We start from the raw sequence: 72,089 nt of genomic DNA on the forward strand, positions 1-72,089 counted from the left end.
ACTTTTCTGTACCTAGTGTAAAATAGATTTATTAAAGGAAATGAGGGTAAATTTTAAGATCAGTCATTGTTTCTTTCAGTTGAAACAGCTCAGACTTGAGCTATTTTTTGTCTGTGAAACCGAGGGTACATGTGCATGTCCAATATGTTTATCTATGCTTCTATAGCTCAGAATCAAGAGTCATTGTCAGAAAGACAATAATATGAGAATGTCGCTCCACCTGTCTGACTGCTCGTGCACGCCTCTCGCTCACCTGAGATCCGGCGTTAGTCATGAGGAACATCATGAGGCGACACATTTACATCTTCATTCTCGTTATCACAAACTTCTTGATTTGCCCAGGTAAGACAAATTCACTAATTTATGCTTGATGTTTTCATAGTCATGACTTCATTTACACACTATGGAGGAAGACATACAAGGAATCGTCGTGTTTAACCGACAACAAACTGCTGTTAAAGTCTCTATTGTTTTGTATCAATCATACTGGGAGAATAACTACTTGACAATAGATAGTTTTAAACTTAATCTAACTATGTTCAATTAGATTCAAATGACACTATTAGAGTTTTAAAACGGCTCTGTAATATTACCAAAACAATGTAGTCCAATAACTAGGCTACATCCAACGGAATTGTCCATTTTTCTGTCCCTAGCCTTTACAGAAATTTTACACGTGAAAAACACTTTATGGTTACGATTTCTTTAGATTTTATTTTTTAATTAATTATATAGAATTCCATGCACCACAAAACTGCTCGTCCCCACAGCCATGTACAGAGAAAAAGTGCTTTATTTATTTTGAGGTCCAAAACAGGTTTCTACCATTTCAAAATACAATAATGTATCCATAACTATCAAATATGTGATGTAAATGACATTTAAAAAAAAAAAATGTATAAATATTATAAAATATATAATGGAGTTGTTATCGTTTAGCAAAAATCTGGTTTCACCTTCCTTATGGGTAAGTAAATGCACAAAAAAGATCAACAAATCATTAAGCTGTCATTTATGTATATTCATAAAGTCAAAAGGTAATCTAAAAATGTGGTTTAAGTATAAATATTAGAAAAATAAATAAATTTGAAGACAACTTGCCATACCAAAAGTGGACATTTCTGTAGAATGACCCAAATAACAACAAGGCTATATAAACGTATATATCTATATACATATCTATTAAAATAGATATAGAAGATGCATGTATCAATATATACTTAAAGGAATAGTTTACTCAAAAATGAAAATTCTGTCATCATTTTCTCACCCTCAAGTAGTTCCAAACCTCTATGAATTTCTTTGTTCTGCCGAACACAAAGGAAGATATTTTAAAGAAAGTTTGTAATTACGCTGTTTTGAGGCACCATTCACTTCCATAGTAGGAAAAAAAATACTATGGTAGTCAATAGTGCCCCAGAACTGCTCTGTTTCCCACATTCTTCAGAATATCTTCCTTTGTGTTCAGCAGAACAAAGACATTCATACAGGTTTGGAACTACATGAGGGTGAGTAAATGATGACAGAAATTTCATTTTGGAGTAAACTATCCCTTTAATGTGAACAAAACTCGCTCCTGTAAATGATCAAACTCCTAGATATAGCTCATTATTTATTCAGACATTCTTTCAGTTGTATTTATGTGCATCTTGTGTTATATGCGTTCATAGTCCAGACCACAGACCAGACTTCATATGCAAAAAAGTATGATGTGGTCAAACCTCAGCTTCTTCATGAGCGCTGGAAGAGGCATGCAGACCCTTCACACACACCTGCACAGGTATAAAGCACTATTAACGGTGTCTGGAAGTAAGTTAAAGATGATGTTTTCTGCATATTTGAAAAGGATGTGTCTGATTTCAGGATAAACATGCTGACAGCATTACATACTCGGTCATGATCGATGGTCATGAACATATACTGCATCTGACAAAGAATACGTAAGAACTGTAGAAGGAGTTTGACGGAAATATTCTTTGAAATAGTGTTGTTTAATGATTAAAAATTGAAACTTGATCTCTTGTTCTCCCAGACACTTTTTATCGAAGGATTTTGTTGTGTTGTCTCATGATGTGCGGGAGAAAGAGAACGCAAACACAGAAAAACTGGTGAGAATTGTTTCTGTGTCACCACACGGCGTGTTTCAGAATAAGGAAATTGGATATTAAAAAAATACATTCTAGTCAGTGGACATTGGTCAGCTAGCCTTGAAAACAATGAGTCATGTGGTGTCTTTATGAAATCATTAAACAAAATATTAACCGTAACACATAGTATTGGGAAACAAGCTGTAATAAAACTGGTTTTGTTCCAGGACCTTTGTCATTATCAAGGACATGTGGAGGGTTATGAAGACTCTCTCGTAGCTCTCAGCACCTGTGAAGGTCTTAGGTAAGCATGTTGATTAAACTTTCAGTGTCTAAAATGCATTCTGACTGGTTGGTTGGGTGCCATAATTTCTTTTTAAACTGAATTATTGAAAGTTATTACTGTGCTAGCAATGCAGCTCTGTATTAAAATTCCTCTTTTTGCTTCTCTCCACAATTTTGTCACTTGCAACTCACAATTGCAAAAGCACCCTATCTGTCATCGGTCAGTTAATTAATAGATCAAGCTAGAAATTTTTGGAAGGGTTGGTCTGTTCTTTTTTAATGCATCTAACAATCTAGCTGCCTCTACAGAGCAAACAGATCATTGTGTTTTGTTCTAAGCTCCTAAATTCTAAACTTTTCTTAAACATTAACACTAGATGGCGGCGCGATCGATCGCAGCGGCTGCTCCAGGTCCCAAAGACGGTGCTTTTATGTCGTTTAATGTCATCTGTTCGTCTCCAAATAGTGTCAGTTTACCGCTAACTCTTAAGGAAATCACCCCAGAATTCATCTATGATCGCCAAAGTCTTTTGGATATCAGCAATGCATACGAACATCAACTCTCGCCGGCGGCTACTGAGAAGCTACGAGGCCTTTGTTTACTGCTGGAGCCAGACCTCGAGACCGCGGCCTCGCCTACTGACGCTACCCGCACAAGGCAGCGTCGCAAGCGGTGTGAGAGAGTACGGAAGCGTGGTAAGCGCGGAGGTATACGAGCTAGGCTAAGAGCTAACCCCTCAAGACCGGCTCTTCCAACACTCATGCTCTCAAACGTCCGCTCTCTGGAAAACAAACTGGACTTAATTCAACTCAGTCGATCTACACAGCATGAGGCAAGGGACTGTTGCGTGTTTGTTTTCACCGAAACATGGCTAAACGACAACATCCCGAACTCCGCCATTCAATTGCACGGGCTAACCAACTTCCGAGCGGACAGAGATTCATCACTGTCTGGTAAGACACGCGGAGGTGGCTTGTGTGTGTATTATCAAAACACTGTTCATCGCTGGTGGAGTTCATGTTTGTGAAGTGTCGACCGTTCTATCTGCCACGGGAGTTCACGGCCATTGTTATCGTTGCGGTTTACATCCCCCCGTGTGCAAACGCTAAGGACGCGCTTCGTGAACTGTATAGCGCCATCAGTGAACAACAAACAAATAACCCTGACGACTTTTTCATCATAGCCGGTGACTTCAACCACGCAAACTTAAAGACAGTTTTGCCAAAGTTCTACCAACATGTGAACTTTGCAACAAGGGGAAACAACACACTGGACTTTGTTTACACAACAGTAAAGAACGCTTACAAGGCTGAACCCCGCCCCCACCTCGGGTACTCAGACCACATCACTGTTATGCTAATCCCAGCATACAGACCACTTCTCAAACTCCCCAAACCGGTTGAAAAGCAGATCACAGTATGGCCAGACAATGCCACCTCAGCACTGCAGGACTGCTTCCAGGACACAGACTGGAACATGTTTAAAGAGGCAGCCACCTACAACAACCACACAGACCTGAATGAGTACACTGAAACTGTGACTGCTTACATCAAAAAGTGCACTGATGATGTGACAGTCACCAAGACCATCACCACACGTGCAAACCAGAAGCCATGGATGACAGCAGAGGTTTGTGGGCTGCTAAAGACCAGAGATGAAACATTCAGATCAGGAGATAAAGCAGCCCTCAAAACAGAAAGAGCCAATCTGTCCTGTGGCATCAAAAAAGCAAAACGGTCATATGCCCAAAAAATCAACAACCACTTCACAGACAGCAGAGACACACGGAGCCTGTGGCAAGCCATTCAGACCATCACTGACTACAAACCCCCGCCATTTTGTCCCCACATGTAGCGGAATGACAATAAAGCTCAACTTGAACTTGACTTGAACTAGACTATATTTTGCTGTGCGAACACATTTCTTTCTAGAAGTTAGTTATAAATTTGAAAGGTGTTTTGCACCTCTAAATTAAATATGGCTTCTATTAAATATTGATGTTGTTTTGTTTGTTTTGTTGGAAGTGACTGTACAGTACTTGTTGTATTTTATTGAAAGTTATTACTGTGCTAGCAATGCAGCTCTGTATTAAAATTCCTCTTTTTGCTTCTCTCCACAATTTTCTCACTTGCAACTCACAATTGCAAAAGCACCTTGTATTTTATAAGGTTAGGCTGAATGTCACTTCACTTTAGTTCACAATATTGTGTAATAAGATTAATTCCGAAATGAACTTGACATTTTCCCTTTAAATTATTTTAATATGATCATCTGACCTATTAATACAAAGTTGTTTCTGTGTGTAGATATAAAAATTAAATTAACCAATCTAAACAAATGACTGACAAAAGTGTACTTCAGCAGTGTGGAAACCAGTCAGAAAATTTTACTTTGCGATCATCGCAATTTGAAAAATCATTGCAATTATTTATGTTTTATATCCTACATAATTAACTGGTAATGTAATGGAGGATATGGAGGATTTGTAAAGCATTAAATATAGACAGAAAGGCTGTTTTCTGTGTAAATGTGAATAGTGTGTAAATAAAGATATTTGATTATTATAGCAAGTGAAAATAGAAGTATTTTTATTGCACTTCGTTTAAGTAGTTAGATGCTATTTGTACTAAAGGGTCATCACACTACACTTTTCATTCCATTAAAATTCCATTTATGCGCATACCAATGCGGGAGACAGGAAATACAAGCTCATGCAAATTTCACTGCATTTCAAAGTTTGGTGAATTCTGACCTTTGAATTTGTGTCATAGAATATCTACATGTCGAGCATGACATTTTAGCTGGATTTAAATCTGCAGAATTGCAATATGGGAGTAGATTGCTTTTTTTTGTACTATATATTGAATTATGCCTTTAAAAAAAGATCCCACAGAGTTATCCTTTTATGACCATTGGTCAGTGTCTGTGGCTTAAATGTGAATAGACTTAGATGGCATTTATACTCAAGTGCAGGTAGTGGCAGATAATAATTGCACCTTAATGTACTTTGTATAACAATATGCAATAATAACAACATATTCAGTGAATATGATTGTATTTAGTAAAACTATAAGTAGATGCTACTTTATTGGAAACTTACATTTCCCTATGCCTAATTGAATACTACGCTATACTACATGCAAGGTCACATTTGCAAAACATCCGGTGAGATTTCATGGGTAAAACAGGTCCATTGTCAATAATGTAGCAATGTATAAAACACAGCTCTGTTTCAGACTAAGTAGCTTTTCGTTGTTAAACACAGTGTATTCTTATGGCCAGCTTGAACACTATCAAAATCAACGTTGTCTGAATTTTTCCAAGCGACGGTACATGTATTGTGCTTTTATTCTCCATGCCACTGCTCCTGTTATCAGACAGGTGTCTTGTAGGTGTGACAAGTGTGATTGACAGAGCTAGTGTAAACAGACTTTGCCAACAAGATTAGGATTATTTGCACTCAGTGTAAATAGACACTCTGTTAAATAGATCACTTCTCATAAGACTAGCAAAAGTCCTATCAACCTGTTACAGTATTGTTAGCTTTTAATGTTTTTTGAGGGCCTTTAGGTCAAACATTAGGTTTTAAACATTGTGTATTTTGTTTCAGGGGGATCATTCTTATTGGCGATAATAGCTATGGTCTGGAACCCATCTTGCACTCCAAAGCCAATGAACACCTCCTCTTCCTGTTGAAGGACAGTCAATCAGAACCATTTGTATGTGGACTGGCCAATGAGACGTCTTCCAGCGAGGACCACTCTCATTATGATGACATGTCCATGTTTATACGGGTTGGAAAATATGTCTTGTTATATCAATATTTTTATGTTGCACAAACACATTTGACACTTCATTTAATCTACTGAATCTGCAGGAAAAACGAGCCTTACCTCAGACCAAATATGTGGAGTTGGTGTTAGTAGTGGACCACAAAAGGGTGAGTTTTAGTCATTAGATGTCTCTGTTTTTGGAATTATCTTTTCATCATTGTGTAGTTCTTACAGGTGTGTTTATCTGTTCTCAGTTCGTCTTCAAGAACAGTAATACAACTGCTGTGCGTGATGAGATGGTCCAGTTGGCTAACTTGCTGGATACGGTAAGAGTTTTAGCTACAGATAAGGTTATTGTCAGGAGAAGCCCAACCCTAACCTCAGTCAATAATATATTAAGACTATTGTAATGTGCCAGGGCAGTTCTTATCGTGACTGATGTTTATAGACTGATGTAATGAAATATTTGTGGCTATTTATGTGCTCACCCCAGTACTACAAAGAGCTGAATATCCGGATAGCACTGATTGGCTTGAAGATTTTTGACAAGAAGAACCCCTTCGATGTAGATAGCAACCCTCAGGAAGTGTTGAGCAGCTTTGTGCAATGGAGAAAGAAAGAACTGTTACCTGAACTTAGGCATGACGTGGGACAGCTTATTGTGTAAGTACTCCATCATATCCTGTAGCTTTGGTTTTTCAATAAATAGTTCAATAAAATATTTGTTCACTCTTGAGCAATGATTGTTTCCTATAGATCTAGCATTAGTCAAATAAAAGGAAATCCTACTCCAAACTCACTCCATTGGTTGGCCCAGTGTGGTCCTGTCTGGCCAAGTTAGCTCATAGAATTTTGATTTTTCTAGAGCACTTTCAGAAACTACAGTAAGTACCAAAGTACTGATGAAAGTAATACATTTAATCAAATGCATGCAGCCAAAAATGCATACAGATTTACTAGCCGTTTTCCTTTTAGATGGCAAAATTTACTACGGTTTGCGGTAGTCAGTTTACTTTGTGCCAATATGTCACATCTCAAAAAGCGTGTCTTGGTACATTATGCAGTTGACATGGCTGGGATAGTTGCTGATTTGTGCTTCTTGGTAGGCTGTGTTGGTCATTATGGACAGGAGTTTAGTGCATCTGTGTTCCAATCCCGTCTATGCTTTGATGGGACTTCGGGCTCTTGCTAATTTACCTTGTTTAGTAAATCTGGTTCTTAGTCTTTAGTTTGTAGTGTTGTCTATCATAATTTGAGCATTTGACATCCTCAGCTTTGTCATAAACATTATTAGGTGGCAAAGGATTAGTTGATCTTCCTCAAGTGTGGAAAATACTAAATACACTAATGACTGATCTTGTCTGTTTTATGTTCATCTCTTTCCCTTTAAACTCACCCTATTGTGTTTTATACACAGATTAATAAAAAATAAAAACCCACAAAGAACATTTGTAACTAACATACATAACATATCTAACTCATTATTAAATGGTTCTTGTTTCTGATTGGCTGATTGATTTCACTTAACAAATTCATTGATCCAGCAGCTCAACTTTTAGGCTTGTCACAATTCCCACACTTGCAGTCTTGGCTACTTGAGAGCGTTTATGCAACAGGAAGAAAGTGCAAAAAAGGTACTTATCCAGAGGATAGGATTTTTGAATGAACCCAGGGTGAGAATGATCACGGGAAAGGTAACAGGAAATAGACAACACTATGAGTGCTATTATTGTTATAGCTGTAGTGTGGTGCTGTTCTTTTAGGACTAGAATTATTTTATTTATCTTTATCCTCAGTAATCTGCTTGATGTAATGAGTCTTTAGCAAAAATCCTCACTTTCTGAAATCTCCGAAGTACATTTACAGTTTGAGAATGTAGTCCTTCCCATTTCATTTATTGGTAACACTTTACAATGAATAATCATGTACTAAATTAATTCTTGATTCAACACATACTAATCATTATTAAGGGAGTTAACTAATTATGAACTATCCTTAACTACGACTGGAGTCATACAGATTCATGCATCAATAACGGCAGCCTTAACTACATGTTAGTACATATTTGATAGTTAATGCAATAATTAACATATTATAAAGTCAGAGTACTTCGTATTCCTTCTTAAAGAGGCTGTTTGATTTAGTTTACCCATAAATGTTAATTATTGCATTAACTATCAAACATGTACTAAAATGTAGTTAAGCCTACTGTTATTGATGTATTAATCCGTATGACTCCAGTTGTCGTCCAGTTGTTTATCCAAAGCGACTTACATTGCATTCAAGTTACAGTTTTTACATTTTATCAGCTCTTGCATGATCTGTGTCTCTGTTTCTTAAAGAGGCCGTTCAGGAACGTACCCTGGAGGTGTGCTCGGCATGGCCTTCGTAGGGAGCGCGTGCTCTGCGAACAGCGGCGGAGGAATCAATGTGGTTAGGACATTTTTAATGCATCAGTCATTTTGACTATAATACTAATAAAACTTGACTATATTAGAATGCTCTTAAAGGAACACTCCACTTTTTTTGGAAATAAGCTCATTTTACAACTCCCCTAGAGTTAAACAGTTGAGTTTAGCTTAGCATAGATCATTGAATCGGATTAGACCATTAGCTATTACCATTAGGTCTAATCCGATTCAATGATCTATGCTAAGCTAAAAGTGCTACAGCCAGACCCGTAGATTGGCTGAATGGATTCAAAAACTGTAAAACTCAACTGTTTAACTCTAGGGGAGTTGTAAAATGAGCCTACTTCCAAAAAAAGGGGAGTGTTCCTTTAAGTATTCTGAAACCTTCAGAGCTGATTGTTTTCAGAAAGCAGTAATCTAAAACCTGAATGATTTATTGATGGAAATGTGTGTTTGTGAACTGGTTGCCTGAGGGAAGACAAGCAAAAATGAATTGTTAAAATGTGACTAGTTTAATTGTTTTAAATGTCTGTGCTGCTGCATACTTGCTGCAAATACATTTAGATGCATACACTGTGGAAAAAAAAAAAAGAAAAAAGTTGAGCCAACTTAAAATTTTAAGGCAACCAGCTTCAGCAGATTTTTGAGTTCTCTCAGCTTATTTTTGTAGGAGATTCTCAACTTTTTGTTATATAAACTTAAAACAACAAGTTGAGAACTGCTGAAGCTGGTCCCCTTGAAATTTTAAGTTGGCTCAACTTTTTTCTTCGTTTTTTTTTTTTTACAGTGTATAATAGATGCAAGAAATTAATTCTAGTGTCATGTTCTTTTTTTGATTTTCACTGTTACATCATCACAGTTTAGTAACAACATTCTGCAGTGGTTCTCTACGGTGATTGCTCACGAGCTGGGCCATAACCTGGGCATGAGTCATGACATCGCTGGCTGTAGCTGTGGGAACTGCATCATGGCACCCACTGTTGGGTCAGTGGCTGCTGTTGTTTCATAAATTCTTCATTAGTGCAACTACTGTAAACATTATTTAAAACATAATTTAACATGGGAAAAAAATTGAAATTCTGTCATCATTTGCCTCACATTGTCCCAAACCTGTTTGATTTTTTTTTTTTTTTTTTTTTTATTCTGTGGAACACTAAAGAAAAGAGATACAGGTTTAGAATGACAAGATGACCGAATGGTAGTGTTTACTGAATTGTTTTGTTTTATTTTATTGCAAGTTAATAATAAATAGAAAATAGAATAGTTAAAAGTTAAGTTTTAATTTTTTTTTTTTTAACTTGTTAAACTATTACATTTGTTAAAAGTCGTTATGAATAAAATACTATTGGCCATCCTTAATATGCAAAAAAGTTTTCAGATTTAAAACTGATTTTTGCAAATATGCATTTTACTTTTTATTGATTTGATGTTGTTTTCCCAAATAATAATCAATTATAACAAACAATAAACCAAGTAGCGCATTTAAAAAATATATATATATATTAAATAAATTTAATATATTTGTTGTATTTCATGTAATATATTATAAGTAAATTAATATTAAGTAATTGCATATATAATAATATAAAGAAAAGAATAGTAAAAATTGTGTTAAAAGTAAAAACGTAAAAAATGCAAATCATGTAAATAAACTTTTGATGTGAAAGTGATAACGCAACATGAAATATATATATGTTTATTTATTTTTGTGACTTATAGTACTAATTACACATTTCTGGTCTTATTGTGCTCAATTCATCCAAGGTCGTCATTAAAAATATTTTTTCCTTCGTAATCTCTCATCAAAATTTGGGTAACACTTTGGTTTAGGGACCAATTCTTACTTTTAACTAGCTGCTTATTAGCATGCATATTTCTAGTATTTTGGCTGTTTATTAGTACTTAAAAGCACATATTAATGCCTTAGTCTGCATCATCCGTAAAAACTACCTTACTATTAATAAGCAGTAAATTAGGAGTTTTTTGAGGCAAAAGTCATAGTAATAGTAATAACAGGTGCCTAACTAACTAAAGTGTGACCAAAATTAGTTTTCAACTAAAATCCTTTCCAGCTGGCCTCATTACTTTTTTTGGTTGAATATCCTGTTGGACTCAGAAATACATATGATCATGCAAGTAAAATGGGTGTAGAGCATTTTAGAGAAAACAGGAGGCTTGTATGAAAACGTTCCTGCTGTCCTTGATGTGATGTTGTGTTTGGGTGTGAATGCAGAGGAGTGACTAAATTCAGTGACTGCAGTGAGAAAGCCTTCGAGAGGTTTATTCAGAGAGGTGGAGGGGCGTGTTTGAGGAACCCACCATTTCAAGACGGCATCATCTCAGTGGCCAGGTGTGGGAATGGCATTCTAGAGAGTGAAGAGCAGTGCGATTGTGGCACACCACAGGTATGTTTCAAAATTCAAGAAATTGTAATTTCCTGTTTAACAGTACACAGTCAAAGATTGAGTCTCAATAGAAGCACTTAATTTAAACTCATTTAAAATTGTACAAGCTCCGTTTAACTTTTTTTATTTCCATATATATATATGGAAATAAAAAAAGTTAAATGGAGCTTGTACAATTTATAGCGAGTTGCAATGAACTGTATTTCCAATGTTTTTTTCCAGTATGAGTTTATAAAGTTGTAGTCACACAGGTTTTTATGTCTGTTTTTAGTGCTCAACACAACTATGTATACGACTATGGCATGTGTTAAAGGCTTAGTCATCACTCATTAATCACTTTAGTTAATCTGAAACTCAAATGGGTGTTATTTAATTTCTACTTGTGCGTATTATTAAAAAAAGTATTTTCATGATAATCGAAATTGAATAATTTGCTCCACTTGGACATGATATTAAATTCTGGTGACTATAATGATCCTGCAGGAAATACACAAGTTAAATGTGTTATGTTTTCTTAATCTGACCTAACTAGTTGTCCTGTTTATTCAACTTTTGAATGTTCTGGGATCATTTAAAACCTAAATAAAAGAAAAAGACTCCATTAAATCCTTAATTAAAAAAAATAAAAAATGAAATAGATTTACTGTATTGTAGTCCAGAGCTTTTCAGTATTGTTGTACTGAATGCGGTGTTGCTGTTGTGCTGCAGGAGTGCACTAATAAGTGTTGTAATGCCACTACATGCACCCTCACTGAGGGCTCGGCCTGTGCTGCAGGAAGCTGTTGTGAAAACTGTCAGGTCAGACTCATCCTCATCACACACGTTCACATTGATCTAGCTATTTAAATGAGAATATACAAAGTATTCTACTGTTTTCTATCATGAAAATTATAATTACTATAGACTAAGCCAAACTTTATAGGGATAGTTCACCCAAAATTTTGTATTTGTATTTTAGCCAGAATTAATTGTCACGTTAAAAACATCTTAATTTATTACAGACACAGGTTTTTGCTTCACAAGATGTTAATTGATGGACTGGAGTCATGTAGATTACTTGTTGATTAATGTAATGTTTTTATCAGCAGTTTGAACTCTCATTCTGACGGTACCCATTCACTGCAGAGGACCCTTTGTTGAGCAAGTGTTGTAATACAAAATTTCTCCAAATGTGTTTGTGATGAAAAAACAAACTCCTTTACATCTCCATTTTTAGGGGAAACTGAATGGATGAAAAATATATTAAGCTATTTATTTAGCCTCTATTGATTTCCTTGCACTGCAAAAAAAATCATTTACTTATTGTCTTATTGTCCAGTATAAACATCTTGGCATTCTTAAATAAGGTACATTAATCTAAGAAGCAAAACTGGATTACTATTATTGTATGTGTAAATGACCAATGAACAAAACTTTAATAAGGTTTATTCTTAAAAAAAGTGAAATAAAACTGGTTTATTGTGAGCAGATCAATGTGGCCGGCACATCCTGTAGACCTTCCATCAACTTGTGTGATCTGCCAGAGTACTGCGGTGGAACATCTCCATTCTGTCCGGCAGATTTCTACATGATGGACGGCCTCCCTTGTGCAAATAATGCAGCCTTCTGCTTTGAGGGCCGTTGCCAGACATTTGACTACCAGTGCAAGCAGCTTTTTGGCTCAGGTACTTCTCATTGTTCTCATTTTTTTATCTCTTTATACTGGGTGATCATATGTCACTTTCTGTCTGTTAGAAAGCGGTCAACCTTTAAATGACATGCTGTGGTTTCAAATTTTATACAAAGCTTGTTTTGTATGTTTGAATTCATGTGTTATTTTTCTTTCTCTGTATCTCTGGCTTTTCAGAGGCAACTAAAGCAGATGATAAGTGCTTTAGTCATGTTAATACTCTTGGCAATGTGTTTGGGAACTGTGGATACGCTGGGTCTAATGCAAAACCTTGTGAAGTCCAGTGAGTACATTTCATTTTCATCAGTCAAAGCATGCATGTTTTACATTATTAAAAAATATCACTTGGTGTCGGTGACAGTAGCCTTGTGGCCAGCACGTCGACCTATAGCAGCATTGCGCTATGGGCGTTCCGAGTTCGAATCCCGGCTCCCCCTATCTGTCCTATGCTAATAAAGCAATTAAAAAAAAAAACAAATCAGTTGGGTGATTGATTCAATGCTAACTGTTACAAACCAATTGAGAACAATTATATGCATGTATATAAGTGTTCAAATAATTTCCACAATATTTAGAATTTTATATTTTGCTTTAAATACAGTACATACTGTACATCAGCATTTGTTTGACCGTAGACCAAAACACATTTTAGCTACTGTGATGAAACAATATCTTACTAATATTTTTCAGAAAACATATATTATGTATGTTTTGACACATTATTGTATTCAAAATATTTATTATTTATTATTATTTAAATATTTATTTAAATTGATTATTTGCTTCTAATTGAGTTTTTTTTTTTTTATAAGGATAGGACAGTGTATAGACGGGTGGGGTGGGGGCTCGAACTTGGGACACCCAAAGCACAGCGGCTCTAGCCTATATGTCAGCGCACTGCCCATAAGGCTATTGGTGCTGAATGTTAAATTGGGAAAACATGGCTTGCAACATGCTCTTGTAAATAACTCTTAAATAACTCCGTTTTACATGTTGCTTTGTTTTTTGTTCAACTAAAGAGCTGACTGAATTTATACTTCGTATTTACAGAAATGCTATGTGTGGAAAAGTCCAGTGCGTATTCGACAGCAACCACCCACCACCAGGAGCGACGGTGAGCGTAGTAAAAATAGAGGGAAACACAATCACCTGCATGAATGCTGACTTCAGCATGGGCCCGGATGTGCCAGACCCAGCCTATGTCAAAACTGGTTCAGTCTGCACTCTTGGAAAGGTTAGAATGGAGAAAACTAGTAATTTGTTTAGTAGGCTTATTGTGTCGCCTTAAAGTTTTGACATCTTACCTGTATTGGAACAGTTCAAACGTATTTTAATCAGAAATTACTTTAAAAGAGAGTTAACAGACAATTTGTTTGAGTGACTACAGTACAGATTTTAAATGGACTCTTGAAACAACAATGGTCATACCATTTGGAGTTTGATACTTCATTTTATTATAATCGGTGGCCTTTAAACAAACAGTTGAGTCCTGTATTTCTTTCTCTCAGGCGTGTTTGAACTTTACGTGTTTGGATTCTTCAGTTCTGGATCAGAGTAAAAAATGTGACTCCCAGAGAACCTGCAACAGCAATGGAGTAAGTTACTAATTACTTTTTTAAATCCATGTTGCTGGTGTTAATGTGAATGATTCATCAGTGCAGGTCAATCATTATTACTTTTTAGTCCCACTTTTCAACCCTATGTAGGAAAAACTATTCACTAAATAACCAATTAATCAACCCTAATTGGTTTTCAATGGTGTGGCTTTCTCATAGGTGTGTAATGATCAGTTCCATTGTCATTGTAATAATGGTTGGGCTCCACCCAATTGTGACAGAGCCGGCAGAGGAGGAAGTATTGATAGCGGCCCTGCACAGATCGGTAAGAGCACACTCATTCCTTCTCAGTCTCTAAATGAACAAAACACACACCAACATGTTTTAATGGTTATATCATCCCTTTGAAACTCTTTCCTCATAGATTACTCCCTGAGAGATGGACTCTTGATCTTCTTTCTTCTGGTGGTGCCAGTTTTGGTGGTCATAATCATTTTGCTCTACGTGTTCAAAAGAGACAGTCTCAGCCGCTGTAGAAAGCACGGTCCTTCCAAAAGCCAAAGGTCAATCAATCATTTTGCTATTACTTTTCATGGCATTTCAGTCTTGGAACTTATGTATTATGTTCAGTCTTTAATGTTTTAATATTGCTTCTTTCATTAGTAAACAGTGACTGATGGTGAAGTATTGAGTCGCGTAAATGCCACAGTCCGATTTTTCTGATTCTGTATACAACAGTATTCTGATTTCTCAAATTCCATTTGGAATCCAGAAGGAATTGTTTCCTAAATGTTTATGTGTATTTAACAGAGCATTTTTTAATATACATGCACCTCTGTTTAACTGTTCAGATTTGAATTCTGTTCTGCATTTTTATTTTTTTATTTTTTTTTAACATATTTGTAATATAGCTGCTTTATATTTGCAATGTTAGGAAATAAAAAGGAAAATCTGAGCATTTCTGTAGTGACAAGACAGCTTTTTTAAACAGAATTATTAAAATAAATTATTATTATTATTATTAACGATTGCCTGACCCTTTCCCTTTCATGGCGGTTTTGTTGAGCATTTTTAAAGATGAGAAGTGTTAGTCCTAATTAAAAAGTAATACAACTAATTACAGTAGCATTGTTTATTTATTAGCACCTACCACACCTTATGGTATGTGCAGAAATGGGCCCAATTAATAGCTAGAAGAGAAAGAGCAGTAATATTTTTAGACCAGCAACTTGAGATTAAAAAAATTCTGCTGCTGTGATGTCTACAAAACACACATTTACCAGTGCTTTCTGTGGGAAGGATAATAATGCCATTCTAATTGTATCAGACCGGCACATTCTGTACTGAGCCTCAGTTGCATAGAAAGGAGGCATATTTGAGCCGAAAATCACAACTGGCTTCATTTATATACACATAGCATGAGTTCTTGGTTAAGTTGGATTGTGAGTGGCATGTAAAGAAGGTGCAGGTTTGAAATATGCAACACAACTGGTGAATTCACCCTGAGATAGTTCATGTCAACAAACTCAGAAAAGTACTCAATGAAAATTGCTGCCAAATCTTCTGTCATGAATATTTTGTTTAATATTTCACGACAGGTCAACGAATGCAACAAATGGTCCATGGACTGTGCAGTCAAATGTGGAAGCAAACAGCAATGCAGCAAGAGCGTCCACCCCACAGTCAAGGACAGAGGTTCAAACCAATGTTATTTTAATATCTTTGATATTCTATTGTAGTTTTTGTTAATATTTTGAATTAGACTTTTTTTTTTTCCCCCTCATTTTTAGTTTCATTATTTTTACATTTGTCTATATAGTATTTATAATCATTTTTATTTATTAGTTTTAGTTTATTTCATTTGAGTTATTTTAATATTTGAACTTTAAATGAAAATGAGATGTCGTCTTGGGAACTTTTTAAATATTTTATTTCAGTTAAAGTTTATTTAATTTCATGTAACAATTTTATGTGTGTGTGGTTTTAGTTAATGATAATAACCGTTTTACGTAGTAAACCACTCACACAATTATACTTATAACTTATAGCCCTAACCCTGACATGACCCTAACAATAGAAACATGGCTACGAATACAGATCCAAATGAGCTGTTCTGTTCTTTGTGTGTGCAGATAATATAGAGATGTGCCAGAGATTACTGATAAATTCATTATACCTTGCTGTCATTTTCACAATTCTACTACTGTATGCCCTGACAACACACTGAAGTTACTGTAATGAACCACCCTGAACCCTTCATTTAGCATATTTTAAAGGGGTCATATCATATTACTAAAAAGAACATTATTTTGTGTATTTGGTGTAATGCAATGTGTTTATGCGGTTTAAAGTTCAAAAAACACATTTTCCACATACTGTTCATTAGTGTTGCTCCTCTATGCTCCGCCTTTCTGTAACACGTGGATTTTTACAAAGCTCATCGTTCTGAGAAGCGAGGCATGCTCTGATTGGCCAGCTATCTATTGCGTTGTGATTGGCCGAATACCTCAAGCGTGAGATGGAAATGTTACACCCCTCACCGTATTGTGATGCCGTGTCCTGGCATGACGACGCAAAAACAATAAAGCCCATTATAAATGAGGCATTTGTTGCATCCAGTGGGGACATAATTACTGATTACAATGACTTACACTGTCTTTTTACGCGTTGAATGGCATCACGCCACGTAAACATTACTGTGTCTGCATTTGTGATCGGAGAAACGACAAACAAGCATTACTCTACACTGCTCAAAACTCGTGTTTGAATCGTCAGTGGCAAATTCTTTAAATATGAAAACGTACTTACAGGCTGTGAGTCAGAAGCACCAGACTGTCCTTGCAAAGTTGTAATTGTCCCACTGTATAGAAACTGGCAGGCTACTCCCAGGTTCAGGAAATAGTCCTCTGTAAAATGCACTGCACACACTCTAATATTTGGGTTGAACTGTTCTGGAACAGTGTTGTAAATACACCTTAACCACTGATTTCTAGTTCTGTCCTTTTGGAAGCCCAAAAAAAGTAGTTTCGCTTTCACAATGAAACACAGCGCCTCCAGGACATGACGCCGGCGGCAGCAACAATACTACAGTGAGAATAATAGTTCCGCGTTCTTTCTTTGCATATACGTTTGTGTTATGCAAATCTTTCCACACAGTGACGTAGACATGTGGGGGCGTGTTTAAATGAGCTGTTTTACGAGGGCATGGTCGAGTCTTAACTTTTATAAAGAATATCTCTTTGGTTTTGAGACTTTAGTCTTTACAACTTTAGGGATCTTATCTATGCACAAACAGCTTGTAACACTCCAAAGAGAAAGGAAAACTTGAAATCGCATCATATGACCCCTTTAAAGATTAATAGTAAGTCAACTTCTGCTGATCATCTTTATGGAAACTTTGCCCACTTCTTTTGTTTCTTACAGCCACCAGCATATCCAGCGGATACCTCAGTAACTGAACCAAGGTAATAGCACTACAAAGATCAAACCCAACCTAAGTTTTCCGTGCTTTCTATTGATTTATTGGCGGTGTTTGCCAAGGCAGGCAACAGACCTTTAAAGTAAAACTGAAGTTTAATCTAGTGTTCCCAAAACAATGGCAAAATTTGCATTTAGAAGATTTATGCATTCAAAATCTTTTTGATTCTAGTCTTTTTCACCAATATGGATCGACATATTTGATGACATTAATTCTGCACTTCAGTTTCTCATCAGATTTTCTGTCCAATAATATGCTCTCTAGATTATAAAAACATGTATAGATTATAAACGGTGTATGAAATTGGTCACTTGGTCACTGAAATTGGTTACTTCACCTCTTAATGATTAAACAGCTGTACCGTAATAAACAGCTTTGACAAGAGACCATTCCATGCACCAACATAAATGACATACTTTTCAAACTACACATTATAACTTGCAACCTAAGATGGCGGCGCGCACAGTCGCAGCGGCTTCTCTCTCTCCCAACAAATCGGTGTTTTCGTGTTTTTTGTCTTGTAAGTCGCAGTTTTTGCACATCTTCGTCTCGTCTACCTGTCTTTAAGCGCACATACAGTCGTGAGTTTCTGCTCGATGTCGGCAGAACCACATTTTTAGAGTTAAACTCTGCGCACGCTGAAGAGCTTCTTCAGCGTGGTACTAAATGATCTGTACCAGCACACCAGTGAGCAGCAGACAGCCCACCCAGATGCTTTTCTTATCTTGGCTGGGGATTTCAACCACGCAGACTTAAAGAGTGTGTTCCTAAAAATTCACCAACACAGACTTTCCAACAAGGGGAAAAAACACTCTGGACTTTGTTTACACCACCCAGAGAGGAGCTTACAAGGCCCTCCACCTCGGAGCCTCAGACCACATCACTGTCAAGCTAATGCCTGCATACAGACCGCTCGTTAAAGTCACCAAACCAGTTCACAAACAGATTCAAGTGTGGCCGGAAGGGTCGTCAGAGGCACTTCAAGACTGTTTTGACACCACTGACTGGAATATGTTTAAACAGGCTGCCACATACAACAACACTACGGACCTCCAAGAGTACTCAGAGACTGTTATTGCCTACATCTCCAAGTGCATTGATGATGTAACAGTCACAAAGTCCATCACTGTCCGGGCCAACCAGAAGCCGTGGATGACAGGGGAGGTCTACAGACTTCTGAAGGCTCGGAACGCTGCCTTTAGAGCTGGAGATGAGGAGGGCCTGAAGACAGCTAGGGCCAACCTATCCCGCGGCATCAAAGAGGCCAAGAGACAGTACTCCAGGAGGATAGCCCATCGTTTCAGCGACAGCAGAGACACGCGGAGCCTGTGGCAGGGGATACAGACCATTACGGATTACAAGCCCCCACCACAGACCTGTGACAACACCATCCCCCTGCTGAACGAGCTGAATGCCTTCTTTGCTCGCTTTGAGGCACAAAACGGCACCACTGCACAGAAGACTCCACCTCCTCCCGGTGACCAGGTGATGACGCTGTCCCCGGACAGCGTGAGGAGGTCCCTCAGCAGGATCAATTCACGCAAAGCTCCGGGTCCTGACAACATTCCTGGGCGTGTACTGAGAGACTGTGCAGTGGAACTCACTGAGGTCTTCACAGACATCTTCAACATCTCACTAAATCAGGCTGTTGTCCCCACATGCTTCAAAGCTACCACCATCATTCCAGTCCCTAAGAAGTCATCTCCATCCTGCTTCAATGACTACAGTCCAATAGCACTCACTCCCATCCTCATGAAGTGCTTTGAACGGCTAGTCTTGCACCACATCAAGTCTGTCCTCCCCCCCTCCCTGGACCCCTTCCAGTTTGCATATAGGTCCAACCGCTCGACCGATGATGCCATTACCACTGCCCTCCACCCAGCCCTCACACATCTGGAGAAAAAAGACTCCTATGTCAGGATGCTGTTCATAGACTTCAGTTCAGCATTCACCACAATCATCCCTCAACAGCTCACTCACAAACTGGCCCAGCTGGGGCTCAATACCTCTCTGTGCAACTGGCTGTTGGACTTCCTGACCGGGAGACCTCGAGCAGTACGGGTCGGCAGTAACACATCCAGCACCATCACACTGAACACTGGGGCCCCCCAAGGATGTGTGCTGAGCCCCCTCCTCTTCACTCTGCTGACCCACGACTGCACACCATCACACAAATCCAACATTTTCATTAAGTTTGCGGATGACACGACTGTGGTGGGTCTCATCAGCAACAGAGATGAGACAAACTACAGGAGCGAGGTGAGCCGCCTGGCCGGGTGGTGCAGTGACAACAATCTCTCTCTGAATGTGAAGATGAAGGAGATTGTTGTTGACTTCAGGAGAGTACACACTCAGCATGCCCCTCTGACCATCAACGGTGCGACTGTGGAGAGAGTGAGCAGCACCAAGTTCCTGGGTGTGCACATCACTGAGGACCTCTCCTGGACTAACAACACTGTAGCACTGGCCAAGAAAGCACAGCAGCATCTCTACTTCCTCCGCAAACTCAGAAGAGCCAGAGCCCCGGCCCCCATCATGTGCACCTTCTACAGAGGCACCATCGAGAGCATCCTAACCAGCTGCATCACTGTGTGGTATGGCGCTTGCAACGCATCCTGCAGCAAGTCACTTCAAGTGAGAGCAGCTAAGAAGATCGTTGGTGTCTCTCTCCCCTCCCTCCAGGACATTTACAACACCCGTCTCACCCGCAGAGCCCTCCGCATTGCAGGTGATCCCACCCACCCGACACACAGCTTCTTCAGTCTGCTGCCATCAGGGAGGAGACTGCGGAGTCTCCAGGCGAGGACCAGCAGACTGAAGGACAGCTTCATACATCAGGCTGTCAGGAAGCTGAACTCCCTCCCGTCCTTGCCCCCCCCTCCCCTCCCCTCTTTCACCCCCATTTAACACAGCAACACACTAGGAACTCTGACTCTGTGACCGGCACCTGTCACTAGTGCAGCATTGGCTGATCACTACCCATCCAACATTGACTGCAAATTCCCTCTTCGGATAGTCTGACAAAAACTATCCGAACAGTCACTTCAACTTGTCACTTTAACAGACTGATAAGCTCTTCTTGCACTACACTCATAACAAAAAGCTGCACAGTTTTGTTTTTGTACATTCAACTGGTTTGCACTCCATCTATTCTGCCATGTGCACTTTATCTATCTCTTTTTTTATTTTTCTACAATGTCCTCAGACTGATAAGCTCTTTTGCACTACAAATATATCTACACAGTGTTGTTTTTATTTAACTGGTTTTGCACTATCTGCCAGGCGCCTTATGCCACTTTATCGATCTAATTCTTATTTTTTTCTACAATATCCTCATTTGTATAGTTGTATGTACATATGTTTAAACTGTATTTATCTGTATCTGAACGAGTTTAATGTTAACTGTATGCACCAAGGGTCTGAGAGTAACGCAATTTCAATTCTCTGTATGTATGTGCTGTACATGTGGAAGAATTGACAAAGCTGACTTGACTTGCTTGACTGTGACATAAATAATTAACTATTTTTGAAAGGGCTTGAGCCTTAGAAAATATCCCAACCTGATGACTTGTTTCAGACAGAAATATGTTAAAGAATTGAGAAAAATTGCGCTCAAGCCACTTCATGCCAACTTTTAAGTATCACATATTTGGTGTTTATCTTTGGTGCAAATGGAGAGATCCAGGCAGATGGACTTTTCTTTCAGTAAAATTTGAATTTATTGAAAATAAAATTAAGTGATAATTACAGATGATAATAATGATGAAATTAAAGGAAAAAGCTTAAAAATTAATACAAAATCCAAGCATAATCAGAGTATATTCTGCTAAAATTTCTGAGAGAGTAATTTAAATCAAAGCGTCACAGGCCGGGGCAGGTGACCGGACCTTTCTGCACCGCCCCTATGAACCGTACCACCTCAAGGAGCTAGCCGAGAACACCAGACAATCAGATAAAAGATACAAAGTTCGTCTTTATTGAATTAAGTTTTCTTTTTTTTTTTTTTTTTTTTTAGATAAAATAGCACTCGATCAACTCCTTCCTCTTCGAAGCAGGCCAAGACAGCGAGAGAAGAATGACTCAGACAGAGAATGGGAAGTACGTATAACTCACAGCTTTAGCAGGTTCTCCAAGCTTTAGCAGACTCTTCGCTGGACTCAGACAAAGAATGGAGGGTCCGTATAAACTCACAGCTTTAACAAGCTCTTCACTGGACTCGGGCAGAGAATGGAGGGCACGTATAACTCATAGCTTTAGCAGGCTCTTCACTGGACTCAGGCAGAGAATTGAGGGCACGTATAACTCATAGCTTTAGCAGGCTCTTCACTGGACTCGGGCAGAGAATGGAGGGCACGTATAACTCATAGCTTTAGCAGGCTCTTCACTGGACTCGGGCAGAGAATGGAGGGCACGTATAACTCATAGCTTTAGCAGGCTCTTCACTGGACTCGGGCAGAGAATGGAGGGCACGTATAACTCATAGCTGTAGCAGGCTCTTCACTGGACTCAGGCAGAGAATGGAGGGTTCGTATAACTCACAGCTTTAGTAGGCTCTTCACTGGACTCAGGCAGAGAATGGAGGGTTCGTATAACTCACAGCTTTAGCAGGCTCTTCAATAGACTCAGACAGAGGATGGAGAATACGTATAACTCACAGCTTTTTATAATGTACACTCAACAAGCACTGGTTAGCAAGCCCCAACGCCCCTCAAGTGAGGCAATCCAGCAGGTCAAAGGCACAAACAAAGGCAAACTTTACTCCCCACACTCATGTATTCAATAAAGCACTCAAACTTCACATGTGCAGATGTCCACCATACACACTGCAATCCACACACTCACAGTGAACTAGGGCCTCTGCTCGTAGCTCCGACCGAATGCCTCAGTCTTCGATAGCACTTTAACTCAGGGACAACCGGGAAGATGGATAACAACCAACAGTACTCGCTTGGGGAAAATCAAATCAACATGATGTTTAGTTTGTAAACCCACAATCATCAGAACGGCTCTTACGTGCAGGGGCCAAACCCTCGTCTTCGATACATTTGGACTCAAGACAACATCACAGGTGGAAAACGGCAGGCAGGAAGACAGCGAGAGAGATGGACGACAACAAGCATACTGGCTTCGAGAAATTAGAACATCAGAAAACTTAGTTCCTGACCAGCAATCATCCGACCATCACATCCATGGAGGAACAAAAAGCTTTGAAAAGCAATATAAAAGGGTAGCAATGTACTTAGCTGGTTCCAAAAGATAGCATGTGCACCTCCGTCCTTCAGTCTCCCAAAGTCCTCCTTTCCAGTATCAATTTTTCCTCCGATCAACAGCCTGCAAAGATCCGTCCCTGCCTCGCCTCGCCTCGCCTCGCCTCCTCTCCTCTCCTCTCCTCTCCTCTCCTCCTGCTTACCCACCACCATGTCTTTTTATAATCCACATCTCAATTACGTGTCTCAATCGCCGATCGCCCCCCTCTCATCGCGCACCTGACACTCATTTCCTCATCTAATCACCCATTTACTCACAACTCGTGGGACAACCGGAACCGGTCAGGTGTCGCACCGGTACTGCTCCGGCAGGGAAACATCCTCCAAAAAAAGGTTCCGCCTGCCTCTAGTCACTCCGTGACAAAAGTATAATAATCTTCACAAGTCAAAAGAAAACAAAGGCTTTTGCAACATGTGCTGAGTAGAAGAAAAGCCAATTGGAAATATATATATAGAAGACTTGCATCCTCTTACAACATCACAAGATGATTATGTGTTTATGTCTGATCGAAAGACATCAAATTAATTTAATCATTGTGTCACTACACGTTTTGCCAAATAAATTTCTCCATCTAAATGAACTCAAAGCGAGGTCACGTTGATGTGATAATAGGCAATAGATAAGATCAGATAACAATAAAAACGGGGCTGTGGTTTTACAACTTTTGCCCAGAAACAGCAGATCTTTGCAATATTCACATATCAAATATCACTTTGCAAATACCAGCTCTTGGAAAAGAACACTTAGTACTCAGAAAAGGAGAAGACAAATTTAGAAAACATCCTTGCATGTAAAAAATATTTTTGCCGAGAATAAGTTTCCATCAACCTATTAACATATTTTAATCATAACAAGATTTACCTTTATATGTCAGATGTTAACAGAATATGAGTATAAATGGAATTAATGGTAGTAAAAAAGAATAAGTTTATAATACTTGAGTACATGAAGACAGTAATATGAATAAGGCAATAAGTTAATGTGGAGTAGCAATAAAAATCATAAAGAATAACTCACATACTGTATATATGAATATAAAAAAATAAGGAAAAATATAACGACATCGGAAATTCTGCATCTTGTTCTGCATGTTTGTGCTTGAGACATGAATAATAGCCGAGATCTAGCTTTTCGGAGAATAGGTGTGCTAATACATTTCCATGGAAGTTTGTTTCTGCTCGGGGAAAAAAGACAACTTTTTATTTCACCAAACAAGCTTCCATGAAAATGTATTAGCACATTTTTTTTTTCCTCTCAAATGTTGTCATATCCCATTTTTCTGACTTTTTTCTGAATTGCAAGATATAAACTGTAAATATAAAAATGTGAAGTTTGGATCTGAGAAAGCAAAGTCTGAATTGTGAGAGACAAACTCACTGTGTGCAGAAGTGGTGTAGGTAATTTTAAATATAAGTACAACATAACATGCTATGTACAGTACATTTTACTGAATCAATTTCAATGTTAGTACATAGTAGTTAAGGAAAGGTTGTTATAGACGCAATATAAAGTAGGTCTAAAAGATTTAATGGCAAGACATGTCTATCAATATCAATTATCAAAAACTTGAGCAAGTAAGCAAACAAACCACTCGCAAAATCCTAGCAAATTCATAGCAACATGCATACAACAAATTACAACGCCTTAACAACCACATAGCAGCACCCTTGCTGGCAAACACCATTTACTTCAGAAAATGTTGAAAAATCTAGTTCTTGTGCATTTGAAAACCCCTTTCTTTCTGTTATTTCACTGGCATAAAACTTGTCATGACTCAACTGATCTGCTTCTCAACCTCACAGACAAGGGCCAGGAGTCCCAAGACCAATCCCACCCAGACAGACCCAAGTACCAGTATGAAGGCGCCATGATGTTGCACAGTTGTTGTATTGCACACTTTTTGTATTGCATTCTTACTTGACCCACTTTTCCAAAGAATTCTTCAGCAAACCTGCTCTGATTGCTCTGAATTGTCATCACCTTTCCTAGAATTTAAAACAGATGAAGGACCAATGCTTTTCTGAAATGATTTAAAACAATGTTTACAGAAATGTATTTTCTTTTAGTACAGCAAGTGATGACAGTATGACCTCTGAAAACATATGACGGTTGTTAATATTTCTTAGATTAAGATGCACTGTAATCCTAAATTCAGTTCAGTGATTCATCCAGGACAGCAAACTAGAAATATATTACACATTTTGCCTATTTAGTAACTTTCATAATAAAGATTCACTGGTTTTGTTATTATAATTTTATTTTAAAGAAACATTATTTTCTGTTAGTATAGCCGTTTTAATACAATTCTTTTGATCCAAGATGTAAAATTTTTAATTGGACCTACAAAATCTCTATTTTATATGTTTGTCTATTTTCCATGAATGTCAAAAAGAAAATAATAAAGTCTGTTCTAAACTGTTAATCTATTGCTGGTTTTGCTGGATTCATTGAAAGGTTCTTTACCTTTTTCATATTATATTTCTGCAGCACTGTCACCCTGGTGGTACTTGTTAACTTATTATTGAATGATTTATTGATTGATTAACAGTGTTGGGGGTAACGCATTACAAGTAACGTGAGTTACGTAATCATATTAGATAATTACGTAATAATGACTTTTGATAAACTAACAATTGTGCTTCATTGTTTTTTAATGCTGAAGAGTGTTGAATCGTCTTCTCCTGCGTTCTGCTTTACAGACGTGAATTTACCTTTCCTTCAGCCTGAGGTTTATTCTTTACACCTTCTGGTGTGAAAGGGCTTTTACATTTGCTATGATTACAACTTCTTGTATTAAAAACAATCAAGCCCTGCTCATATTTCAAAAGTAACGTAACGCATTACTTTCCGTAAAAAAGTAGCAAAGTAATGTAATTACGTATAACTCACATACGTAATTGGGGGGGGGGGGGGGGGGGGGGACGGAGTCCGGGGAGTGAATTTCGAGGGCGGACGGCGTTTCATTTCCAACTGCTTAGATTTATTTGAAAATTAAAATGATTTCTATATTATATCCATTCAAAAGACTACAAAAGCGATCCCAGTTCTGCATAAACCGTAGTGCAGTGCAGAGTAGACTAAACAAAATGTAGCGGGATATTTGTGTCTATGGTTTGCTGGGCAATGCCGTCTTTGATTGGCCATCAAGAGCAGACTGCAGCCAATGGAAATGCTTCTCTTGCTGCACATGCTGCTCCTCACAGCACAGATCGTGAAAGCAGACTGCAGTTTGTCATTCATTGTAACAAACAAAGTTAAGTGTAGAAATAATAGATTCAGTTTGCAGTGTAGAGAGCTTCATTCACTAAAATAGAAGTTTGTGAGATCGCGATGAACTTAATGATTATAAAGAGTTTGCAAATGTGAAATTTAATTAATACAACAGATTTATACATTATTGATTTTATTCAAAAGTTAATATAAAGCGACTTACATTTTAGGAACACTTGTCTTATCTGTTGAGAACTATTTTGTTGATGAAATAAAGTCACAGCTGAGCCGCTGCGCATCTCCAAGCAAACAGCGCTGTTTCAATTATGAATGAATCTTTGTTTTTGAACAAATCTAGTGAGTCGATGATTCTATGATCCATTCATAAAGAGAGTCACTTGCTTCATTCCTTAATGAATCAGCAGTTTGAACGAATCGATTAGATGAATGATTCAGTGACAGACAGTGACTTGCTGCCACCTACTGGGAGTTTCATTTTTAAAGTATACATTTTAATTGTTTAATGTTTCTGTATTCAATCTCATAACATTGTTTTTATTAAATGTATTAATGCCACCTCTGAGTCTTGTTAAAAAGTCTGTAAATATTCCACATTTGTGCTCTTCTGTTCCGTGCAAAGATTAATTGTTGATGCTGATTTCAGGTCTTCCTGATTGTATCTTATTATTTTAAATGAATTTATAGTTTAATAATTTAATTATTTTTTACAAAGAGTTAATAAATCTAATTTTGGCACAACATATGACATACATTTAATAAAGATAAAAATGGCATTACAAAGGTTAAAAAAATACTTTAAGGAGTCAAACATCATTTTATAATAGTAAGTTTAATTTCTGTCATTGATCAGAAGGTGTTCCTAATTTCTTTCTTTATTTAAGTAGAAGCACTAGTGCTCCTGAAAAGAAACGTAAGTGTCGAGTCCTTAAGAATGCAATGTTACCTTTTAAAACTAATTGAAAAGGTTTTTGCAAAGTGTAAACAGTTAAATATAATCTACAAATCATGCAATACTGTACCGCTAAATAAGACGTGTTTTGAGGGCTTAGCTAATCAGGGCAATGAGAGACAATCATTCTAATATTTTATGAAATCATTCGTTCATTTCACTAATCAATGTTTTTTTGTTTGTTTTTTATTAAACACAAGAAGTCATTAATAATAATTATATTATAAGATGCACAAATTCAAACACAACGCATCTTTAATTTGGGCAGAATTGCAGGTGCCTGTCTTAATGTACTAAGGTTTAGAGAAAATATGACATAAGTTCTTAATAAATGTTTTCATAGACTATAAATGTTTTTATGATAAAATACATCCGAAAGGTAATCTAAAATTATCATTTTTAACCCCCCCCCCCCCTCCAAATTAGAGTTCCCCCAGTAAATATCAGCCATTTCCACCACTGACTGTAATGCATTACTTTTAAAAGTAACTTTCTCCAACACTGTTGATTAACTGCTTAATTTCAGTAGCTCATATATCATTGAAAATAATACTGTACAGATTTCAGCCATAACTGTTTATATTTTTATGTTTCTCTGCATCGTGCGAAATGTTGTATTTTATATGTTGTATTTATCTGCGATGATTGAAACGAGAGAATAAATATAAGTAGTATCTATCTTGTCAGTCTGATAGGTCATTGTACGGCGAGTCTGAAGGCTCAGAAATCGCGTTTGAATGGTCGGAGCAGTCATGTCGGAGCAGGAGTCTCTGAAGAGCTCCACCGCGAGAAACCGTGGAGGAGTACAGCGAGTGGAGGGCAAACTGAGAGCCAGTGTGGAGAGAGGAGATTATTATGAGGCCCATCAGATGTACCGGACATTATTCTTCAGGTGAGCTTTATCGTTATTACAGGAGTAGTGATGACTGGCCGGGGCCCTGTCGCTTCCAGATCGTTCTTGTTGTCAACCGTGCTCGTTTCTCGGTTGCGCTGATTGGCCAACTGCTCATCCTCACCCGCCCTTTGAGTCATATCTTATCTCTGATTGGCTAGTCTCGACGTCGTTTATGTCATAATATCAGCGTGAGCTATGTTGCTACATGCTAATCTGAAGAACAAGGTTGATTATCAATTGGACTAATCTGTCAGTTGTTATATTGTAATATAATAATACTTCCCCCAAAACAATGACAGTAAGATAAATCCGTCCATATCTTAGAATTTAATCATTTTAACAATAACGTTAGAGCTCGGAAACCAGCAGAATTGTGACATTTCACCTTTTAAAGTCTCTCTCTAAAATCTTCCGATGAATTCAGACATAAAGTGATAAAGACACCACAAAATAATTTCTTTAAACCACACCTGCCATTTATTCTTCCTTTTGTTGACCTGCTGTCTAGTGAGCCTACCTGGGCAGCATTTTGAGCATCATATTATCATAGGCTTTCTAGTGGGCCATCATGATTTTAACCTATATAGGCAGCATTAGTTTGCATTTGATGGTCAAACGTCTTGAGACTTGCAACATCAGCAGTATCAAATATTCCACAGATCAGATTGCAAGTAAATGTCAGCGATGCAACTGTACATGCACGAACATCATAATGAACAAGAAAAAAGCCTCAGTAAAAGAAAATGGCATTTTAGTAGTCAGATATAATGTTTTAATGGGTGGTGATGGCGCAGTGGATAAGACACATGCCTTTGGTGTGAGAGATCCGGGTTCGAATCCACTGTGAGACACCAATGTGTCCCTGAGCAACACACTTAACCCCTAGTTGCTCCAGAGGCGTGCGACCTCTGACATATATAGCAATTGTAAGTCGCTTTGGATAAAAGCGTCAGCTAAATGAATAAATGTAACGCCTTTTCATTGGAGAAAAAAATAGGCTAACTGCTTATTAATATTTGATAAGTCAAGAGGTGCAATCTACATGAAGGAACATGCAGTAAAAAGGAGCCTCATGACTGCGTGTCAAACTCGACAAGTCTCAAAAAAAAAAAAAAAATCAGATAATGCAGCCTTTAATGGCAAGGTTAGGTCAGGTTGTAAAATGTTGTGTGATGGAACTTCCTGAAAATTCATGGTTTTTGTTATATATGAAAAATACTTTTTAAATTGAAAAAATAAATGTAAAAAATGTATGAAAAGTACAATGTGCCCAGTCACATGTTTTCATGTTTTTCAAAGAAAATGTTTTTTGCATTTTATAGAGGCAAATAAAAATGAAAAATGTAATAAATGTGTCAAAGCCAACATGAAAACAATTAATAGCTATATTTTGAAGAACTTGATGCATGTGTATTAAACTTGACTTTTTTTTTTTTTTTTGTAAGTATATCTTCATAGACACTTTTATTTAAATTTTTTTTGGCTGTGTCCCATGAGGACTGTATGACCTCTATCTCAGCCACAGAAACACTGTGTTAACACCATGTTGCTTTGGGTGCAGGTACATGTCACAAGCGAAGCATGCAGAGGCCAGAGAGTTGATGTACAATGGAGCGTTGCTCTTCTTTACTTATAATCAGGTATGTGTTCCTCTGTTATCAGTTTTAGGTCTTACTGGTTCACAATTAGTTCACTTGTTTTCCTCCGTAAGATTTCTGCACTAATGTTTGTTTTCTAAACAGCAAAACAGTGCTGCAGATCTGTCCATGCTGGTACTAGAGTCCCTGGAGAAGTCTGGGGCCAAAGTAGACGATGAGACACTAGGTGAGTTTATTGGACATTATATTAAGGCTGTTGTGCTGGTGATTGTTATTAATTTGGCAAACAGTTAGAGGTGTGGTTATATTCAACTTTATCTGTAGTTAGAGCTGAATATTCAGAAGGTTTATTTATTTTTAAGCTAAAACGAGTGTGGAAATATTGGTAGCCGGTAATGAGTTGCTGTCAAATGCAATAGCTTTGCAATATAACTTTGCTGCTGAGGTTCAATTCTGCCTTAACATTCATGTCATGAAACAAGGAATAGTTGCAAAACTGAATTAATGAAAGTCAATGGGAAATTTCGATTGCAAAATGAGAAGCACATTAAAATGTGCATAATATTGACAATATTGGTTAACTTCATAACATCAATAAAATAATACAGATAAATAATACATATTCAACATTTCCCAACCTTACACAATCTACAGTACCTATAATTTTTTAATTGTGTAATTACATTCTTGGTGTTTGTTCTAGAACATTTGGCTAAACTCTTCAGCCTGATGGACCCAAATTCACCAGAGCGAGTGGCGTTTGTCTCCAGAGCGATCAAGTGGTCAATCGGAGGGTCAGGGAAGTTGGGCCACCCCAAACTACACCAGCTGCTGGCGCTCACATTGTGGAAAGGTAAAACAGACATGACAATAATCATTCAATAAACGCTAAAGAAACAATCAGCTGTTTTGAGAATGGGTAAGCCACATAATTTGCTTGTTTGCATTTAGAACAAAACTACAGTGAATCACGCTATCATTTCCTACACTCATCTGATGGAGAGGGCTGTGCACAGATGTTGGTGGAATATTCATCAGCGCGAGGATTTCACGGAGAGGTGGACATGTTTGTAGCACAGGCCGTCTTACAGTGAGTTCTGGAGTTTGAAAATTCTTTTATTATTTTTACACCACAATGTAGTTTCAATGTAGTTTAGTATTGCAAAATACAAAAGCAGAAATGTAAGAAAAGAATGTGCTAGGCCACTCTGCTATACAGTGTACAGAAGTGAATTAGGACTGGGGCTGTCTAGCTCCAAATTGACTTAAATTGGAAAAATTGAAAAGAAAATACACTTATGCATTATATTTCATGTCTTCCAAAGCCTTATGATAGCGTTGTGTGAGGAACAGACCCGATTTTAAGTTCACAGAAAATCTTGCTTTCTGTTGCTTTCTGAAAAATGATGTCTCTGCATGGCTAGGGGTGTAACGGTACACAAACATGATGGTTCAGTACGTAAACAGTGGTTTACTGAACAGACTACTTTCTTTTAAATAACTTCAGTTATAATTAAAACTTTCCTAGGGATATAAATCTACCTCAGCTTATGCTCTAAACTAGCCATTTTAGATCCCTTTTACATTACTATAAGGTTACAATTAACAGATCCCAAACTTAAAATGAATTACTATTTATTTTTAAATATAATAATCAACACTCGAATTAAAAAATTGTATTCAAACATGTTAATTGCACACAATGCAGTTTTTAAATGAACTTCCAAATTATTCCATTTGTTGGTGAAATATATTCATCTACACCGTGACTGTCATAACAGATTTATTTAAACATCACTAACAGTTAAAGTAAAATATGAGGAGTATATAGTCTGATATTTAGTGAAATGCTCTTCTCTAGACTTAATTCTCTAGCAAACTAATGAGCTGTGGACACAGATGACTTGCCTGAGGTAAATTAAATGATGCATGCCATTTTGTTTACAAGCTGTTTTATTGACGTCTTGCCTCAGTTGAAATACTGATTGAGCGATTACATGTGGCATTCATTTTTATTTCACTCTTAAAAATACAGTAGTAGTAAAGAGGAAGGGATGATAATGCTCACTCGTCCTCCGTGCTGCCGTTTGAGCTAATCTGTCACACCACAAAGTGCGTCAAAACGGCATTTATTGAAAATTTTTCGGTACGAATACGTGTACCGTTACACCCCTAAGTAAACTTTGTTCCCTGAGGGAACATCAGTAGCTGAAGCTATGTAAAACGCCTTTCTCCAAAAATACCGAAGCCCTGTTGATTAACTTCCGTAAGAGCTGCGGAATTAATTGTAATTGAAACGAAATTGCAATTAAATTGTTCGGTTTAGTGCGATTATTAAATCGTGAAAGCTGTTATGTGCAGCTTGTCAGTGAGGTACGGCTCTGATCAGTAGTAAATGCTTTATTAGTAAATGATTGAGCTGCTTATAACGTGCATTTTAAAAAGCAACTCGCTTCAAACATCTTTCCAAACATGAGAAGCATTTTGTCAGAATCAGAAAGAGATTTATTGCCAAGTATGTTTGCACATACAAGGAATTTTTTTTTTTTGTGTGTCACAGCTTCTAGTACACAGAAGTTGTCCAAAAGACAACATTTAATAACATGTTTTTTTCTCCAAACTCACTTCATAATATCAGTCGAGTGTTTGAAGTAAAATCCTTGTTTGTTTTTTTTGTTTAACTCTATGCCAGCCTCTATGGATTTTTTCATGCATTGAATGAAGTTTAATCTTTTGTTTATTCAGCTACCTCTATATGGGATTTCCTGGAACTACGTGCATTACCTTTCTTCTGTGGGGTATATTTGAAGTTTCAGGCCTTCGGATGGAGATTTACTACTGATCACAGAACAGTGTTTCACTGACAAGCTGCACATGAAAAAACATAGCCTTTGCCGCATCACGATTATAGTTTCATTTGAATTAATCGTGCAGCTCTAACTTGAGTATAAAACATTGGCCAATGGCATTCGAGTGCGCGTAATTGATGGCGCATGATAATGCATGCTTTCTGCATGTATAAAGCGGTGCTGTTCACCAATATCTCAGAATCTTTTCACTGAAGGCAAGTAAATCTTAGTAGTTTGTACGCAATGTCTCATTCCCTCATCTTGTGAAAAATGAGGTTACGCAACCTGAGAAATTTCCTTTCAATCACTTGACACTGAATCAATAACTGACTCTCTGGGAAACAGTGTCTAATCACACCACATTGTAGTGCAGAACTGGTCTGGCCTGGCTCAAGAGTGGAACCGTTACCTGATTTGCTCACATCACAGTGGCGATTTTGTTTAGGTGTGGGGTCAGGTAAGGGGCATGATTTTAACTGCATAATTTAGAATCACCCACATGTTTGAAAACACCCACAAAGTTCAAAACGCCCACTTTTGTTCTGCAGAGATGTCATACTTAAGACACCAAGTCACATTACCATTGTGACCCAACACATAATCTTATATCACATCCAATACAACCAAAATAATGGTGAATACCACCAGCAGACATCTTAAAAATCTTAATAAGGGGCAACTGCTGTTCATCAACTGCACAGAATAAACTCAGCACAACATAAAAGACGGCACTGTCATAACCCACTCAACACAGACAGCACCTATGATGCAAGCGAAGATACATCTAGGTTATAAAACCTAGCAAAAGTGTTAGGTGAGGTCCGTCCTATCACCATGCAAATGACCTAGATGGACACAACATTTGCTCACACCAAGGAAGAAGCCATTTCTCTGGTAGAATAGGTTCTTACTCCAATTGGGTAGTGCAAGCCCTGAGATTCATAAGCCAATGAAATGGCATCCACAACCCGGTGTATAAATCTCTGTTTCAATACAGGAAACCTATAGTGTGACCCCAAAAGGCTGCTTAGAAACCATATTCTGGGTATAGTGATGAATATAGATATACAGTGCCCTAACAAGGCACAAGATGTGTGAAGACTGTTCAACTAGCCCCTTGGTAAAAAAAAAGAAAAAAAGGCTGATAGCCTTATTCCCTGAGCTCTGAATGGTGTCGAAAGCACTTTCAGCACACTTTAGGTCCATCAGTTTTGTTGGTTTAAATTGACTCTGCCTGTTTGGGGTTTAAGCCAGGTGATTTCAGAGGTAACCTAAAGCACATGCATAATAACTACTTGCTTCACTGAAGCCAGAGCAAGTAGTAGCGCTGTATTGAAAGGAAGTGCTTTCATTTTAATTGATGTGCCATGTTTTCTTTAGCTCCGTCCAGATGCCGAAAGCTGGTCTGCCATTGCACTGCATGCCTGAACCTGTGCTTGCACTCATCTGTCATGATTTCCTTTAATTTGGAAATCTGGAACATGTCCATGTCTTTTTTATAAAAACTGTGTACTGTCCATGCTGCCAGAGCACTGAGGTAGCTGTTTGGCACTATAGGGTGCATGTGTAGCAGCCCTACCGGTATTCAAGTTGACGCTGCTGCCATCAGCCCCAGTGCCCTCTGAAAAATCTCCAGGATAAGAACGCTCCTTAGTTCATCAAAAACTTTAGTATTAGGGGCATTAGGTCGTATGTCATAGCTCCTAATGGTGGAAGTTCCCACTTTTGGCATTTTGCACCACAGGAACTGGGAACCAATTCAGTTCTAGGAATGCATTTGGGGGAGGATGATTTAAGTGTACGTTGATTTAGGGCTGCATGTTAAATTGAAACCAAAATCATGGTTTTGCGTAATACAATTATGAAATGGCAAAGACTGCAGTGTTTAATTAAATATATGCACTGCATGTTTCACAGTTAATGAAAACATGATGCTCCATGTGGTGTTCTCCACTGTACAGAGCTGTACAGGAGTTGTTGTTTTTTTTTCTGCACTTAAATGGCATCGCTCTTGGCAGGCTTATGTCAGTTCCTATTAGCGGTTCAAATGCAACCAAGAAAATGGCCCTGGGGAACATTTTATCCCTGGTGGCTAGTTCCTATAACTAAGTTCCTGGTGCGAAAGCTACTATTGTCATATTGTCTTCTCCACTATAATATGTGCTTACATAGTCGGGGAGTTCAACTCTGATTAAAATGGAAATGTGCTGGCTGGGTTCCAACACGTTTTTCGGCATATTGACTTTGAACCCCAAAGCTTGCAAATTGAGCAACAGAGTATTGTGCTCACATAAGACTTCACTGGGACATTAATAAGCAGTCATTGAGAGAATTCAAAACTCAAATTCTCCTCATTTTCAAAAGGCAGAGGGCAGCACTTACACAATTTGTGAAAGTGTTTTGGGCTAGACACCGCTTGACTGCAAGGTCAATGAATTAGGTACGTTGTTCCTTCGAATTACCTCATCTGTGACGAGAAACCATTGGGACATGAAAATGAGCAACCTTCAGGTCCACTTAAATAAATGGATGAACATATAAAGGTGAAGAGCGTGAGGGGCCAAGCTTTCTTTCGTCAGTAAAAAGTGGCCCATAGCATTAGACTCTTTGCACAGCAGCTCAACCACAACCAGCTTTCACAGTCTTGGAAAATACACAAACAATCTCAACTTTAGACTCGAGAGGGAGTCATCTGATTCACTCCTCTGCCATACTTGACCATTCTTCCTCCTCAGAGGCAGCCAGTGCCATGGCTTCATCCCTATTGGCTTTAGGGGAGGGGTGAATGTCAACTCATGCAAACAGTACGGATGAGGATGTAGGTTCAGGGGAGTGTAAGACATGCAGGAGTTGGTATGAGCTTGAAAGGCTTTTCTGCTGCTGCTTCCATGTCAAAGAAGTAGGAAACCGGCGAGCACAAGAAACCGAGCCATCCCCCAAAATGAAGGCAACCCTAAAGCGCAGCATCCTGAGACTCATGTCTTTCTCAGTGACACTGACTGTCCTCACTGCAGAGGCTTCAGTGTGGGCACAGCCTTCATGCCCACTGGACAGCTTGAGGGGACCCTTACACAAATGGTCCGTTTGAGGCAATGTGCCTTTGGGAGCAATTTGCTTTTGTAGATAAGAAATAATGCTCTAGTCTTCTCACCGGAACTTGCATGCAGTAGGTGTCGATTTGCTATGTTGCCGGCTGCAGAGGTGCTTCTCAGTGATGGGATCTTAGTCTTTGGGCTTCTTCTTCAGACTGAGTGAAATCGTAAAGCACACTTGAACACCACTGGCCAGAGTTTTATACTGGGTGCTTTTCAAACGGAAGGCTGCATCCTACTGAGGCTGTGTCCTTCCTAGTTCAGAGTCCTCCATGGCATTAAACTCTGGAATGAGAGTCTAGTAAGTGTGCGTAGCTACGTCACATACTATTCCTGAACTCATGGCATGAAATACTAATAAAACTTAATTTTGAAAAATATTTTGTATTACGACTCTTTATATTATTTGGCTTTCTATTAATGCAATACAATGAATCACAGCCGTCTACAGTCTCCCTGTAGCTTACATTATTAGTAGATTAGTGTTAAGTAATTTACACCAAAACAAATTATAGGATTAATTCTTTCATGTCCAAAAAAAATAATTTTTGTCTTGCATTTCATAATAAATTCAGACAAGCTCAGTGCTGACTCGTTTTTCGTCAGTTTATTTTCATGAATTGGAATGTGTACAAAGGATTGTGGATGATTTGAAGATCGCATGCATTCTTCAAATTCAGCTGAATGACGGATGCAAAATGAAGACTGCCTTCTAAGGATCCTTCCGATTGAGATGGCCTTCAGCAATATTTGATGGCGTGCCAGCTAAGATATGCAGCCTTGCATTTGAGAAGTTTTTTAAGCTACTGACACAAGGTGAAGTGAACTGGAAATGAAAGGAAACAACTTAAGTTTGGGTCTGTTTCACACATATGAATTCAGAAGAATTGTAAAATTGAGTTTTTAAAATGGGTTATAGTGCAATGATTTAAACTAATCTTGCCAAATTCTGTAAATTTATGTTGAATGCTTATTTTTTTATGATTGGTATACATCTCAGTATCTTTTCTTGACTGCAGGTTTCTTTGTCTAAAAAATAAGACAAGCGCATTGGTGGTGTTCACCACATACACACAGAAGCACCCGTCTATAGAGAAGGGTCCTCCATATGTGCAGCCTCTGCTGAACTTCCTGTGGTTCCTCCTGCTGGCTGTGGACGGGTGAGATACTGTCCTCTATTCATGCTCTGCATCTCAGCATCTCAGCATCAGGTCCTTTCTGTCTAATATAGAGCATTCAGGGTTTTTTTGCATGCTCAATCTCTCAAGGTCCACTTTCTTGTTCCAAACTTAATCAAACTTATCTGGCTGTAACTTTCAAGTAATCCTGAAGACCTTGAGTAGCTGCTTTAGGTGTTTCATTAGGACTGGAGCTAAACTCTGCAAGAAAATGGACCTCGAGGACTAGAGTTGCTGCTCTATATTCTAAAATTATGTGACAAAATTCTGCAAATAACCACTTTGATAGTCTGAGTGGACTTTCTGGTCTGCTGCTCTATTTTTATTCAGGAGTAAGAATAGTGTCGTTTGATATCCGTGTGACTGAGTTATTTTAGTCTTACTAAGAGCTGTGTTGCAGGTTCTTGGCTTTTTCTTTTTCTTTTGTAATGTGAGAAAAAACAAACGTGTGATCTTATGATCTGGTGACAGTATCCCATGGCTTATTCCTCTAGACTTTCTTCACACTACTTCTCAGTAACGCCTTTTCTCCAGCTTTTAAAATTTGATGTTTCTCCTTTGCATTCTTTACTGTGGAAACGCAACAGACCAGAGCTCTTCAACTCCAGTCCTAGAGGGCCATGTCCTGCTTAGTGTATCTGTAACTAACCAAGCATATGTGAACAAGCTTTTAAAGGTGTTTAGAATTACTTGTAAATCACAGACACATGGGTTACATTGGAGAGTTTTTAAAGTCTTCCAGATACTCGCCCTCCAGGACTGCAGTTGAAGAGACACTAGACTAAATGGCTTTATCTGATATTTTGAATCATCCATCAGTGTTTAAGCAACAAAACGGTTCAAACAACCTCTGGATGATTGTGGTTTTATTTCCAGTGGGAAGTTGACAGTCTTCACAGTGTTATGTGAGCAGTATCAGCCGTCACTGAAGAGAGACCCTATGTACAATGAGGTGAGTTAGTAATAGTAATGCTCTTAAACATATCACAAACATACTTTTTTTTTTTTTTCCTTTCTCAGTACCTAGAGATAAAAGGGTTCTTTTAGATTGCAAAAGAGTTTGACTTTGGCTGGATGCTAAGCTAATGTAATAACAATACAGTTACATGAAACAAACACACACAGTAAAACATGTTAAAGGTTACAGGCATCACTCAGAGAGATTCACCTTCACTGTTATAATGTGGCGTGGATTTGGTATGAGATAAGACTTTTGGACTTTGTGTATAACATACTATATGTTCTTCTCTTGACCTCAGTATCTGGATAGAATAGGACAACTGTTTTTTGGAGTGCCACCTAAACAGTCGTCATCATATGGCGGTTTGTTAGGTAAGAAACATCCTGTGTGCCTATTATTACATGATATTATATTATATTACATGCTAAAGCAGACAGTGGCAATGAATGACAATCAATAATACACATCACCAAGGCTTTGGCGCTACACCAAATTGTCCAAAATTGACAGAACCTCACAGGTTTCATATTTCTCATTATCACAAATATTGAATTAAGTTAATAATTAAAAACTACCATCCAAACCTACAGTACAGTTCACTTACAGTTAATCTGTATGTACTGTATAACAAATTACACTGAACAAAATTATAAACACAACACTTTTTTTGTTTTTACCCCCATTTTTCATGAGCTAAACTCTTTTTCTATGTACACAAAAGGCCTATTTCTCTCAAATATTGTCCACAAATCTGTCTAAATCTGTGTTAGTGAGCACTTCTCCTTTGCCGAGGTTATCCATCCACCTCACAGGTGTGGCATATCAAGATGCTGATTAGACAGCATGATTATTGCACAGGTGTGCCTTAGGCTGGCCACAATAAAAGGCCACTCTAAAATGTGCAGTTTTACTGTATTGGGGGGTTTCACACCTGTGTTCGTTGTCCATCACATACGCCTGCCCATACCATAACCCCACCGCCACCATGGGCCACTCGATCCACAACGTTAACATCAGCAAACCGCTCACCCATACGACGCCATACACGAATGCCATCTGCCCTGTACAGTGAAAACTGGGATTCAACCATGAAGGGAACACCTCTCCAAAGTGCCCACTCAAGTCGGTTACGACGACGAACTGCAGTCAGGTCCAGACCCTGATGAGGACGACGAGCATGCAGATGAGCTTCCCTGAGACTTTTCTGACAGTTTGTGCAGAGGTGGTGATGGCGCAGTGGATAAGACACATGCCTTTGGTGTGAGAGACCCGGGTTCGAATCCACTGTGAGACACCAATGTGTCCCTGAGCAAGACACTTAACCCCTAGTTGCTCCAGAGGCGTGCGACCTCTGACATATATAGCAATTGTAAGTCGCTTTGGATAAAAGCGTCAGCTAAATGAATAAATGTAAAATGTAAACTCTTTGGTTATGCAAACCGATTGTTGCAGCAGCTGTCCGGGTGGCTGGTCTCAGACGATCTTGGAGGTGAAGATGCTGGATGTGGAGGTCCTGGGCTGGTGTGGTTACACGTGGTCTGAGGTTGTGAGGCCGGTTGAATGTACTGCCAAATTCTCTGAAGCGCCTTTGGAGACGGCTTATAGTAGAGAAATGAACATTCAATTCACGGGCAACATCTCTGGTGGACATTCCTGCAGTCAGCATGCCAATTGCATGCTCCCTCAAAATTGCGACATCTGTGGCATTGTGCTGTGTGATAAAACTGCACAATTTAGAGAGGCCTTTTATTGTGGCCAGCCTAAGGCACACCTGTGCAATAATCATGCTGTCTAATCAGCATCTTGATATGCCACACCTGTGAGGTGGATGGATTATCTCTGTAAAGGAGAAGTGCTCACTAACACAGATTTAGACCGATTTGTGAACAATATTTGAGAGAAATAGGCCTTTTGTGTACATGGAAAAAGTCTTTGAGATCAGCTCATGAAAAATGGGGTAAAAACAAAAGTGCTGCGTTTATAGTTTTGTTCAGTGTATATAGCAAACTGCTTGATTGTTATACCATTGAAAAATGTAAGATATATGGTTGTCCAGCGATATATTATTACAGTAAATCCTACTTTTCCTCCATATATACAGTATATTCATGTAATGAAATATGTATGATAGCAAATCAAATATCATTGCAAAATGTAAATGTATTATTGCAGCATTCTGTATGTGTGTAATTATTTATGTCCAACTTCATCTGCATACATGGTGTACTGATGTAGGGCAATATAAAGTGTGCTATATATACTATAATCTCACCTGCTTAAATATTTGAATCGTCACAAAATGTCAACTATATTATTATCCAGCTTTAATCTGCTGTGCCTATAACGCGTGAAGATAAGGTATTATAAACTTTAACATGATTTTCTGTAAAGCTGCTTTAAAACAATGTTGTGAAATGTGACACTAACTATGGACACTTATTTCTGCCATGGAATAAAAAAAGAATAAAAATGTAAATGTGACTTCTCACAATAAACTTTTTTTTTTTTTCTGAATGCAAGGGAAAAAATAAGAATGGCGAGATTTAAAAAGTCTGTTTTCTTTCTTTTCTTTGTTTTATTTTTTAATTCCGTGGTGGAAGTAAGTTAAATTTAACCTACAGTGTTTTTGTTCAGCATACAGTGCCGTGAAAAGGTTTTTGCCCCCTTCCTGTGTTTTTTTTTTTTGTTTTTTTTTGCATATTTGTCATACTTAAGATTCAGTTCATCAAACAAATTTTAATATTACACAAAGATAATGCAAGTAAATACAAAATGCAGTTTTTAAATGATGATTTAATTTATTAAGGGAAAAAAGCTGTCCAAACCTGCCTGGCCCTACGTGAAAAATGTATTGCCCCCTCCTGTTAAATCATGAAAGAACTGTGATTAACCACATTATTTCAGAAAGCTGAGTTAAATTTCACTAGCCAGGCCTGATTACTGCCAGACCTTTTGAATCAAGAAATGACTTGGATTTCAAGAGATCACTTGGATAGAACCTGTCTGACAAAGTGAATCATGCTTAAAGGGTTAGTTCACCCAAAAATGAAAATTGTCATTAATTACTCACCCTGATGTCATTCCAAACCCGTAAGATCTCCGTTCATCGTTGGAACACAAATTCAAATATTTTAGTTTGAATCTGAGAGCTCTGACCCTCCATAGACAGCAATACAAATGAAATGTTCCCATGTCCAGAAACGTAGTAAAGAGATTGGTAAAATAATCAATGTAACCTCAGGGGTTCAACCGTAATTTTACGAAGCCGCAAGGATACTTTTCGCGCAAAGAAAACAAAAATGACATCAGTAATCCATAATTAATGACAATTTTCATTTTTGGGTGAACTAACCCTTTAAAGAGCAACACATCATGCCGTGATCTAAAGAAATTCAAGAACAGATAAGAAACAAAATAGTTGACATGTATCAGTCTGGAAAGGGTTATAAAGTCATTTCTAAGGCTTTGGGACTCCAGGGAACCACGGTCAGAGCCATAATCCAAAAATGGAGAAAACTTGGAACAGTGGTGAAGTTTCCCAGGAGTGGCCAACCTACCAAAATGACTCCAAGAGCGCAATGACGACCCATCCAGGAGGTCATAAAAGAACCCAGAACAACATCTAAAGAACTGCAGGCCTCACTTGCCTCAATTAAGGTCAGTGTTCATGATTCAACAATAAGAAAGAGACTGGGCAAAAACAGCATCCATGGGAGAGTTCCAAGTCAAAAGCCATTGCTGACCAAAAAGTACACACAGGCTCGTCTCACATTTGCCAAAAATATCTTGATCATCTCCAAGACTTTTGGGCAAATATTCTGTGGACTCATTGCCAGTTGTTGCTGCAAAGGGTGGCACAACCAGTTATTAGATTTAGGGGGCAATTACTTTTTCATGTAGGGCCAGGCAAGGCAGGTTTGGACGGCTTTTTTCGCTTAATACATGAAATCATTATTTCAAAACTGCATTTTGTATTTACTCAGGTTATATTTGTGTAATATTAAAATTAGTTTGAAATGAATCTTTTAAGTGTGACAAATATGCAAAAAGCCTTTTCACGGCACTGTAATACACAGCAAGGTTTAATCCAAGGATATGTTGCGAAGAGTTAAAAAATACGATTCTGATTTGCTTTCTTTGTGATAGGAAACCTATTGAATAGTCTAATGGGCTCAGGTGAGGAAGAAGAGGGTGAGGAAGCTCAGGAGGACAGCAGCCCCATTGAGCTGGACTGAAGCATCTGACCGGTGGCTCGCTGGTCTCCAACATCATAAACCAGCCCCATACCAAATCATTCACTGACTTGAACAGTGACCAATCACGCATCCGTTTGGGCGCTCTTTTTCAATAACTAACTCTTTCCTGTTATTGTTGGACTTTGTTCTGTGTATAGTTTTTAAAGAATGAAGGTGCAACAATATCAAAATTCCCGGACTGTTGAACAAAATTCGTAAAAGAGCAGAAACAGGCGCACTTCAGAAGTAATTGTCATGCCCTCCATTTGTAGTTCTACTGAGCTGTTGGTGTCAGGGACCCTCGTTTGTGAGAGGGGCTTTCCTGTCATGCCACCAAGAGTGGCGGTCGCTCATTGTATTAATAAAAGTAATTAAATAGCGCTTAACTTATAATCCACTCTAATATACTTTGATAAATTCTACAGTATGATAGCTCAATCAAAACAAGGCTTGGTTTTGTGTCTACACCTCTAGATATTACCAGGGATATTTCGGTATCCTTGCCAGGACATTTCACCACTTCTGTTAATTGTATGTGTGAGAATGAGAAAAGCACAGGTCTTACAAATGTGTGCGAGCGGATGGATGAATGCATGTTCGTGTTGATCGGAGTGTGGATGTGCCGTTATAAATGTCTAGGTCACCAGGGGGCCGCTTCATTCTCTGCTGAAGTCTGGTTGAACGTAATAAAACAATAGAAAATGGATGTAACAAATAGATATGTTCTGTTTGTCTTCATTGCTGTAGATATTAAACTCAACATGAAGTTACAATTGCTGCTAGTTACAACTTGTTTGCAGTATTGGTTAATGTCAACCAAATGGCTATTTGGACATTGTTTTAGAAAACTGTTGTGAGACTAACATAACAGAATAGTTAATACGTGTTGGGGGTAACATAAGTTACGTAATCCGATTACCTTTTTTCAAGTAACTAGTAAAATAACGCATTACTTGTTAATTTACAGGACAATATCTGTTACTTTTTCAAAGTAACGCCAGTTACTGTTTCCCATTTATTGACTCTCAGTCCTCCTGTCCCCATGTTGAAAGAAATTGGAAGTGCAGACCTTTGCTGAATTTACATTTCTTTCAGTCTGAGACTTATTCATTTCACTTGTTGGGTGAAAGGGTTTTTACATTTGCCAACAATACAACAAGCAAGCCCATCTCAGATGAGAAAAAGTAACGCAAACGTAACATAACATTATTTTTCCATATGCAATAAGTTACTTTTTTGGGAGTAACACAATATTGTAATGCTTTACTTTTTAAAAGTAACTTTCCTCAACCCTGCTTAATACACCAAAGCAATGGCAATAATACCTGCAAGTATTCATTTTGACAATAGTTAGCATCACCCTGGTCCCCTCAACAAAAACACAACAGGATTTTAACATTGGCTTTTGGATTATGGCATTAAAAGAGCTCTGTGACCAACAAAAGTTGGATTCTTAGAACTTTTCTTCATATTCCCAAATCAAGACAATTTTGAAACCAATGGAATTGACAGAAGTAAAAATCTAAACGTAGGCTACAAATGAGCAACACCACTGCCAAATAACCTCAACAACACCACCACAAGCTTTGACAGCTCGTTCAGTCTTTCAACTTTTTTTCCCCAAAAGTTTGTTAGAATAGTTTGCAAGTGTGATTATAAACCCAAGGCTGTGAAAGTTCAGCGTGATGATTTTTAACATCCCCATGTTTTTATTGTGACTATGCTGAACAATTAATTTTACAGCAGGGTGGTGCTGACAAATCAGGGTCTTCTACTGAACACAAAAGAAGAAATTTTAAAAGAATGTTGGTAACCAAACAATTTCTGGCTCCCATGGACTTCCATTATACATATATATTTTCCATACTATGGAAGTCAGTGGGGACCATAAACTATTAAAATATCATCTTTTATGTTCAACAGCAGAAATAAACTCACAGGTTTAAAACAAAATATTAAAAACTGTAATATTCAATTATACTATAATAACACTGTGATACATACAGCAAGACCTGTTATTATGGAGTTGATGGAACTTAAGCAGCTTCTATCAAGACAAATTACAGGGATGTTTTTCCTGTAACAACATGCAGTTCAGATCCAGCTAAATTCACAAAGAAGTTCTGAATCTCTAGTCATTTTCTCCTCAAACAAAACCAACCAGATGTCATGATTTAAAACATTTTATTACATAATACCTGGTTAGGCACACAAACTGTACAAAAACAAGTACAAACTGACATTATAGATAATCAAATAATCGATCGCGACTAGATTTTAGACTAGAGTGTAGAAGTTTGAGCCAATGGCAAACTACAGGTTACTTTCGGTGATCATTTCAATAACACTATATATGAATGTCAAACCATCTCTGGGTTTCTGACAGTCTGTCACTGGAATGTTTCCATCAGCGCATCAGGCTCTGGACTGCAGGGACAGACGTGCCAACATGTCAGAGAGATGGCTCATGTCTGCCTGCTGCGCCTGATGTTTGATGTACTCCAGAGTCCGTACCTGGAGAGAGAGAGAGGTCAGGGCATTATTTGCCACCGAATGCTAATGCGAGTGTGTGTACGACTAACCGATGTGCGTGTGTCACAAAAGCCGTGTTTGTGACTCAGATTCCACAGGTTGACAGCCAGCTGATTGAGTTTGTTGTTGCGTAGATCACCATGAGCCAACAGACAGCCAAACAGAGAGCAAGCCAGACTGCCCTGTCTGCGCACTCCCTGAAACACACAAACACAGAAATATCACACCTATAGCTATGATAATAATAATACACATATTTGATTGTCCTGACATACAGTGGCACCAAATTGTTTTGTTGTACTGGTATTGCATGAAAATTTTACTCTATTAAAAGTGAAAATATCTAACGGAGAAATATAAAAGTAAAAACATTAAATTTAACTTTTTACTAATAAGTACAACTGAACTTTTTTTCCCTTTTGAATGTCAATGATTGCTGAAATCCAGAGACAGTTTTATTTAAATCATTATCTAACTCATTTCTCACATGCACACATTTTGATTAACAACAGGATTTAATTAACAACACTGCTCATGATTATAGCAACAACTCATAACCCCTTAAAATAAAAGCTTACTGGATGAGAATTCATGAATCAGAAGCGACATCTTTTTCCTGTTTAAAATGGTGGATTCAGAAATGTTCAATTATTGACTTTGATTTATTGTAACATGACTAACGATATGCGACGTTATCTTTATCAACATTTTTAATTCGTTTTCTTCAGTGTCTGTGGACACTTTTGTACTGTGAACCAAAATTTCCAATGAAGAACCCAGAAATTCTGGCCACAAAGAACACGGATGAATTAAACAACAATAACAAAAAAAAAACGTTCAGCTGCTGGTTTTTACCGATAACCGATAACTACCAGTGCTGATTAATCGACAAACACTATACATCATTTGACCTCTAATGTCCATTGTCGATAACCATAAAGTGTCACAATACTTTCATTTTGAACACCATACTTATTTTATCTTGTAAAACCTTAAAAAGCTTCTACACCTTGACATTAAAAAAAAAAAGTCTGATCATGTCTGAAGAGTATAGATACTTTTAGAGACACGGTTTCACCTCATCTTGACCCAGCCCCTTTAAATGATCCAGAACCTGACCGATCAGAGTCTCACACAACTTGTTGATCTCAGCGATGAACTTAGGATCTCCTCCATAGAGGGTTTCATTGGAATCCACTGCAACAGGAACAAACATGCTTCCATTTAGACTTCAATGTCAGAAAGATATTAAGCTGATGTGTTTATTAAATGTCTGCATTTATTCACTGCGGTACCTTTAGGAATGGTGTAAAGATAGCTTTCTTGGCTCATTGCTGCTAGTAATGGTAAAGCGCTGATGTAGACACGGATCTTAGCGTCACTGTTGTCCTCCCAGGTGTAGTCCTGCACCATATTCAACAGCCCTCGCACCAGATACAGCACACCCTGCTCCGGATGATCCTACGAGACCCAAGTCGACAATCACACTAGCAAGATTAGGCAAAAACACTCCTGCAAATATATATGCATGTATTACCGGCACTACGAGCAGTGTGGACAGGAAGTTGTTAATGACGTCGAGGAGGAAGGGCTCAGATGACCGCTGTTTACCCTCAATGCTGATGGTTCGTGGGACTTCTGGCAAAAGACTGACAGCTGCTTTCAGAAATGCATCCGCTGGCACAGAAACACAGAAATCAAAATGAAGTTTTCCCAGTCCATATTAAATTCATACAATCACACTCAGCTTTGGCCGATCATGGCAGAGGCTGCACTGATCTGAGGTCAGTTTTGGACACAAACATCTGAAAGTTTGAAATCTTTAAGACTCTTATATTACACGCCATATTTAATCAAGTCTCTTATGCTATGGGCCACACTATTCAGTAGATTAAATTGACATACAATGAGAGTCGTGTCATATAACACTTGTGGTCTGCGTTTGGGACAAACTGCGGCAGATAAGGCTCGACGGCTCGTTGTTGACAAACTGTTTGAGAACACACATTTTATGTATACAGGAAACTTTCCTTCCGAAACAAGATCTGGACAAACTTTTCTCTGTTAATAGAGACTTTCATGGGGTGGGAGAGTCCACAACAGACTTGAGTTTGGGGTTTATGCATGGCAGAATATCTGGTGGAGTGGATATTATGTGGCATATGAAATATGATCCTGTAATCACAGTGATTAGACAATGTTGATTGGTGTATAGGAATTAAAGTCGCCATTAACAATAATGTTTTTATTATTTTGAATGTTTATGCACCCTATGAATGGCCTGGTAATGAGGATGAATATATTCAAAGGCTTGCCTTTATAGCAGGGGTCATCAAACTTGATCCTGGAGGGCCGGTGTCCTGCAGAGTTTAGCTCCAGCTTGCCTCAACACACCTGCCTGGAAGTTTCAAGTATACCTAGTAAGACCTTGATTAGCTGCTTCAGGTGTGTCTGATTAGGGTTGGAGCTAAACTCTGCAGGACACCGGCCCTCCAGGACCGAACTTGGTAACCCCTGCTTTGTAGGCTCTTTTATTGAAGAGAGTGAATGTACTTGTATTTATGTAATGGGAGATTTGAATGCAGATGTTTCTGATGTGAAATCTTTGTTTGGCCAGTATTTAACTGACAGCTATACATATGTCAGTGAGGTCTGGAATACAACTTCATGGTTGGATCACTGCATATGCACTGCTGATGCTCATGAAAGTATAGTGAATGTTGAAATTTTGTATGGAACAGCAGCAACAGATCACATGCCTATTTCTATGATGTTAAATATAGAAAAACTACCTGAGATAACCAAAAAGGGTAACCATACCTATGAAGGGAGAGTTGAGTGGGCTAAGCTCACAGACTGTGATATGCAGTATTATAACAACTTGACTGACATGTCTCTGCGGAATATCCAAATTCCATATGATGTATTCTTGTGTGATAACATTAATTGTGACAACTTAAACCATAATGATGACTTGTGTAACATGTATGATGAAATTGTGATGGTATTAGACAATGCAAGCAAATCATTTTGTAACAAAAGATCTAAACAATATAGTATTAGAGCAGGATGGAATGAGCATGTGAGTATACTCCATCAGCAAGCAAGAGAAGCTTTTAAAAACTGGGTCGCTGCTGGGAAACCAAGGAATGGCCTTGTATGCGATGTAAAGAAACAATCTGTCACACAGTTTAAATATGCTGTTTGCTTCATAAAAAGGCACGAACATACTCTCAGAGCGAAGACTTTGGCTCAAAAATTATTACAAAATGATACACACGATTTCTGGAAAGAAGTTAAAGTTATGAATGCTAGCAAAATTCCTCTGCCCTCTAGTGTTGAGGGGGTTACTGTATCTAAAAATATTGCAGATCTTTGGAGAAAGCATTACAGTGACCTATTCAATTGCGTTAAAAGTGACGATTACAATATTGGGAATGTGTCTTTTAATAATGAGGTTATCAAGGTTGAGGAAGTAACTTCTGCTATAGGAAAATTAGTTCTGAATAAATCTTGTGGCCCAGATCAGATCACAGCAGAGCATTTGAAATTTGCTAGCCACAGACTTGTTGTCTTACTAGCCTTATGTTTTACTGGAATGTTGATTCACGGCACATTGCCCAGTTCTATGCTTTCTGTCTTGCTGGTACCGGTATTTAAGGACAAAACAGGGGAAATCTAGCATAGAAAACTATAGGCCTATTGCCTTAGCCAGTGTAATGTCTAAGGTATTCGATATAATATTACTGGATTGATTTCAGCAATATGTTACTACCAATGATGAGCAGTTTGGTTTTAAAAGCAAGCAAGGGACTGATGGGGCACGACAATATCGGAGCCTTTTCTAGTGACAAACGGGGTCAGACAGGGTGGAATATTGTCGCCCATACTGTTTCCACAAAAATATCATGCAGCAAAGAAAAAATTAAGTTAATCAGCATATTAAAATGATTTCTGATGGATCATATGACACTGAAAACTGGAGTAATGGCTGTTGTTCTATCACAGGAACAAATTACATTTTATTTCACAACATTATTATGTCTTGTGAATGGTAGTGTATTTGAATTATCCTTCACAATGAGAGACTGGAACAAGGATGTACAAGAGCATCTTCAGTCTAAGAGAGGATTCAGCACTCACCTTGGGAAAGACACTGGTTGGCCAGTGCTACCTCTCCAGAGAGCAGATAGAGGTTGAGACGGCTGAAGATACTGGTGAGAGACGGAATGGTGATGAAACTGTAGGCAGCACATGCCTGCAAATAAAAACACAACAAGCAGCAAAAACTCATTTATGGGCTAAAACAGAATAATGCAGGGATCCAGTAGTATTAGGGGGAATCTCCCAAAGCCTGTCAATTACAATTTAATACTTGAAAAAGTATCTCATAAGATTCAACCATTAACATTATGTAAAAGTGATACAGAAAAAACTAACCCTGACAAAAGCAGCCGTTTTACGTGAGTGATTGCCTTTCATTACACGTCTGGTCTCCATGGCTAACTGACTCACCGTCTGTAAGAGAGACATTCATATCATCATGACAGACAGTCCCTCAGCACTCCATTAGACTAATGTTAGACTTTACAGCATGCAGTTTCAATCTGGTTACTACAATAAAACCCATAGGGACATTAAAACAGAGTTGAGGACTGAATATGAATAATGTGTTTTAATAAATCCTCTATCATGACCCTGATCAGATACTACAGCTGTGTCAACACAGATATCAAGCCGCATGAGATGCAGGCTGCAAAGTGACCTTGGAGGAAGAGATAAATTTACAACAAAAACAATGCATACATGCATAAGTGAGAATACATACACTGACATGAAAATACAGTTTGCTGATAACAAAAATATGCACTCAGATTGTGAGCTTTTTCTATAATACAGTTTTTCCCAAACTGGAGTTGATGAAAAGCTAATAATTAATTGCATAATAAAAACAAAATTAAATTAAATAAATATATTAGGGATGCACTGATGTATTGACCACCGATATTTATCGGCCGATTTTTGATTCATTTAAAGCCATCGGCATATCGGAAATAGCATGAATAGGACCGATACCAATGGTTTATCAATTAACTGCATGAGACAATGAGTTGCACGTCTGTTGCAAAATCCAATGTTTTTCTCTAGGCAAAACAAATAAATACTTGCCAAAACAAAATAAAACCTGTACAAAATATGTGTGAAATGCCCACGCTCAGCTGTAAATTCATCCTAGGTAAATAACACGCTCCGAAGTTCACGGAAATGAAATCGATGATGAATGATGTTTTGCTTCTATCTGTATGAGCAACCAGCATTGGTAAAACTATAAATTACGGAGTAACAGTTGGGAAAACAATGCAATGATTGTGTCGGTGCCTCACACACAACATATTTTTGCTAACTTGACACTGCAGCCTGTTCATTATCAAAATAAAATACAGTTAAAGAAACATAAAACGTTATGAGAGAGGTAGGCTTCAGTTTCGCTTTTTAAATTAATTCGTTTTGGCTTGACGTTTATATTTAGCCTAAATAGGCTACAACTTTAGAAGATTTGTTTTGGAGAGAAGGAAACTAAAATAGCCTAATTGTGTTTCTAATATTTGTAAAGATTTTGCTTTATTTACCGGTATTTTAGCCTACATTCTGAATGTAATAATAAAATGTGACGTACAGCCTACTAATTTAGACTGTTTTTCCTCTCAAAACGCTTGAGTAGCGTTTTTTTTATTATTTTTTTATCCATTATTAAAAAGTAAAGAAAATAACGTTATTAACCAGTATTTTTCTACTCAAAACAGTTTTGGAACAGTAATAAAACAGAGGAACACAGGAACAGAAACATTCAAATACCGATTCTGTTAGGAGTGAACCGATCAAGTTTTTGTTTTGTTTTTAAACCATACTTTATGCATTGAACAACATCGGTATATATATATTTCTTTCTGTATATATTTGTGTGTGTGCGCGTGTTTACCTGCATGTCATGTGAACATTAACCAACATTAGATTACCGTGAACATGCAAATGTGTTTTTAAATGATTGAAATATTCAATTAATCTCAGGGGACACTTCAAGCTTATAGAAAGGTCCCTGGTATAAAATCATAACACATTAGAACACAGGCTGCTCACATGAATCAGGTGAATGATGACGGGCTCCAGATTACAGAAAGTTGCTCTGGCTTCCACACAGAAACTCAACTGCTGCTCAAAGTCCCTCCCAAATGATACCTGATTAAAAAAAAGGACCAAAATATTTTTAAAAATCAGTGAAACAAACTATATACGTTTATGTTGTAGTTGCTGACTCTGACCATAAAAGTTTACAGTTTAAATAATATCACTATTTATTTTTTTGCAAGTTTATAAAAAAATATAATCTTTTTATTCTTTTTTTTTTATTCGTTGGTTAAATATTACCAAGCTCTTGATATATGGCAATTTTCATGAGATTTAACTAGATGAATTTATGATGCCGTATGTGATTCCTAGAAAAGAACCATTTTTTAAATTCTGGTTTGACTGTCCTGAAATACACATGATTCCAGTTCATATTTGTGTCAGTTGAGCTCTAAAAATAGACAACTACTTTTCAATTTCATCTTTTTTGATGATTGATTATAAGATGTATTGTAAGACATGGACTCACCATACGAATAAATCCATTGATCAGCAGAGACAGAGCTCTTTTCTCATCATCTAGAGTTAGAGCACTACAACACAAAAACCACATGCAAACATGTCAATGTAACACTCTCTAATTCTGCATTAATAGTGAGACACTATAACAAACAGCTCACTCACTTGACAGAGTCATGCATGGTCTTACAGATGTGCAGCAGTGCGTTAAGGATGACTGGATCTCTCGTTGGTTCCTGCTGGTGTCTATGAACAGAAAAAACATCAGCCTCAACTAAGACAGAAACCTTGTAACTAAAGCTAGAATTATCCGAACACTTGTATAGCTACACAGAGGAGGAGTTGTTCTAATACTGAATAGTGAGTGACAAACATACCTGATAAAGACCTCCATGATGGATTTACACACCTCCACCCTCACACTGTCTTTCTGGAACATGTCCAGAAAGGGCAAGAACTTCTCCTGCAATCATCAAACATTATACATCAGCATTTTTATGATCATCCTACTTTATTTGAGATTCCTACTCATATTTATTGAGATTACTAAGTATTTATTTTGGACAAAATTTGAAGGAATTTGTGATGCATTGGTCAAGAAAGGATGTTAAAGTTAAATCTGATTTGCAATGACAATAAGAAGAAATGGATAGAAATTCAACACAAAACGGAAGAATTTCATTAGTCAAACTCTCAACAAATAATAATTAGTGTAATTAATTTGAAAAATGATGCCTATTTATTACCTGATATGTAGAATGCATTTTCTCAACTGAAACATGTTTCTCTAAGCTATGTTTAGCACTGTCAAAATAACAGTAACTAAAACAGATATATTTTAATTTAGCTATAACAGCAACAAAAATAAGTAAAGGTAACACTTTAGTATAGGGACCAATTCTCACTATTAACTAGTTGTTTATTAGCATGCCTATTATTAACATATTGGCTATTATTTATTAGTACTTATAAAGCAAATATTCTGCATGACCATATTCTACATCTCTAATCCTACCCAATACCTAAATTTAACAACTACCTAATTATTAATTACCAGCAAATTAGGAGTTTGAGGCAAAAGTCATAGTTAATGGCGGGAACTGGACCTTAAAACAAAGTGTGACCAAAGTTAATTGTAAAAATGTCATTTTTAAATCTTTTTTATAGTTTATTTCTCCATTTCACAGACCATTTGTCATAAATTAAAAGATTCTGTTCTAACAGCAGTTCCATTTAAATCCAGATTACAATTCTGTATGATTCAAATTCAAGGCCTGGTAATCTCAATTATAATCTGAATGGAGTACAGTTCTGCTAAAGGTCAGTTTTTGCTGTAGTCATACCATTGAGAAGAGCACTGAGAAGTCATGGAAGTAGGTGAGGATCTTCTTTATCACTGACTGCAGCTAAAACACACAAAGGAATGAATTGCCACGAGTTCATCAGAACCATCTGACATCATGATATGTATGTTTTTTGCGCACCTGTGGATATGCATCCTCAAAAGCTCTGTCTGGAGTCATGTGTTTGATGATATCGGCAAGAACCGTGTTCACCTCCCGTTTCTATGAGGAACAAATTGAAACAACATGTAAAAAAAAAAAAAGACAAAACATTTTTTAAAAATCTCAGCTAAAGAGAGCAGATAACTCACTGTGAAGTGACGGCAGGTAAACTCCACCCAGATCTCAGCACAGTTGATGTAATCCTGAGTTGAAGAACACGCAGTACATGTGGATTTTATTCAATTTTGTGCTCAATTCATATTACATATTCTCTTTCTATACTGCATGCTTTAAAACATTCAGAGATCAACAGAGGTGTTTACCCTTGGACTGCGCACTTTAGTGATGACCTTCCAAGCTTCGTTGAGTACGGAGAGTCTCTCACTCTCTGGAGGGTCAGCACAGGACAGACTGCGACCCAGAGACGCAAACAACAGGTGCTGGAAAAATACAAACATGAATATAAACTATGAAATAGACCCTAAGCTTTTGGCCTGTCTGTAGACTGTAGATGTGTGTTTTGTTACCTTGGGAAATCCAGCTTCATCACAGTCTTTGATCATGCCAATAAAGTCTGTTGCTCTTGTTGCAACAAATTCTGCCCGGAATGCCCACATGACAGAGTTCAGCAGGAGAGCACTATGGAGAAATGAATGAATATTGCACATTTACATTTACGCATTTAGCAGACGCTTTTATCCAAAGCGACTTACATTGCATTCAAGTTACAGTTTTTTTTTTACATTTTTATCAGCTCTTGCTTTCCCTGGGAATCGAACCCATGACCTTGGAGTTGCTAGCGCCATGCTCTACTATTTGAGCTACAGGAAAGCTTCAACAGTAATTCAAACATAAATGCTGCAGTTGTGAATTCAGTACTAGATTTTTACATTTTATGAAGATGCATGGCCATGCAAAAGTCACAACCACAATGCTAGTTTGTTTGGGGTGGTCGCTTACTGGTCAAAAGCACCCACCACCAAGTTTCTATGATAATGGGGTTTTTTTCACCTTTTTTAGGCTTTTTGATTTTTTTCGTCCATCTGCTAGGCTAAAATCTGCAAGTCACTCTCTTTTCAACAAAACACATTAAAAGGCATCATTCCTGTGCATAGCACAACCAATTCAAGAATTACATGCTGAAGTTTAATATTCAGTCTTAAGAAATTCATAAGTATGAGCAATACTAATATGTATTCTTCCCTAAGTAAGCATCACTAATTATCAAGAATGTCTGTCTCTTACAAAGTCCAATGCGATTTAACAACAAGACACCAACACTATTCACAATGAGTCTTAAGCTTAAGTTTTAAGCTTAATAATTTTTGGTCACTTATCTCATGCCATCTGAACAATTAAAAATTGTTTTGAAGTTGGAAGGAATGGGTTCATAGAGATGCATGGTCAGTAGAGTTAGCATATCTTACTTGTTGCCCAGCTTCTTGCATCTGTCCATCATCTCTGTAAGCAGAACCTTTAAAAGACAAACAAAAATAATAATTAACCTATAAATCTTAAATAAATAAATACTTAAACTGAATCAATTAATTCAATAAATTAGAATACTTTAGGCTGTTACCAATAAAACAGGATCAACAACAACAAAAGTCATCTTTACAATGCCAAAGTGGTGCAGAAGCTGCATCTAACATGGCATGTTTATTTGCACAGACTGTTTAATGCTGCCAAAGTCCCTTTAAGGCAAGTCATGTCACTTGAATGGTGAAACATCAAATTCTCCAAAACTGTTCAACAAGCTTACGATTAAATTTCATATGTGAAATCACCAATGAATTCTGACAACTATTTATTTTGCTCAAATAGCATTAAAAAAAGCTTGTTTCTAAGGCCAGACCAGCCAATGTGCATTAGCAATCTTTGGCGCACGTCTCAGAAACCTTACTGTTTCTATAGCAAATGGGACTTCTAATGGCAGCTGCAGTGATGCGCTGACTTTACCGATTAGGGATTGGCTCTTTTGCTCAGAAGTTGAGGCTTCGTTCAATCGAGCGGCCATATTGAGAGTTGCATTTTTCTGAGTGAAATGTCTTGGGTATTCTATAGTCTTTGATGCTGTTCAAAGGAGACAAATGCATATAAATGAGATGAGATTAACGTAATTTTAAACAGCCTACATAAAGTATACAAATTAAATATAAAAAAGTCATTACAAAGATGATTTGAACAAAAATTATTATTGTTGATTATTATAGTTGATTATCAGAATACATACAAAACTTTTTTGTGCGGGGAAACGGCATGTCATATTCTTAAAGTCTACAGAGACTAAACCAGCTGAAAAACATTATGAATGAGTTTTTTTGCTTTTTTACGATCAAGACTTTAAATTGGTTATCGTAGCATCAAAAAAAGTTTAAATTATATACAGAAAACAAAGACCTACTTCCATCACTGAAGTGATTAGTGACTTCAGTTCGTTACAAGTTAACCGACTTCTGCGATCACGAGGCCCTATTAATTTCAGACCTTGGTTCCCAGTGTTACAATGCATTCCATTTAACTCAGAGAGTCAAAGTTTTCAATGGAACAGAACGCAACTTGGAATCTTGTGTAGAAATGTACAACTGTACTGAAATGCAGCAATGAACATGCTGTCACATGAACACTGTGGCCAATAGCATACGTCTGCATAGACAGGTATGTACTGTAAAACAGTACTAACACAAAGCAATAATCTTCTTTGTTGATAATCATACACCTGCAGGTCAGATGCAAGCATCGCACATTGTGGTTTGGTTTTGATTTTTGGTTGACAATCAAACATCTGAAAAGCTAATAGTAGTGCTGTCATCCTTACACATCCTCCAAACATGCAGTGGAACACCATTATGGGCAGAAGTTGAGTTATCTGGTAGGAATATTCCATGTCTGACTTTGAAATGAATGCAGGATTAATTGAAAATTAAACAATTAGTCAAGCATTTCCTCTGAGTGGAGTGTATATATGTACCTCTGGCGCTCTGTATGCCACACACTGCAGGATCCAGTGTATTGCAGGAGAATAGAGGGTCAGATAGATGGGAATCTCTACCCGCTGCAGCACCAGCTGATTCTGCACACTTTCACCATGAATCTGACGGAATGAGGCCAGCAGGTCGAAGAAATTATTACTGAGACTGTCCTTCAGATGCGGAGCCACCTTCATCCCCACCTGAGAGAAAGATAGAGAGCTAGAGTCTATGGCTCGGGTGACTCCTTCATTTGAATCTGATCTATGCATCAGCTGAAAGCGTCAAACACCACATTATAACAAAAAAGTAGAAGTTGTAGGGAAAACCTGCCAAAATAAAGAATATAATCGGATGATATTATTAACAATATAATAATGTCCGATAATATTATTCTTCACACCCTGCATAAATACGCGCGTGCATATACAGCCACCAGTGGGTCTCCTATTCCTCTGATCATCGCTGTCAGTCTCTGCAGCGTCTCCTGAATCCCACTAAAGGACAGAAAGAGGACATCGGTAACCAATGAAAATACCAACCTGCATGAACAGAAGTGTTGCATTGCTCAGATACTTACGACTTTGTCAAGAAGCGGTTGCATTTCAGAAGAGCAGCTTCAACATATCTGAGCTAAAGTCAAGGGTCTGCAATTACATTCTTGGGGTTCAATTCGCATTTATGTTATTTTTTTCAATAGTTTAATAGTTTCAATAGTCTCTCATAACCATGATCCTATAAAGCTGACTATCAAATTGTATACGCAAATTTCTAAGGCCTTCAAATTATTAGCATGATCAAAACACATTTTTCACAATCTTCTGTATGCCTTCTGTCATCTGATCGATAGTTCATACTTTTTTTGCAACAAAAAGGCCTTTTATTGTAATTTTATTGCCTTTTGGCCCTAAAATTTTTACTGACTTTTATAAAGTAAACATAAGAATAACTTTTTTTATTAGTAGTAATATTTCAAGATGAATACTAGATTGAAGCAACTTAGGTTTACTTTATTATTCATTTATAAAGTTTTGAAGAAATCATCTTAAAATGTGAGCATCAAATATGAGATCAAGCTTTTGAGGAACATTTATCTCTCAATAATCATTGTATTGCTTATATAAAATTATAAATGTATAACTCATATCATAAAACTAAGCATTTAAATATCTGCACATTTTAGAGTGGCCTTTTATTGTGGCCAGCCTAAAGCATCAGCATCTTGATATGCCACACCTGTGATGTGGATGGATTATCTCAGCAAAGGAGAAGTGCTCACTAACACAGATTTAGACAGATTTGTGAACAATATTTGAGCGAAATAGGCTTTTTGTGTACATAGAAAAAGTCTTAGATCTTTGAGTTCAGCTCATGAAAAATGGGGGCAAAAACTAAAGTGTTGCATTTATAATTTTGTTCAGTGTATATATATATATATATATATATATATATATATATATATATATTTCAGACTATTTCATATGTCAGGCTTCACAGGCTTAATCATTAAAACATCATAAACAGTAATTACACTTAATTAATTTAATCATTTTTTTGCGTCAACAAAACATATGAATTATTGAAAAAGCTTAAATACTGAAATAAGAACATGGGAAAGTGAGTCAAAATCCTTCTGAAAAGATACAATCGAGGGACAAGCTCTCTGATGGAGGCGACTTTAAAGAACCAATTGAGGCACGTCTCTTTGGCTGTGTCATTCACATCATCAGCGGAGAACGATTCTGAAAACGACATTGAGAAATGACATCAACAAAGTCACAGAGATGGTAAAAGAATATGCTGAGTTGCGATGCATTTTTTTTTTACCTTGTAGAGGATGAGGGTCAGCACACATGGACCAGATCCTGTCATACACCAGACCACCTGTACACACATGACATCACCAAGAGTAACAAACAAACATTTTACTATTATCTTGCTGCATTTAAATACACTCTTCATGTTAATTAAAAATGATTAGCAGTGAAGAAAATAAATGATAAAGCTTGTCATTTATAAAGTTAAGAAGCTTTTACTGCAGAATGGGGGGGGGGGGGGGGGGGGTTATGTTGTCAGTAAAATAAGAATTAACAGAACGATTATTGACATGAGCAACACTTACCGAAGGTGTCCAGGATATCTGTGATGAGAACAAACTTGCTGGGGTAGAACTGAATTACTGATGTATCGGAGAGCAGCTTGGAGCACTGAGACACAAAAATAATGTGGAAAGAAAAGCACATCATTATATTAAGTTTTTTTTCTGCACTGATGAATCATTCACAAGAAGACCAAAAATGTGCATTATTAAAGTTAATAGATTATTTTGGCTTGAAATGTCACTTGCGTGTATACTGCTGGTTTATGTGTTAACAGGTCTTCATACCTGAATGACAATTTTTAGGGCTTTGACTTTCTGGTCTGAACCCCAAGCTTCCTTCAGAGACTGGTTGAGCTCTTCAATGCGGTTGACATAGTCCTGCTGGGACAGGTTCAACAGCTCCCTCTGGGACCCCTGAGCGCACACAATACACCACATATTCATTAACATGTCTACCAACAAACAGTAAAGCACAACACATCTCCAGACAAGACCCACCTCCTCCAGGTCGTCCAGCTCCTCCAGACGAGTGCGCACCTTCTCTGACACCGCTGAGCTGGGACTGGATGCTTTATCTTAACACAAACCAAACTATTTAATGTCTACTATGTCTACTGAAGTTTGTCAATGTCATTACTCGGGTAAAAAAATAATAATAATACCAATAATTTAACAGACTGTTGTGAAGCAGCACACACACGCCACAGTGATAGCTATTATTTTCTCAGGAATGGTCAGGATGAAATTAGTAAGTTAGTACTTAATTTTAGTATTTTAGAGATGCAAGGATGGATTTCCATTTTGTATGGCAGGTACCATTCTTCAATTATTTATTAAAAAATGAAAAAATTAAATGTGGAATTTTGAAAACAAACATCAAGTCTCAAGTCCTCTATTTTTAAATATAAAACGGACCGATATATAAAATAATAAATTGTAACATAATAAAAGTTATAACAATAATAATATAATAATGATAATAATAAATTGATTCAAATGTATGTCAGTTACCAATCCTCAATTATTTTTTAAATATGTAACATATGTAAAAAATTGAAAATGAATGGAGATTTAATGGAGGATCTGACTTTCTGATGAACTCACTCTTGTCTGAACCCATGAAGAGATTCTGTAAGAGAAATAAAAGTTTCATTATCATCTGTCAGAAGTAAAGACTGACAGGATGAGTGAGAGCTGTAAAGCGCTGCACCTACTATAGACAGTTTCTCTGTGGTGGTGAACCTAGACAAGATCTCTCCACGTTTAGATGACCACGGCTCAAAGTCTGAGCCCACTTCCTCCTCACGTTTCCGTCCCAGCTCCTAAAACAAAATAGTAACAAATGTTTCATAAATGTGTGCTCAGTCACATCATTCTAACCATGAACAGATAAGACATACATATTTTAAATAAAAATTACATATATACATAATTAAAATTCAATAATATTTATTCACACCATGAGATTTTTTATAAGTACCTTTGGTACTTTCATATGGTAATAATTGAGCACTTTTTTGAATGTTGTGAATTTTACCCCAGCAGAGATGCTGTGTGGGAGAGTTGGTGTCTCAGACGCCGCAGCGAAGAGAGACAGAGGATCGGTTCCATCCAACATTGAGCTGAGAGGATCTGGAGCCACAGAACTACAGGAGGAGGAAGATGAGGAGGAAGTGCTGCCTTTCCGCCCACCACGGCGAGATTTAGAATCTGTCACCTGAATTAAATTCATTAAATGACTTCTGTCCAAAGTATTTTACAGTTCACTTATTTCACATTCAATCTTCTTGGCAGAATCAGAACTTTGGTGTCTTGATCAAGAATACACTTGGCCCCAGTTAGTTTCATGTGGATCCGAATAATCCAGATTTAGAAATCCCAAATTTTGCTATCTGGAATTAGCCAAAACTGGATTACCGCTGTTCTAAATGGAACAGCATATCGCAAAGTAGTCTACTAGCTGTGTATGTGTTTTTTTTTTTATCAAACACTGAAAAAGTACAATAATATAAACATGCCCTTCCATTCTCAGTTTCTTTTAAACAGTCAGATGCCTCATCTGACACAACTTAAATAGAATTTAAATCAAGTATTTTCCTTAAATATAAATTTGAGGAGAATACATATTTTTGATGAACACACACCCTGTTTACTCGAAGAGGACTGAAACTCTAAAAACAAGATAACAGCATTTATTTAGTTTTTTTATGAAAGCATTTAATGGACATTAATGATAGCTGTAGATGTAACGTTACCGTGACTGCTTTAAGTGGATGACAGTCACTGAACTCCACTGCTGAAACCTCCAAACGACACATCTGCAACTCACTCTCATATTTCCGAGCGCGAGAGTGCCTGTGCAGAACACAAACATATTAATACACGAGGATGAAAAACACAGTGCTGGAGACGCTAACAAATACCAAAAATGACCACGTAATATTTTATTTCAGGACATGGGACCATGATACCACCATATATTGTGTTGTTGGACATGACCAAAAGAATGGCATTATCGTGGTAAAAATACCATACCATATTTGTTTGCTTTAGGTAAATATCGTTGTATTCGACTTTTTTATGCAATATCATGGTGTTTATCAAAGTAACAGCATTACAATTGAATGCCATCACTTTACTGTCATAACAGTACACCTTCCTCTAGTCTACAGCAATGATTAATCGCTAGTACAGATTACAAAGTGCATTTTCATCATTATTCATCAAAAACGTCGCGTTAGAGTTTGACACCGTCATAAATGCCTTAAAATGTAAACATTTCTTACCACTGAACTGAAGCCATGCTCAATCAGTGTCATATGATCGCGAAGTGTTCGACATAAGAGTCGTGGTGTCATAATAAAAGTCACCAATGTGTCATGTGCACGTTTTCAAGTCAAACACAAAAACAAGATAATAAAAACATAAAAATAATAAGGTAGGTTCACTGCTCCCGTCATCAGTAATGTGTGCTCTTGGCTTTCATTAAAATCTAAATCTTCTGTCTCAAACAAAATTATGGTTTGGTTCCACTTTATTTTAATGTGTGCTTGTTACAGTGCGATTACACAAAGGAGTAATGAGAATAGAGGGTTAGTTGGTTGCTTTACTGTTATTATATATAACGTGTAATAAGGACACTCCAAATGTACCTAGTCAGTGCCTTGCTATTCTAATTGTACCTTTCTATTAATCAGAACCACATCCCTTTGTCCCTGATCATTACATCCATACAAAGAAATCTGGTAGAAATCTGTAGTGTAGTAGCTGTACTGTTAGCGGTGTTACTTATTAGCATGAACCTTAAACTCCAACTTTCAGAGCCCAAAGCTTCTTCATCAGTACAAAAAAATAAAACAACATTTATTAGGACAAAGCTACAAAAACTGCTTGTTTTTAACTTTTGCAAATGTGTGATGTCAGAATGAATACACCTATTGGTTTAACAGAACTTCGGTCCATCCAGTGGACCAAAACTCATGTTTGGTGATGAGTTTTTGGCTCAAGGTCTGCATATAAAGTCACACCAGAGGTGTTCAGCTGGGATTAGGACTTGGATTTCTGCAGACCAGTCAAGTTTTTCCACACTGAATCAATCATGTCTTTTTGAACCGTGCCTTATACACAGAGACACTGTCATGTTAGAATAGAAAAGGGTCCTGTCCAAACTGTTGCTAAAAAATTAGAAGCACACAATTCCCTAGAATATAATTATATGCTTAAACATTAAGATTTTTACTCATAAATTAAAGTAGTCAAACATGTTCATTAGAAGGGGCGACCCAATACTTTTGGCAATATACTGTAGATATGACTACTCCGAAATGGAAAAATGTGTTATTATTACAAGTGCAAAATGAGAGAGTTAAATGTGTTAAATGAAAGTGTAATGTGTGGTAAGTCTGTCAAACCTTGTGTGTAGCACCTACATCTCTGCAGACCCTTCCTAAAAATCCCAACATTAGAAACAAATGGCCAAAGTTTATTTTGAACAAGAATATGGAACTGTTGATGTTTTAACTGTTTGATGTTAATAGTTTGAGGGGCATTTTTGCTAACTGGTAGAAGAAATATACATTTATTGTGTTAACATTTATGGTCACAGGTCAAAAATAGTTAAGTAATACTAAGTAATACTACTATTTTTTGTCCAATCAAATGCTCTCTAGAATGAAGAAGCCAATAAACTAAATAAATCAAAGAAGAAAAAGGTGTGATATCATATTGAACAAGTGTTTTTGGAGTTTGTATCAGTGGTTCAAAACAGTTTGTCAGCACAAACTTATCAAAAAAACGTTGTGTGCCTGTTAAACAGCTTTTTTGATACTTTATTTCCCAATTATTAAGCAAAACACTGTATTAAAATATTATATGAATCGAGTTATATGAATGCCTGAAATGAGGCATTTGCTAGTAACTTAAAAGACACAAAGAGCAAGAAGAACACATCACACAAATGGTGTTTGTTGCGACCATTTTTATATCTTCTGTGCACAATTTTGTGAGTGGAAATGAATAGACTTTTCAATGTTTTTTCTCCATGAAAAGCTTCATCTTCAGTCTGAAATAAAACAATTCACTCTCTGCCCTTTCACAGGCATAAAGAGAAAAAGTGAGGAAATACATTTGCATCTTTACATCAAGTCCACATTGCATTCTGTTCTCAATCATCCACATCCACTCAGTCATTCCACATTTTCTCTCTATATATTTATATATATTTTTAGTTTGTAGGAAATCAGTCTCCGGTCATTTGAAACAGAAGTCCAGGCCATACAAATCGAAACAGAAGAAAAGTCCTTTAATTCCTTCTACACGTTTGTCCATTCATTTTTGCGCATTTTGTCTTCCCCCTCAGGCGGTTTTCCTCCCTTCATCCAAAGGGACTCAGCAAAGGAGTGGCGAAATCGAGGAGGAATACAATCACAGTCTGATCTGAGGAAAGAAAACAACAAAATTCCGGCAACACACCTTTGATCCCCCCCTTAGTCTCTGAGGAACACGGGCAGAGGAGCGACAATATGAGCGCGTGCTTTTGTCGTGTCGGGGAGGGCACACAGTAGTCGGTAAGTGGCTAATGATGGCGGCAATGAAGGCTGTCATGGTGACTGTGTGGGTGGGCTGCTCTGGGTGGAGCTTGGAGAAAGGGAGGGGCTACAACTGCCTGGAGGAGCGCCGGAGGCCCGTGAACTGATCCCACCTGAGGAACTCTCCAAACCCTCAGAGTTCTCCAACATCTCCTGGATGAGAGGAGGCATGGAGCCGGGAATCTCCATCTTCAAGGTGATCACACGCTCTGCCCCTGTAAGACATGGAAAATTAATTTTGTTTTCATTTTAATGTCATGTAGTTGCACATGAATTTTTCTTGCAGTAAAATGGACAAGTAAGGATTAGAACTCATCCAGGAATGGGACTCACCCTTGGCACTGATGCTCCTCAGGTCTGTAATCTTCATCAGCATCTTAGGGAACATATGAGGTTTGTGTGGCCTCCTGTTCCTCACGTAGATCTTCAGTGCCTCCAGCAGCGGTTCCTGCAGTATGTCCACCTTATCAGCCTCCTTCAGGTCCTGCCGATCTGCACAAACCAACGAACACCACTTCACATTTAGCTCTCTAAGTTTATAGGTTGAGAGCTTATAGGCACACATTCAGATTGAGCAAAATCATGGAGATGGATACTTTTAGAGGTGAATCTTAAGAAACCGGTCAAGAACTTCATTCATGACATTCAATTATGACATCAATCACATTCATGATTAATTATGAAGATTTTACATCACAAATACATTTGTTTCTTTAAAAATAATTTTAATAATTCTACTTTTTTTTTTTTTTTTTTTTTTACTTTTTAGCTTTGTGGTCAAATACGACCTGGCCATGTTTTCATGAGATCATAAAATATATATATATTCACTATATGGGAGCAGATGCAATACCACCACCAAACACTGGATGGCACTAGAGTTCCATGTATCAAAAAACATGGAAAGATCATGTGACACTAAAGACTGATGGCTGCTGAAAATTCAGCTTTGCTATCACAGGAATAATTAGCATTTAGAAATATATTTAAATAGAAAGCAGTTCTTTTATAATATTTCACAATGTTTTGGTTTTTACTTTGTTTCATCAAATACATACAGCCTTGGTAATTCTGAGACTTCTTACATTAAAACAGTCTTAATTATTTAAATAATATATATTTCTCCAGCATATTACACTGTGCACAGTATGTAACCTTTATGTATGCAAGGCACACCAAAAAAGACCTATTGCATTTACCTATTACATAACATCTATTGTCAAATGCACTAACTAATACTGGCAAGTCTTTTAAAAGCACAATTATATGTAAAAATAACAGCATCTTTAATAAGCAGCCCATAGGTCATAATACACAGCGTGTGTGTGTGTACTGTACCTCCACAGAGCAGGCAAATAGCACTGAGCAGTCCCGTCTCTGCATCATCCATCTCTAGCGGTAGTAGCTGATTGGCGAAGGCAAACACCAGGTCTGTTAATGGACCGAAGCCAGCGTTGTGCATCTGCGTTCGGTTCAGCGTTAATCCATCAGAGAAAGTCATGGTGTCTTGCTCAGGTGTGTAACGGGTACAGATCCTTAGAATCTAAAAACAAAAACAGAGAGGAGATGTGTTGGCCTTAAAGGTGGGGTATACATTTTTACAAAAACACTTTAGAAAACTGAGTCGGGCCAGTACCAAAACAAACTTGTAGCCAATCAGCAGTAAAGGGCGTGTCTACTCATGATGCGAAGAGAGAGAGTGGTAATCAGTGCAAATGACGGACATTGGCCGAGCTGAGCGACGACAGAAAGATAGAGATGCCGGATAAAAAGCAAAAGAGGAAAACGTCTGCAGAACAAAAGGCGGCTTTGTCGAAAAAAAAACTTTTTTGTCGAAAAGCTTTGGCCTTTTGGCTTTTGTCTACTCCGGACACGACAGCTGTCCTGTTGCGTTCTGTCTACACTGGACTCGACAAAGCGACCATTGAAAGTCATTTGAAATTTGTGTCAATGTCATAAATAGAACGCGGCAGCAGTTTACTGTCGGGGATTTGTCGTGTCGTGTCTGTTTTACCAATGTCCTTGCAACGTCTGAAAGCTCTCAGATTTCATCAAAAATATCATAATTTGTGTTCCAAAGATGAACGAAGGTCTTACAGGTTTGGAACGACATGAGAGTAATTAATGACAGAATTTTCATTTTTGGGTGAACTAATCCTTTAAGTTACCTTTTAACTTCTATCATTTTAAAAGAAGTACATTACTAGTGTACAGGCAGTATAATTAAACACATTTTTTCACAAGGGAATGCTTGTGGGATTTGAACCTTCAACAGGCCAAATGTATGTATTCAGCTTCAGTGACGTAACGTAACCTGCTGTCTGAGCCAGTGCAGGCTTAGCAAAAGTCAGGTTCAGAGTGTGTTCTCACCAGTATGTCGAGGCAAGCGGCCTTCAGCAGTGTGATCTGGTCTGCGATGGTGAGGGTGGTGAATCCCGGCAGCTGCTTGGCAAACTCCACCGTCTTTATGATGCACTTGGTGGAGAGCTCGCTGAACTTATCCCACAAATCCACATCCAATGACACACGCCGCTCCGAGCTGTTACTCTATACACAGAGAGAGACAAAATTCAGCTATGGTAAATGTTTAATAACCGCATCCATAAAGGCTGAAAGAGTGGCCCATGAACTCTGGCTGTCAGCTTTAGTGAAGTCTGCTTGTAAACAGAAGCAGAATCAGCGCAGAGTTCTGGGAGTTATTGACAAACTGACACATATCTGTAGTTACAGTATTGATTCATCATTTAGTATCAGCTCTTTAATTAAAAACCAATACAGAGCCAAAACAGCAAGGTCATATCCTCACAGATGAAGAAGTTATTGGGTTGTGAAGAAGTCAAAATGCTGCATCACATGTATTCCAATGATTTCAATAGGGCTGGTGATATGGCTAAAGTATGTCAATATTTATCAATCAGCCTTTTGATGATATTTAATCCATATCTTTGGATATTTCTTATTGATCTTAATATTTTAACCATCATTTAAAACAATGTTGCCAAGCAGGTTTAAAATTTGAATGTAAAAAAAAAAAAAAAGTCAAAAATAGTTAGAAATACTAAGTGAATTCAAGGAAGAGCGATCAGACATGATTAAAGAGAGGCAAAAAAATTCTTAATAATAATAATTTACATGTAATTTACAGTGAAATTACAATAATAACTAAAGATGATTATTTATGGCTGTCTTCATTTATTTGCTTTCACTCATTAAACAAGTGTTTTTATTTTGGCTTTTATCTTTGCACATTTTACATTTTCATATTTACAGCATTTGCTGAGATGGAGTTCATGTGAAGCAGCATTTGCTGCGAAATGAGGTGTGCGTGTTAGACTGTGTTTATTAAGTGAATTGAAAAACTCAGCAGCAGTTTGTTCTGCAATTGTTTAAGGCCATTTCTACCTTCTCAGGTAGGAAATCACAGTAATGTGTATAAATATACAGAAAAATCACATCCCTGAATGATAGTGCATTTAATCTTTTTCATTTATATGAACAAATGTAACACATCATAACAAACAGCAATATTTTCCTACATATATATTTACTGAAACGTGCAAATGAAAGAAAAATGCCACACAGTGATGTCTGTGAACATTTTTGAATGACAATGTTGAAAAATACAATAAAGAAATGGGTTACAAACAGCAAAAAGAAAATCCATCACAAATAGGGAATCGTATACAAAAAGTATAAGATTCAGCCCTCACACGCTCTTACCGTGGTGTATTTGCCGAGCTGACAGAGAGAGGGGAAGGTCTCTTGGTGGGCTTTCCTGATTCTGTCAATCATCTGCTCTGTGTCTGGGCTCAGCGTGTAGCTTTCTGTGCATTCTGGCCTTTTCTCTTCTTTCTTCTTCTTATTCCTGTCATTCCTCACCGCTGCACAGACAAAAAGGCAAACGACAATATTGATTGCACATATCAATATTGATTGTGCAGATTCTAATATCTGTTTTAATGATTCTTAATTATTCTTCTTTTTAAGAAAAATTCTTGATCTTCAGATGACATTCAAAGATGTAGATCATGATCTACTTCTGACACAGATATATTAAGCTGTTATTAAGCTGTTACAATGAATTGTACCAAAAAAAGTTGAATTAAATCATGTTTCTGTAAGAACTGTAACATTTAGTAAAGAATCTTACACCATGTAACTTGTAACTTTTCGCCCTCTCATTAAAAATATTAAGTTGCATGTGCTTTGCATACAGAAATAATAATAATAATAATAATAAAATTAATTTTAGAATATTTTTTATTAAATCGAATAATATTTTTATCAAGCACTATTAGCGCAATAATAATAATAATAACAATAAAATATGATATTATTAAGAAGTTATTTTTAATTGAACATGGGTGTTGTTTATAATATTGCATTCTAAAATCATTTAATAGCATTTTATCATAAATTGTATGATAACACACTGTAGGTATCAGTGACTTGTAGGAGAAAATGAAGTGGGCCGAAAAGAACATGCATTTATTATTATTACTACTACTACCAGTACGATTACTTTTACTACTATTTATTGAACATTGGTGTATTTTACAATATTTAACCATTTAACCATCAGTTTGCTATCCCAGTGAGATGTGTTGCCATGCCATTTTAGAAAGAAATGAAGAGGGGAGAAATGAAAAGAGATGACAAGAAGACAGCTAGGAAAGAAAGAGTGATGAGATGGAGAAAAAGAGAGAAAACTTGCATGAGTAGCAGTGAAAGGCTGTTTGAGATGCAGTAAGCAGCAGTAATGGAGTGAGATGAGACAGACAGACAGATAGAGGAAACGTGTTAGAGCCAACACATCACATCTGTGAAGACAAACCATGAGGGGAGGATAGGCGAGAAAGAGAAAAAAAGTGTTAAAGGATGAAAAAGGACAGGAAGCAGAAATGTCATCACACCCCCACCATCAGTACCATATCAAACACATTCTCTCTCTCTCGCTCTCTCTCTCTGCAGGGTGTGTGTTAGTAGTTTGATGAATAGAGCGGGTGGATGAAGTCATACATAATGCTGATAGATCACCACAGGTGTCATTAGACCCAGAGCTAATTTAATCTCATTATATGACACGCGCACACACACACACACACACACACACACACACACACAAACTGTAATTCCATGGCATTATTTATTACGGAATTAATTCCTAAATAAAAGTGGGCTCTCTTAACGTGCCTACATTAGCCCCTATGACAGATTGGCACAGCGATCATAAGCCGCAAAACACAATTTAATGAAGTCATTAAAGAACTATTAGCCTGGCTGTACCATCACTCATGCACAAGCGTTACTGAGAGACCTGCAGCGAGAAAGAGAGAGAGCAAGAAACATCTCTTTCTCCAGCAGTATTTTGTGATTTTTACACACTGCAATCGGTGACGATATGGCTAGAAACGCCACCTACACAAGTATGCAAATGCCAAGTACACAGTTCAGGTGTATATACTTAACATGCGTTCTTGAGTCACAGTGGCATTAACAAACCCAAGGGGCCAATAGACATTCAACAGAGCTACATACAATATAGTACATGTCTGTACTATTAAAATAGTACAGTAAAGCAGAGCTGCAATATGAAGTGTGCTTGATGCCTTTCAGACTGAAAAAATGTGTGAAATTGAACTTAAGTGCCTACGTTAATGCACCTGCGAAGAGGTTTTTGGGCCGGTGTATTGTGATCTCATTACATAACTGCTAAAATAATACACACAAAAATATAGACGGTGTAAATATCAACTAATACACTGATAGGGGTGTAAATATCTGCTCTGCGAATGATTCAATTACTATTCATTACTAAAATGATGCAATTGAAATCATGATTCAATTAGATTGTTTTGGTAAGATTCATTATCATCTTCAAAAACATGCTGAAGGAGGACCATGATTTCAGCGATGCGGGAAACACGGAAGCATAATCCACTCATTAAAATGGAATTCACTATGTAAAGTGGAATATCATGGAATTTGGCTAATTTTGTATGAATAAATCAAAAGTAGGGCTGTAAACGTAAAGGGGTCATATGGCGATGCAAAAAAATAACATTATTTTGTGTATTTGGTGTAAAAACAACTGATAACAGCTCTCAGTGATGTGTATCGGGTCCCCGCTATATTAGCAGCAACATTCACAAATGTTTACAGAACAAGCGGGAACCCAGTGTGCCTGTAGCCTCCTCTATTTCTGTTTTATTAAGCAATAGAAAGTCTAAGGCCTTCTCAAGCCGTACGGCTGACCCATCTAACCTGCGGCCTATAATGCATCAATCTAAGATTGCTGTAGAGACAAAATGTAATTCCATCAAGTTAGCATTTTTAAACATTCGCTCACTTAAAAATAAATCATTTCTGATCAACGATTTAATAACCACAAACAACCTGGATTTTATGTTTTTAAATGAAACATGGTTAGAAGACGGCTGCAGTTCAACAGTCCTCACTGAAACAGCCCCTCCTAACTTTAATTTTATAAGTGTCTGCAGGACTGTTAGGAGAGGTGGAGGTGTAGCTGCTCTGTTTAAAGATGTTTATCAGTGCAAGCAAATGTCATTTGGTCAGTATTCATCTTTTGAATACCTAGGTATTGTGCTGAAAGGTGCTCCACGCACCCTGTTTATCATTATTTACAGGCCTCCAAAATATTCTCCAGCCTTTGTTGATGATTTCACTGAACTGTTATCAATGATTTCCTCAGAGTTTGACTGTTTTGCTATTGCAGGGGATTTTAATATTCACATAGATAATGCAGAAATCAAAACTACAAAAGAAATTATAACTGTTTTAAACACTTTTGACCTGAGTCAGCATGTGCACGGACCAACACACAATCGTGGACACACTCTAGATTTACTCATCAGTAGAGGTCTAAACATCTCATCCATTGTAATTAAGGATGTAGCACTATCTGATCACTTCTGTATTTTCTTTGATATATTGATCTCGGTCACCACTGAATCTAGATCTGTCTCTATCAGAAAGAGATGCATTAACGAGAACACTAGTGCACTATTTATGGAGGCAATATCATTAACACCAAGCATTTCTGCAGACTCTGTTGATCTTCTCCTGGAGTCATTTAACTCAAAAATTAAGAATGTTATTGATGATATTGCCCCGATAAATGTCAGCAAGAAGACGGGGAAACAGAAATCAATTTGGAGAAAATCAACAGCAGTTCAGAGCATGAAAAGACAATGCAGAAAAGCTGAGCGGATGTGGCGGAAGACGAAACTCGAAATTCACTATAGCATCTATAAAGACAGCCTTCATGCTTTCAATGTGGAACTAGCCACAGCTAGACAGACTTTCTTTTCAAACCTTATAAACAGTAACTTAAACAACACCCGCACTCTTTTTGCGACTGTTGAGAGACTGACAAACCCCCCAAGTCAGATTCCCAGTGAAATGCTCTCCGACAGCAAATGCAATGAGTTTGCTTCCTTCTTTTCTGAGAAGATCAATAATATCAGAAAGGAGATTGGCACATCCTCAAGTTATGCAGAGGTCACACAGATTCGACCGCAATTTCAAAAAGAAGTGACTATGTGTGTTTTTAAAGAAATTGATAACAAAATTTTGGAAGAAATAGTACAGCACCTTAAATCTTCAACCTGCTATCTTGACACACTTCCCACATCCTTTTTCAAAAATGTGCTTAACTGTTTAGAAGCTGATCTCTTAGAAGTGGTGAACGCCTCACTTCTTTCTGGGACTTTTCCAAACTCCCTTAAAACTGCAGTTGTTAAGCCCCTTCTGAAAAAGCGCAATCTTGATAACACCATGTTGAGCAACTATAGACCCATATCAAATCTTCCTTTCATAGGTAAGATAATTGAAAAGGTAGTTTCTAATCAGCTGAACAACTACTTAAAGTCAAATGGATACCTGGACAATTTTCAATCTGGTTTCCGAGCACATCACAGCACAGAGACAGCACTCGTTAAGATAATAAATGATATTCGCGTCAATTCTGATTCTGGCAAAATATCAGTGCTGGTACTACTAGATCTTAGTGCTGCGTTTGACACTGTCGATCATAACATACTTTTAGAGAGACTGGAAAACTGGGTCGGGCTTTCTGGGATGGCACTCAAATGGTTCAGGTCATACTTAGAAGGGAGAGGTTATTATGTGAGTATAGGAGAGCATAAGTCTAAGTGGACGGCCATGACATGTGGAGTCCCACAAGGCTCAATTCTTGCACCGCTCTTGTTTAACCTGTATATGCTCCCACTAAGTCAGATAATGAGGAAGAACCAAATTGCCTATCACAGCTATGCTGATGATACCCAGATTTACCTAGCCTTATCTCCAAATGACTACAGCCCCCTTGACTCCCTCTGCCAATGCATTGATGAAATTAACAGTTGGATGTGCCAGAACTTTCTTCAGTTAAACAAGGAGAAAACTGAAATCATTGCATTTGGAAACAAAGATGAAGTTCTCAAGGTGAATGCATACCTTGACTCTAGGGGTCAAACAACTAAAAATCAAGTCAGAAATCTTGGGGTGATTCTGGAGACAGACCTTAGTTTTAGTAGTCATGTCAAAGCAATAACTAAATCAGCATACTATCATCTCAAAAATATTGCAAGAATTAGATGTTTTGTTTCCAATCAAGACTTGGAGAAACTTGTTCATGCCTTTATCACCAGCAGGGCGGATTACTGTAATGGTCTCCTCACCGGCCTTCCCAAGAAGACCATTAGACAACTGCAGCTCATCCAGAACGCTGCTGCCAGGATTCTGACTAGAACCAGAAAATCTGAGCATATCACACCAGTCCTCAGGTCGTTACACTGGCTTCCAGTTACATTTAGGATTGATTTTAAAGTACTTTTACTCGTTTATAAGTCACTCAATGGCCTAGGACCTAAATATATTGCTGATATGCTCACTGAATATAAACCAAACAGACCACTCAGATCATTAGGATCGAGTCAGTTAGAAATACCAAGGGTTCACACAAAACAAGGGGAGTCTGCTTTTAGCTATTATGCGGCCCGCAGTTGGAACCAGCTTCCAGAAGAGATCAGATGTGCTAAAACATTAGCCACATTTAAATCAAGACTCAAAACTCATCTGTTTAACTGTGCATTTGTTGAATGAGCACTGTGCTATATGTCCGAACTGACTGCAATTAATTTTTGGTATAATCATTTTCTTTAAATTTATTTTAAATCATTTTCTATATCATTTTAAAATTCCTTGTTTTTATTATTTTTATTTCCATGTTTTTATTGATTTTAATGTCTATTTCACTTTCTTTTATGTAAAGCACTTTGAATTACCACTGTGTATGAAATGTGCTA

The 72,089-nt window shown here is 37.6% G+C and overlaps 4 protein-coding genes across 7 annotated transcripts in view; 2 read left to right on the top strand and 2 right to left on the bottom strand.

Annotated features, from left to right (window-relative positions):
• Nucleotides 1-226: 226 nt before the first annotated feature.
• Nucleotides 227-25,358, top strand: LOC306852653 (disintegrin and metalloproteinase domain-containing protein 9-like). 2 transcript variants are annotated; one of them, XR_013782643.1, is made up of 23 exons: nt 227-342; nt 1,671-1,780; nt 1,864-1,940; nt 2,033-2,108; nt 2,315-2,391; nt 5,984-6,167; nt 6,251-6,313; nt 6,401-6,472; nt 6,640-6,809; nt 8,489-8,579; nt 9,417-9,541; nt 10,791-10,962; nt 11,671-11,760; nt 12,431-12,626; nt 12,809-12,914; nt 13,682-13,865; nt 14,140-14,226; nt 14,407-14,512; nt 14,612-14,750; nt 15,786-15,882; nt 17,611-17,651; nt 21,681-21,763; nt 24,736-25,353. XR_013782643.1 is itself a non-coding variant. In XM_079389656.1 (22 exons), the coding sequence occupies exons 1-22, from the start codon at nt 273-275 to the stop codon at nt 24,791-24,793; spliced, it is 2,391 nt and encodes a 796-aa protein (XP_079245782.1). In that variant the 5' UTR covers nt 248-272; the 3' UTR covers nt 24,794-25,358. The 2 variants fall into 2 exon arrangements, 1 of the variants encoding a protein (XP_079245782.1); XM_079389656.1 differs by lacking the exon at nt 21,681-21,763 and having other exon boundaries at nt 248-342; nt 24,736-25,358.
• A 2,472-nt stretch (nt 25,359-27,830) lies between these two features.
• Nucleotides 27,831-42,706, top strand: LOC306852397 (Golgi to ER traffic protein 4 homolog). Its single transcript, XM_079389160.1, has 9 exons — nt 27,831-28,005; nt 29,570-29,648; nt 29,751-29,832; nt 30,310-30,459; nt 30,558-30,696; nt 36,567-36,707; nt 37,602-37,677; nt 37,985-38,057; nt 41,833-42,706. The coding sequence occupies exons 1-9, from the start codon at nt 27,851-27,853 to the stop codon at nt 41,919-41,921; spliced, it is 984 nt and encodes a 327-aa protein (XP_079245286.1). The 5' UTR covers nt 27,831-27,850; the 3' UTR covers nt 41,922-42,706.
• Nucleotides 42,707-43,042: 336 nt separating this feature from the next.
• On the bottom strand, nt 43,043-60,521 carry LOC306852002 (VPS35 endosomal protein-sorting factor-like). The gene is made up of 30 exons (XM_079388566.1): nt 60,460-60,521; nt 59,929-60,028; nt 59,211-59,390; nt 58,888-58,995; nt 58,778-58,802; nt 58,172-58,248; nt 57,959-58,087; nt 57,695-57,779; nt 57,400-57,456; nt 57,218-57,314; nt 56,153-56,200; nt 55,976-56,069; nt 55,575-55,775; nt 54,031-54,077; nt 53,131-53,242; nt 52,927-53,043; nt 52,753-52,806; nt 52,583-52,663; nt 52,442-52,504; nt 51,476-51,561; nt 51,264-51,344; nt 51,109-51,172; nt 50,592-50,690; nt 48,894-48,971; nt 48,597-48,711; nt 45,991-46,130; nt 45,749-45,914; nt 45,532-45,650; nt 44,504-44,650; nt 43,043-44,435 (listed from the first exon to the last, which is right to left on the bottom strand). Exons 1-30 carry the CDS (start codon nt 60,474-60,476, stop codon nt 44,337-44,339), a joined length of 2,886 nt encoding a protein of 961 aa, XP_079244692.1. The 5' UTR covers nt 60,477-60,521; the 3' UTR covers nt 43,043-44,336.
• A 1,610-nt stretch (nt 60,522-62,131) lies between these two features.
• Nucleotides 62,132-72,089, bottom strand: part of LOC306852501 (retinoic acid receptor alpha-A) — a 215,499-nt gene continuing 205,541 nt past the window's right edge. For all 3 annotated transcript variants that reach the window (XM_079389394.1, XM_079389395.1, XM_079389396.1), the window contains 5 exons: nt 66,481-66,641; nt 65,131-65,307; nt 64,099-64,303; nt 63,094-63,252; nt 62,132-62,975 (listed from right to left, as the gene is read on the bottom strand). In XM_079389394.1, coding sequence (XP_079245520.1) covers nt 62,773-62,975; nt 63,094-63,252; nt 64,099-64,303; nt 65,131-65,307; nt 66,481-66,641 — 905 coding nt within the window. In that variant the 3' untranslated portion in view covers nt 62,132-62,772. The remainder of the gene's footprint in view (nt 62,976-63,093; nt 63,253-64,098; nt 64,304-65,130; nt 65,308-66,480; nt 66,642-72,089) is intronic.

The sequence above is a fragment of the Barbus barbus genome (assembly GCF_936440315.1).
Source record: "Barbus barbus genome assembly, chromosome: 32".
NCBI lineage: Eukaryota > Metazoa > Chordata > Actinopteri > Cypriniformes > Cyprinidae > Barbus > Barbus barbus.

Bases quoted from the DNA above. Each gene is read 5' to 3' on its own strand.
- LOC306852653 (XM_079389656.1), top strand. From the start codon at position 273: ATGAGGAACATCATGAGGCGACACATTTACATCTTCATTCTCGTTATC. The intron at 6,168-6,250 runs GTTGGAAAATAT...CTGAATCTGCAG, and splicing joins ACATGTCCATGTTTATACGG to GAAAAACGAGCCTTACCTCA. The intron at 14,751-15,785 runs GTCAATCAATCA...ATTTCACGACAG, and splicing joins GGTCCTTCCAAAAGCCAAAG to GTCAACGAATGCAACAAATG.
- LOC306852397 (XM_079389160.1), top strand. From the start codon at position 27,851: ATGGTCGGAGCAGTCATGTCGGAGCAGGAGTCTCTGAAGAGCTCCACC. The intron at 30,460-30,557 runs GTAAAACAGACA...GTTTGCATTTAG, and splicing joins GGCGCTCACATTGTGGAAAG to AACAAAACTACAGTGAATCA. The intron at 30,697-36,566 runs GTGAGTTCTGGA...TCTTGACTGCAG, and splicing joins GTAGCACAGGCCGTCTTACA to GTTTCTTTGTCTAAAAAATA.
- LOC306852002 (XM_079388566.1), bottom strand. The intron at 52,807-52,926 runs GTAAACACCTCT...TCTTCAACTCAG, and splicing joins CTAAAGTGCGCAGTCCAAGG to GATTACATCAACTGTGCTGA. The intron at 46,131-48,596 runs GTGAGTGCTGAA...TTTCTGTGCCAG, and splicing joins CAACCAGTGTCTTTCCCAAG to CGGATGCATTTCTGAAAGCA.